Here is a 72,089-nt window from a genome sequence, read left to right on the forward strand (position 1 = left end):
AGCCATATAATATAGGATAAACATACTAAACCTAAAGTCCTAAAGAAGTTCAACAACAAGGAGGACCCTAGGGAAGATGCTTAATCCTCACTCAGAAGGTCAAACAGGATAGACATCGGAAGTAGAAGACAAGTAACAGGACAGGAGCCTTCCACAGAGTACCTCTGAAAGACTTCACCTACCAGGGTATCGAAGGAGATACTCATAGCCAAACTTAGGGTAGAGTGCTGGAAATCTTATGGAAGAAGATGGAGATAGAAAGATCTGGAGGGGACAGGAACTCCACAAGGAGAACAATAGAGCCAAAACAACTAGGTCCAGGAGGGCCTGTAGAGACCAATACTCCAACCAAGGACTATGCATGGAGAGGACCTAGACCCCTGTTCAGAGAAAGCCCATAGGGTGTTCAGTTTCCAAGTGGGTTCCCTAGTAAGGGGTACAGGGGCTTTCTCTGACATGAACTCAGTGACAGTCTCTTTGATTACCTCCCCCTGGGGGTTGCAGCCTTTCCAGGCCACAGAGGAAGATGATGCAGCCAGCCTTTATGAGACCTGATAGGCTAGGGTTGGATAGAAGGTGAGGAGGATCTCCCTTATCAGGGAACTAGAAAAAGGACATAAGGGTAGAAGAGGGAGGGTGGGTAGGACTGGGAGGAGAGGAGGAAGGGTGCTGCAGTGGGGATACAAAGTGAATATATTAAAATAAATGAAACAAAAAAATTTTAAAAATCTGGGCAGATCATTTGACGCTCTGGATTCTGCTTTCCTGGGTGTGTGTTTGACTTTGAATAATTCATTCATAACTTCACTTTTGCTTGGTCAAGCATTTTACTGATTTCAATCAGGTTTAGGTAGTTAAAGATCTTCTTTTATTTGCTCCTGACTTTTCCTCCCTGTGTAAAATGATTGTGAACATTGGTGAAACCAACACGTTGATTTTGGTCTCAGGCCCACAGGTCTGGCACACTTTGCTAAACTCTTAGCTGCTATATGCATATTAGTAAGAGTATGAGCCTTGAAAAAAAATGCCAATAGAAAAAGCATCTCCAAATATGGCTGCTCTGGCTCTCAGACTTGTACATTATAGCTAAAGTATGCACAGTGTTGGGTGGAGCCTGAAGGGGAATTAGGTCTTGTTATTGATGGGTTCCTAAGGGAGTTAGAGCACAGTCACACTGGGAAAACCACAACCATTCATCACGATTTAGCTAAGAGAATTTCTATCCATGCCTGTGGCTCTGGGGTAATAATTAACAAGTACCTACATTTACTCTCAAAAGCATCTCAATTTAAAATATAAATTGTAAGTTCATCCTGATCATAAATACTAGTTACACTAGACAGGAAAATGGATGGTGGCATACCAAAGTGGAGGCCTTTCAAGGACAAAAAAAAAAAAAGACTACTGAAAAACAGGAAGAGATGACACATCCTGCTGCCTGCTGTACTCAGCTATATAGCATGGTAGTGAGAAATTTCTGGAGAGCAATGCAGAGAAAGGTTTCTGTAGACATAAAGACTGAAGAATAAGAGGCCTTGTTGTAGGTTTTGGGACTGTAGATCACCAAAAGTTATTTGGCAGAGCCAGAGAAGGTTTGGAAAGTCAGTATGATAGTCCAAATGTAAGGTAACAGAGGCATGGATAAAGACACAGGAAACACAGAAGAAAAGGAATCAGGAAAGTAAAGTATGAGGTAAATTCTAATCACGTTTAGTGGCTGGTGACTTAGAGGGAAGCCAGGATGATACAACACAATCTAGCTCAGAATTTTGTACAAATGTTTCTAAAAAATTTACGGAAAAAAAGTATCTCTCTCTCTCTCTCTCTGTGTGTGTGTGTGTGTGTGTGTATGTGTGTGTGTGTGTGTGTGTGTAGAAGCCAAAGTTGGATGTCAAGTGTGTTCTGGGAGCTCACTGACTAGGCCAGACTAGCTGATCAGAGAGTGTAAGGATCCTTCCATCCCTGCCTTCTGAGTGCTGGCATCACTGCCATCCTATGCTGTGCCCAGGCTTAGAAGTGGATGCAGGAGATTTAGATTCAAGTCCTCAAGCTTGCACAGCAAGCTCCTTTCTAACTAAGCCATCTCCCCCGAACTCAGAAAAAGATATTATGATATACATGCTTTCTTGTAGAGGAATTTTAATCTGGCAACATACTGCTCTGGCAAGAGATCACAGCCAAAGACCTTCAAGGTCTATATGATCTCTCTGGCTGAAATACATACACCTTAATGTCTTAGTACACACCTTTAATCGCAAACAATAAAGGTAAAGTCAATTTATAGAAGGAAGCACCTGTGTATGAAAGTGATGTTTAATTGGGGACAGTGACAAATCAATAAAAGTTTGACAGAATGAGTCAGAGATAGGATACATACAACTCTCCAGAGAACAGACAAGAAAGAAAAGCTACTTAAGAGCAGTACAGTAGAGTTGAGCAAAGTAGAGTAGGGTACAGTAAAGAGAAAGTAGAGGAGACAATACAGCAAAGTACTGTGGAATTCAGTAGAGAGTCTAGGAGAGAAGACAGTCAGTTGAGTTGAGGTCAGTCAGTTGGCAGCCAGTGGGTGTCAGTTGAGAGGCAGTGCAGTGTCAGTTCAGTTTGTGGCATTTCAAGTCAGTTCAGTCAGTCCAGCTGAGAGGAGTTGAGTTCAATACAGTTCAGTTAATGAATGCAACGGCAGTGGAGTTGGGTCCATGCAGAGGTAGTTGAAGCCTGAGAATAAGAAGGAACCAGAAGATTAGAACTAATTGCCAGAGTGAGTTTGAGGGCAAGCAGAGCAATTCAATAAGAAGCCAAGAGAAGTCAGATTGAATCAGTCAGTTTGGAGAGACATTTTGAGCCAGAACATCTGAGATGAACCAGCCAGCCAAAGTTCAGAAAGAACTAGAAAAAACAATTGCATCAAGCAGAAAAAAATGATATTTTTATACTTTCTGTTATGCACAGTCCATCCTGCCATCTTTATATAAATAAGAAAAGACTAATGGATCTTGGAGAAAAGAAGGCAGACTAACAATTTTGTCTCTAGTTCTAAAACAGTAGCACATGGGTACATACATTCAGAAGCTCTGTTATGAAAGAAATGAAAACCTTCAAAACAGAAGCAGTTTTTTTTTTTTTGTTTTTGTTTTTTTCTGAAAACAGCCTCCTAGATTCTTTGTCTCCAACAAAACAGAGACTGCATGAATTAAACACAGAACATTATTTCTCCTTGTCTTGAAGTCTAAGATGAGGGTACAGTTGTTCAGCAAACCTCCTGGTGTGCATTGTCTGTCTTCTTGTGTGTTTACCAGTGATGGGAGTGGAACTTCTCACTCTCCCTTCTCTGCTTCTATTTCTCTCTCCATTTCCCTAACCCACTTTCTCTGCCTCCTCGACCTCTTTGTCCCCCTCCTTCATCTTCTGCCTTTGTTTTATATTGTTTGTATTTCAGGCCAAGTGTAGTGGAATTTTAATTCATTAATATAGCTGCTCTGGCTAGAATACAGACACACATTTAAACACAGGAGACAGGGGTAAATCTATGTTTGAGTTCAAGGCCAGCCTGGGACAGAGCAAGTTCCAAATAGAGAAAAGCTTAAGTACATGCCTTTAATCCCAGCACTCAGGAGACAGAGGCACATAGATCTCTGAGTTCTAATCAGTTCTCCTTTATGCAGTTCCATTGAGCAGAGAATTGAGAGGAAGTGCAGTGGAACTGAGTTCTGGGCAGTTCACTTTATGGAATTCAGAGGCAGTTTTACCAGGAGAGTGTTTACACAGACAGGTTGAAGAGAAAACAAGCTAGGCACGGGTAAAGATAGAATGAGCCAGAAAATGAGAAGGAGCCAGAAGGTTGGAACAGACTGCTAGAGTTAATTTGAGGCCAAATACAGCAATTCCATCAGAAGCTAAATCAGTCAGCTAAGAGAGGAGTTTGAGCCAGAACAGCTGAGTTGAACTAGCCAGCCAGAGTTCAGAAAGAACTAGAAATGGTGAGCTTATTCAGCAATAAGTCTCTGAAAACATTCTAGGCCTAGATGAGATTGTACAGACGCTAAAAGATTCCTAGGATGGGCCTAGGTTAACGGAGGAGGAAGATGACAGTTACATCAGGAGAATAAAAGATACTTTAACAGTCAAGGTCCTACCTTTATGAAGTCATAACACCCTCATTGCCTTCTAACAATCTAGGCCATTTTACAGTCACAATGACATACTTCAACATTCACCTTTGTGGTTAGGGACACAACTCAGCCCACAACAGACACATGTTTTAGATCACTCAATTGTTTTAGGGTTACATTTAGTCCAGATGCTGAGGAGAGCTGATAATCCAAAGACCCAGAAGCCAGAAATTGAACAAACCCGCCTGAAAAGGCATCAAGAAAACACAGATGTTCATGCTTTAGTGAGCATCTCAAGTGGAAAGGGAGGGGGAAAAAACATAGCCAGAAAGAAAATGAAAAACTCAAGTCTGTAAAATCCTAGTAGCATCAGGGAATCCTGTCATCTGCTGCCTGCTGTTCCCAGCCAAGCACTTGATAGCTGGGTGATATCTAGGTACCTGTCTTCATTGTCCTCCTCTGAACACTGACATCAGAACTAGCATTAGCCTTGGCACAAGTATGCCTCACCACAGACCTGCAGAGAGGAAGAGACCCTGGACCCCAGGTACTACACTATTGTATCTCCCAGGCAAGGAGATGCTCTTCTCTTAAACACTGTTTCTGGGGTGTATTATGAATCTGACACATTCCACACATTTTAGCTGAACCAGTCAAGGTTTACAGAACTTTGCTACCATCATTAACCTAACTTTTGAACATTATAATCAGTCTTTTTTAAATGCTGCTTACAATTGCTCTGCAAAGACACTCCCAAGTTCAACCAGTCACTGTATTCTCTACTTTTCTCATTACTGAGACAAATATCTGAGCTGAACAATGTCAGTGAGGGAGGGCTTATGTGGACCTACAGTTTGAGAATATAGTCCATTATTGTGGGGAGGACACCATGGTGGGAGCATGAGGCTGCTTGCTCATTTCTTACAGGACCAGAAAGCAGCAAAGGAGGACCTCTGGCACTCAGCTAACTTTTTCCAGGCCATCATATGATGGCACCCACATTCAGGGCTTGTCTTTGCTCAGCTAAACCTCTTCAAAAAGACATCTCATATATATCCAAAGTTATACCTCACCAATGACCTTCGTGTTTCTAACCTACTCAAGCAGCCAATAAAGACTGATCATCTCAACAATAAATCCAGTGTTTCTAAATCCGATTGTTTCAAAATGACACTGGGAATGTACAATGCTTTTTAAAAAGAAAAATCAATAAAAATCTTTAATGTGAATCTCGACAGAAAGAAGCGAATGGGTTGAGCAGATGTTCTATGTGTGCATTTTGCTAAGACTCAGATAGTAGTGAGGGTTTATTTTTTCTTTAAAAAAAAAACCACAGAATTATTATAATATGCTTTCATTTTAACCCCAGGTGTGGAGATTTGAGGCTGCTTCACAGCAGCTGGCTATGATTTGCCTCATGTTCTAGCAGAGGTGTGGTTTTGCCAGATGCAGATAGTATTTGCAGTTGTGTGATGTCTGGAATTCTGGGGACTTTTCAGAGGATATATAAGTGCTAAGGCCCCAAGAGAGGTATATGTTTTTTGGTCGGTTGCTGCTTGGTGGTTGGATGCTGTTGGTTGAAGTTTGTTAAGTAGTTGTGCACAAAAAAGGAAGAAGAAATAGAAGAAGAAGAGGAGGAGGAGGAGGAGGAGAAGGAGGAGGAAATTAGATATTTTGACATCAAAGATCAAACTTGCCCCAAGGAGCTTGATGTCCTTAATCAGCAGGAAGTAGTCTAACAATAACACTGCTCCCTTTCTTTTGTATCCATTTTTCTCTTCTATCTAGTGTTAGGGGTTGAAAGACAAGAAGAAGAGAGGTGGAGAAGGGTGGAGTAAAGAAGAACCCACCAAGTACCAAAATTCTGGTTACACTCAGACAAGACAAGGAAGTGAACACCTTGCAGAACCCCAATTACAAAGCTAACCCAGAACAATTCTGCTTCCTGAGACTGATGAGACATCAATTGCTTAGACTCCTTTGTCAGTTTGGCAAAATAAAAATCAGCCCACAGCAAGAAAAAGGGGGAAAGCTGCTTAGAATCTCTTCCTCTGAATATTCATAACCTTCTTTGTTCTTCTTACTGCCATAAAATGCAGCCATGTCTTCTAAATCCATAACCTCCAACTTATGTGTGTCTGTGAATAGGTTTTTAACATTCAGGCTCATTTGAATGACCATATTTCAGTGCCTGGTGAGTCATGACATTTGTAGACATGACACGTTGTTCTAACCATTATTTGCTTTCTTTTGTTCTAATCCAGAAATACGTATTGAACATTAACTCTGCCTTATAATAAAAGGAAAAATGAAGGCATGTGAGCATAGCCTCTATTACCCAAAGTCTAAGACAGAAAACTTGATCCAGTAACTTCCCTGAGGAGCATGGGGCAAGGAATGAAGTAGGCAGAAAGTGTAAGGAATGTCTGTTCAAAAACAAAAACAAAAACAAAACTATGCGATATCATAATTGTCATGGTTGTTTGGGGGATAGTGAGAAGATTCATCAGGTGTCCAAAGCAAGACTCACATGCTTTCTTGTATCGATTTCTTTCTTATTGTCTTGAGATAGGGTCTTCCCTTAACCAGAAGCATGTTGTTTTGCTACACTAACTGGCCTAGTATACCTACTTGTCTCTGCCCTCCAATGCTAGGGTTACAGACACATGCAGCCATGACTGACTTTTACACAAGTTCCAGGGAGCGAACTCACATCTTCAGGTTCTCATATCCTCATACTTACAGGGCAAGTTTCCTTACTCACTGAGCCACCTTCCCAGTCCTTCAGGATTTGTTTTCAATCACAATACTTAATGCATCTTGATGTTCTAAGAAAAACATGATATTTTTATACTTATCAAATAGGCATGGAGCTTTAAAATGAATCATAGACTTTTTATTCATTATGCCAAATAATGGATAGCATCAAATGTATGTTTTCAGTTACAAACATTAATGCTATGAAAGTGCAAAGGGGAGACTTGTGAAAAGCCCTCCGGAGGCTGCAGAAGGAGATGGTTTCTGAGACAGACAAGAGAAGTTTGTGTGGCATTAGACAGGTTGGCACAGTGTTCAGCTTTGGAAATCTAAGTCTGTTCATTCGCAAGCACCAAGCTGCTTAAGTCTTTGCCAAGGGGTCATGTTGAATGAAGAGAGAATGTGAGTGAGGAGACACGCAGAGTTTTGCTCAGCTCAGTGGCACTATACCTAGAAAAGAGAAAAAGACGGTTTCTTAAAGATGGGTTTGCAGAACAAAATAAGAATGTGGAAGAGAAAAGGAGAAAGGAAGAGGTAACAATGGCACCTAGGATTCCACACTTCACACACAACACACTGCTGCCATTATTGCAGAAGAGCTAAAAAGGAATGGAGGACAGGGAGAGAAGGAAGAAAGGAAATAAGGAGAAAAAAGAGAGGAAAGAAGAATGGAAGGAAGGAAGGAAGGAAGGAAGGAAGGAAGGAAGGAAGGAAGGAAGGAAGGAAGGAAAAGAAGGAAGGATGGTAGGAAAGAAAGAAGACAGAGAGGGAGGGAGAGAGGGAAGGAAGGAGGGAGGGAGGGAAAGAAAGAGGGAGGGAAGGAGGAAGGGAGGGAGATTAATGGGCCAGTTCATAAACAAATGTTATTGAAAACTAAGTAATGGTGTAGTGTCAAAATAAGCTTACAACGTACCTCAACGAAAACACCGGCTTCTCGTTCCCTCTTGTGCATCAACAAATGACCCCAAACTGATCCTGGGACAGTCAACTCTCTGACCTTCAAATTTTTCTCCAGAAAGCCCAGGCTTTAGGTCACGAGGTTCACCCTAGCCTGCCTTCTCTTATGTAGAGTAGGACTGCTCTTATGAACACAGAGTGAAACTAGTTCAGAGGCACAATCTGCCAAGGCTACGTGAAAGTGTCTTCCCTGTGGCCCTTCCATTGTTCAGATCCTTGGGTGCACAGAACATGCTACACAGAAAATTACAGTTCAGACAAAAGACAAGTCTCCAGTACAAAGGACTCAGGACTTGGCTTCAGAAAATAGGCTCAACATCTGAGATAACCAGATCTTGGTTTATATCTTGGCCTCTTTTCTAGACTGAACAAAATAAATAATAAGTAATATGTAGCCAAATTTCCAAAAAATACATTTCTGATACCTTGACTAGTTCTTTTAAAAACACATTATTTTAAAGTATATTATTGTAAACTTACTTTCTTATTTAATTTTCATGTAAAATTTTTTGATCTAATCTTTGCTTTCTGCCATTTCCTTCTAGATCCTTTTACCTCTCTACCCATCTAACTTCAGCTCCTACCTCTAGATAGATAGATAGATAGATAGATAGATAGATAGATAGAGAGAGAGAGAGAGAGAGAGAGAGAGAGAGAGATAGATAGATAGATAGATAGATAGATAGATAACTGATTTTCCCTTTCCTAGCAGGTATCACTTGTTTCTTGTTGGGGAGTTTGTTTCCACTTCCCCTTCTCACGGCTGGGATTTTGTCTGGTTTGAACGTGTGTAGGTCTGAACTTGTGTGCTGTCAGAGGCTGTGAGTTCATGTGTATATCCGTCTTTTCATGTCTGGAGGAAGCTGCTTCCTTGGCATCACACACCACCTCTGGTTCTCTCCTGAACTGGTTGGTTCTCTAACCACATCCTTTATGATTTTGTTCTGGAAGATGAAGTCTGGTACTAAAACTGGAAACTATCCATTTGCTATATCAAGTGAAGAAACTAAAATGAGCAAAACCACTAAGGGGAAATCTGGAATGCAAGTTTTCCTAAAGATTTTTGGCATCTCTGCACTTGATATACCATGTGATTATTTTATTTCCCATAAGTGTGATTCAACATATGCTATGACTTTAAGCCCGTCTAAGGCCGAGTGATGTGTGCTCTTTGGCTCTCAAATACTGCACAGGTAAGGAGTGCAAAAACCAAAACCAACCAAATAAAACATTATGCTATGTTAATTCAATGTACTAAACTGCCATGGACTGGTGGTTTCACAATAAAAATTCACTTTCTGGTAGTTCTGGAGGCTGTGAATTCCAGTCAGGGTGATAGCAATGTTGGTTTCTTCTGAGCTTCATCTTTCACTTTTCAGATACTATCTATTCCCCACATCTTCGCATGATCTCTTCTTTCTGTGTTTCTGTATTATGATTTTCTCTTTGGGAGAAGACAACAGCCATTTCAATTCAGTAACACTCAAGTGACCCTTTAAATCTAATTACCCCCTTTAAAGACCATGTGTCCCGTTGCGGTCATATTCAGAGGAACTTTGGCTGAGAACTTCTACAAGTGAATTTTAGGACCCAGCTAATGTTTGCCATAGAATCCTTCTGTATTTATTGAGGCTGGTACATATGCCAAGTCGGTTATCATGCAAGAAAATGTGGAGAAACGGTTGGGATTAACATTTGTGTTTATTTAACCAGGGAGACAGATGAAAGGTACAGACCAGTTGACCCAGGACTCAGACTACAACTCTGGAGTCTAAGCATAGTGATCTGTTCACCATATCAAACCACTTCTCTGAAGCAAAGAGGCGGCAGCAGTTAGCAGCCTAACAGAGTGTACCAGCAGGTGGTCCTGGGTCCCTGGATTTTACTCACAGGGGGAGAGCGGCTACCTAGGCCTCCAAGAAAGCAGGTGAGTTACTGGCAGAAGTGTGGCCAGATGTTTTTGCTTTTGACAGAAATCAGCTCACTGAATGGAAACTTGTTTTCCGTGTGTTTCTGATCAGAAGGCCCATGGGCAGAACCACGCTCTGTGGAATAAAATAATATCCCACTAAGGAATTTGATTTAATAACCCAGATATTTCACTGGAATGCCCAGGAGAAAGAATAACGAAAGGGAATCTTGGTGGTAAAAAAAAAAAATCCTTGGCAGACAGGACGCACCTGCTCTAGAATACTTCCATTTCTAAGCTTTAAGGAGCCCTTGCTCCTTCCAGCCACACTGGCCTGATACACAGAACCAGACAGGAGCTGCTGCTCTGAATGTTTGGATTGTACTGAAGCTGGTGTGGAGTCGCCACTTAAGACTATGTGCATTATTAATGTCTCTTAAAATACCATCAAAACTTTGTTTTCAGTCTGAGAACCCTAAGTGTCCCACAAATTCTTCCAGCAGGAGGAATGTGTAAGAACACTAGGAAATAAAGTAAACTGTCATTTTCTAATTTCATTTTAATGTATATATCTACTTTACGTTGAAATCATAGTCTCATCCCTCTTCTCCTCCTGCTCCCTCCCTCCCACCCTCTCCATCCTATCCCCTCCTTGTCTTCAGAAAAGGGGAACTCCCTCCACCTCCAACCCATCCCAGCACATCAAGTCTCATCAGGACTGAGCTTCCCATCATTCACTAAGGCCAGGCAAGGCAGACTGGCTAGGGCAAAGTGACTGAAAGCAGGTAACTGAGTCCATGTCATAGACAGCACCTGCTCAGCTTACTAAGGAGACCCACATGGGAAATTTGCAGGCAAATGGATTGAACTAGAAAGGATCATCCTGAGTGATGTAACCCAGACTCAGAAAGATGCACATGGTATGTATTCACATATTAGCAGGTATTAGCCACATAGTACAGGATGACTGTACTACTAATCATGGATCCAAAGAAACTAAGTAACAAGGCTGGCCCAAGGGAGGCCCTCCTTGAATGTCACCCAGATGGGAAAATAGGACAGACAGTGGAAGAGGAAATACAGAGGGTGTGAGGAGAGAAACAAGGTGGAGGTATCAGATCTGGGGAGGGGTGGGGAGGGGGGAGGGAAGGTTTGAGGCCTGGAGAGAGAAGGAAAACCAAAATCTGGGCCATCACTGAGACAAGCTGGAGATGTGTGAGAGAGTAGGCTACAGGGATGTCTATAAGATGTGCAGAGATGAAGATAAAGTCGAGACTGAGGGAATGGCCAGTCATTGCCTGGCCCAAGCTGGTACCCATCCCATGGGAGAAAGCCAATCCCCTGACATCATTTAATGATACTCTGCTATGTTTACAGACAGGAACCAAACTTAACCCTTCTGATCAAATCAGATGCGGAGACTCACAGCCAAGCATCAGGCAGTGCTCAGAGAGTCCCATGGAAGAGTGTGTGTGTTTGTTGGGGGAGGGGGATTTGAAGGACATAGAGGGTACAAGAACGCTACAAGAAGACCAACAGAGTCAACTAACCTAGACCCATGGCAGGTTACAGAGACAGAAGCCCCAACCAAAGAGAATGCATGGACCTGACCGAGGACCCCTACTCATATGTAACCTATAGGCATTGTGAACTGTCATTTTAAGGACTACTTGTTACCAAATAAGGATCTCTCTCTTTCTTCCTCTTCCTCCTCCTCCACCATAATCCCCTCCTCATCCTTCCTTTCCTTTGTCAAAATTTAAGCCTAAAATGTTACTCAATTTTATGGAGAGTTGTCAAATGTTCCAACCCTCACCATCTCCACATTTTAAAGCTATCATTCGAATGTTTAAGCAATTCTTATTAAACCAATCTGATAAAAGTTTCCATATAGTATCAATACACCACCTTTGAATGTCGAGGCTCCATTACAGATTTTCTATAGATCGATGTGGGCACTTTATATTACTAACGTAAAGCAGCAAAGCCATAGTTCTCAGAGGTTAGAGTAATACATCAGAAAGGTAAACTAACTCCAACTATTCTGGCCGATACTTTTGGGTGTCCAGAAGGAACCAAACTTGTAGAGGACTTCATCCATTCCATTTAAATTGATTCCGAAAGTTCAGCGGTCCACTCTTTGAAGGTTAGGATAACTCCCAGTTGCACAGGGCTTTGGATGGCAGGCACCACTTAAATACACAATGAGTGAACAATTTGGCTGAGGCTCAGTGGTGGAGAATATGTGATAATGATAAGTTTGAAGAAAAATTGCTAGCTGAGTGTATTAGTTACTACTCTCCTTATTGTAACCACAAAAAAAAAAAATTGAAAAAAGCAACTTAAGGTGGAAGGGCTTGTTGGGGCATGCCTATAATCTCAATGTCTCAATGTCTGACCAGGAACTTACTATGTAGGCCAGGCTGGCCTTGAACTCACAGAGACCAGAATGCCTCTGCTTCCCGAGTGCTGGGACAAAAGGCATATGTTACCATGCCCAATTATTATTTTAATCTTTAAATGAGACATGAAGAAGACAATTATTGAGTATAGACTTACTGCGTGACACAGAATTAAACATGGGACTTCAAGTTCCTGGTCAGTACTCAGTTCTGCATCACTCCGTCTGGGCTGACAATAAACTAACACAATACCAGCTACACTTAGTATTGATCTTTAAAATCATTTAATTGACTGTTACAGAGTTGACGCTAGTTTTAGACATTGAGATTGCTATAGTTGGTTCAGACAACACATAGGGTATTTAGACCCTCTGTGATTATAGTCCTGGCTCATTATTCCATCTCCATGTTCCTTACGTCCTGACATCTAGAAAGTAAGACAGTTGGCAGTAGTGAATAAGATGAGGTTTCAATTCATATAACTCATCCACTGGCATACAAGCCACACTTTAGTTATGGCAGGATAATATTTTGAAATATTAGCCTGTATTCCTCGGTCCTGGCTGCACTTATTCATCTTAAACATTTTTATTCATTGCTCTAGGAAAGATATAACCTGGCACCAGGCTAAATGAAAAAGATAAATGGAATCAATTCTTGCTGAAAACGCCTGGTTTTCCAGGAGGAAGGAGCAAAAAATAATAAACAATAGTCCCAAGAGTACACTTAATAAAGAAAGCCCGGACATCTAGTTTGTTCCAAACTAAACTAAGGCTCTTTGCACACAGGAGGGAACACGGGAGGAGAAGCTGGAGTGCTTAGTTAGATTCTGCGAGTTGGCTAGATTTGGCTATTTGGCAAATGAAAGTAGAAGAGTACACTTTTTTTTTTTTTCAAAAAATTTCAAAACCTCTTTAAAATTAGATTTTTCTTTTGAGCTTCTGATCTCCAGATCTTAATCTCGTAATAAAATTCGAACTCTCCCTCTGAAATTTCTTGATGAGTCTACGAAAACAAACTGGCAACAGACAGAAAACAGAAGAACAGAGACACAAAATAGCATACGTGTGCAGAAAAACAGAGGAAATGCTCAGGAGGACCAGATAGTTGAAGCTTAAATACCCAGCTTAAATAGCCTTCTTAGCTGATCAATGCACAGGGCTTTCATAGAGAGATACAACTCAGTGTTTGGATTTGTGTAAGCATCTTTGTTCAAAAATGAATGTTCGTATACAGTTGGAAACACATGGACATGAGCCTGGAATGGTAAGCCCACCAGCGCTTATAGTTTGGAGGATAACAGCTTGGAACAGTGTTATCCTAATCTTTGGATTTTAGAAGGCTTTTATATAGGTAAAGAACATAAATACATTTAGCATACGAATGGGGACTACAAAAGTCTGCATCGTGGCCACATGGAAGTTTTACATATATGAATTCAGCTTCCACTTTTGATCCAAAACTTGGCCTTTGGCTTGGTATTATGAAAGGGCTATCAAACATAAAGAAATCAAAACCTCATTCTTCTCACAGCTTTGGGAGTCCAGGCCTAGTGATCTTCTCAAGCATGATATCGAAGCTTTTTTGTTTTTTCTTTAATATAAACAGCACTGATAATAAATGACATAAGGAGCAACACCTACATGAGCTGTTTTAGTACCTGCCTGAATGGAAAGCATGAGGTATACGCAAGAGCACATAATAACCTTGCATGTGTTTAGCTCTGCAAACTTTTGTATATTATTTGATGAAGTTCAGACATAGAGAATGAAAGACTTCTAATCAAAGACACTTGAGTGTTAAATGCATTAGTCACCTTAAAATAGTTGTTTAAAGCTTGTAAAGGCTCGTTTTTCCGAGTACTCAAGGACTCTGAAAAGAACCAGAAAAAAAAAAAGCAAATATGTTTACAAAACATAAAATCATGTCCTGTAAGTGATTTTTTGCAAAGTTGGCTAATAGCAGAACAACACTTTTAAAAGAAAACCTGTTGTCTTGAAGACAGAGAATCAAGTTCTAGATTTACAGCCATGTATTAAAACTTGAACTTAGAAACTACTTTAGATAATTTACATTTGGGAACACCTTTCAAAAAATTCGAATCTAATAAAAATCATTTTCAATAAAGCAAAATGCATCTTTCTCATAGCTATTCTTGCTATGACAGCTTAAATCTCTTCATAAATTCTGCACATACAATTGTACATTTTAATTAGATTTTTAACTGTAATTATCCTACAGCTACCAAAGATACAAGGAACTCATCTGAAACTACTTCTCTGTACACTAACAAAGTATGAGAGCTGCATTTCACACTCATCTCAGAAATATACTTAGATTCTTGACTTTTCAGGATTTCTCTCTCTTTTTTGAAAAAAAAAAAAAAAAGATTGACTTCTGGATTTCTCATTTGCCTCCTCTTTAAATCTACCACAGCCACCATGTCATTCCTGAAGTTAAAACCTTCAGGAATTAAGATTATAAAAACAAAGTTAATATATGCTAAATGGAAATAAGTAAAACCAATTTATGTTTTTTTTTTTTTTTTCCACTAAGAAACACTGGTCTTGCAATAACGTGAACTTTGAGGGGAGTTTTGTTCAGGCTGCTTTTTACATTCATAACATTCCTTCAGCTCAAATACAACTGAGGCTCCATTTTCGCTTGGTCTATAGAGACCATTCTGTGTCCTTCTTTATTAAATCATAGGTTTTCATGGAACACTTTTTGCTTGTTAAAATGTTTCTTTTTGTTCTCAGGTTGCTAAGGATACTCGGATATCTATGCTTTAAAAGGCAAGAATACTTGAATTGACCTAAAGTGCCAACTTTCAAGCTCTAAGTTTTAACAATTGATTTTGTCTGTATGATGCAAAATGAAAATAATTATGTCTACATTTGGCCAGTGCTTCACCGAGGCAGAACTATTGCCTTTATTTTCCTTCTTCTTACCTTCATGGTTTCCATATGTGTGTGCAGTGCGAGTGCATGCGTATATTCTTGTTGAGGCCCAAGACAAACTATGTCTTCCTCAACCACTCTCTGTATTGAAGTAGGGTCTCTTTTAAAATTAGTTACTTAGTTAATTAACTTCACATCCCAATGCTAGCTTCCTCTCCTCCCAGTCCCTTCCTCTCACCTCCCCTTTCTACCAGCCTCCTGTCTTCCCTTTCTCCTGAGAAAAGGGGAAGCCTCCCATGGTTATCAACCGGCTTTGGCATATCAAGTTGCAGTAAGACTAGGCACATCTCCTATTGTGGTTAGACAAGGCAGCCCATTTAGGGGAAAGGGACCCAAAGGCAGAGATCCCTGACTCTTTTGAAAAACAAAGTCAGAGATGGCTGACTTTGTTCATGCTCACATGAAGGCTGAGTTGTATAGTTGTTACATATATGCAGAGGACCTACGTCCTTCCCATGCATGCATGCTCTTTGTTTGGTTACTCAGTCCCTGTGGGTTCCTATGGGACCAGGTTGGTTGATTCTTGTAGTGTTCTTGATCTCTCTGGCTCCTTCAGTCCTTCCTCCCTCTCTTCCACAGGGCTCTTTCCCAAGCTCCACACAATGTTTGACTGCGGATCTCTGCATCTGTTTCTATCAGTTGCTAGGTGAAGCCTCTCAGATGGCAGTTATGCTAGGCCCCTGTCTGCAAGTATACCAGAATACGATTAATAGTGACAGGGGTGGGTTCCCTCTCATGCCATGGGTTACAAGCTGGACCAGTCACTGGTTGGCCTTTCCCTCAGTTTCTGCTCTATCTTTACCTTTATACCTCTTGAAGGCAGGAAAAATTTTGGGTCTAAGGTTAGTTGGATGGGTTGGTGTACTCTATTCAGGTTTACTGGAGATGGCCATTTCAGGTTCCATATCCACCATTGCTAGGAGTCTTAGTTAGGGTCACCCACATTGATTCTTGGGAGTTTCCATTGTCCTAGGTTTCTAGATCATCCCAGAGACACTTTCCCCCACTGATTCCAGCTCTCTCTCCCAGTACCTTCTCCCTCCATCCTCCCCACCAAAAGATTCCTCCTGCTCACCTTCCCCTCCCCTCCTCTGCCGAGTTACCTCCCTCTATCTACCCACGATGTCTAATCTATTTCTTCTATTCAGTGAGACTCCAATGTCCCATTTTGGACCCTCCTTGTTATTAAGCCTTATTGGGTAAGCAGGCTGTAGCATGGTTATTGTGTGTTTTGTGGCTAATATCCACTTATAAGTGAGTATACATCAGGTGTGTCTTTCTGGGACTGGTTTTTCTTACCCAGGATGATCTTTTCTAGCTCCATCCATTTGCCTGCAATTTTCATGATGTCATTGTTTTTAATAGCTGAGTAATATTTCATTGTGTAAATTTTCCAGTTTTTCTTTATCCATTCTTCTGTTGAGGGACATCTAAGTTGTTTCCAGTTTCTGGCTATTACAAATAAAGCTGTTATGAACATAGTTGAGCAGATATCCTTGAGGTGAGATGGAGTGTCTTTTGGGTATATGCCCAGGAGTGGCATGGCTCGGTCTTGAGGTAAAATTCTTCCCATTTTTCTGAGAAACTGCCAAACTGATTTCCAAAGTGATTGTACAAGCTTGTTCCTCCACATCCTCACCAGCATGAGCTGTCACTTGAGGTTTTGATCTTAGCCATTCTGACATGTATAAGATAGAATCTCACTGTTGTTTTGATATGCATTTCTCTGATGTTGAGACGGATGTTGAACATTCTTTTAAGCACTGGGCCAATAAAGATTCCTTTGTTGAATATTCTGTTTAGATCTCTACCCCATTTTTTAATTGGGTTGTTTGGTTTGTTGATATCTAGTTTCTTGAATTATTATTTTTTTTTTGGATCATCCAATAATATATGTCAGATATGGGATTGGTGAAAAACTTTTCCCATTCTGTAGGCTGCTGTTTTGTCCTTTTGATGGTGTCCTTTGCCTTACAGAAACTTTTCAGTTTCATGAGTTCCCATTTATTAATTGTTGGTCTTAGTGACTGAGCTGTCAGTGCTCTGTTCAGGAAGTAATCTTCTGTACCAATGTGTTCAAGGCTCTTCCCCACTTTCATTTCTATCAGATTTAGCATATCTGGTTTTATGTTGAGGTCTTTGACCCACTTGGACTTGAGTTTTGGGCAAGGTGATAGATATAGATCTATTTGCATTCTTCTACATGCAAAAATCCAATTAGACTAGCAATATTTGTGGAAATGCTTTATTTTTTCCATTGTATAGTTTTGGCTTCTTTGTCAAAAATCAAGTGTCCACAGGTGTATGGATTTACTTGTGGGTCTTCAATTTGATTCCATTGATCAGACTACCTATTTTTATGCCAATACCATGTGGATTTTCTTACTATTGCTCTATAGTACAGGGATGGTGATACTTCCAGAGGATTTTTATTGTACATGATTGTTTCAGCTATCTTGGCTCTTTTATTTTTCCATATGAAGTTGACTATTTTTCTTTCAAAGTCTGTAAAGAATTTTGTTGGAATTTTGATGGGAATTACGCTGAATCTGTAGATTGCTTTTCATAAGGTGGACATTTTTTTCTATGTTAATCCTACCGATCCATGAGCATGGGAGATCTCTCCATCTTCTGATATCTTCTTCAATTTCTTTCTTCAAAGACTTGAAGTTCTTGTCATACAGTTCTTTCACTTGCTTGGTTAGAGTTACACCAAGGTATTTTATTTTGTTTGTGGCTATTATGAAGGGTGTTGTTTTCCTAATTTCTTTCTCAGCCCATTTATTGCTTGTATATAGGACGACTAATGATTTTTTGAGTTACTTTTGTATACAGCCATTTTGCTGAAGATGTTTATTAGCTATAGGAGTTCTCTAATACAATTTTTGGAGTCACATATATATGTGTATATATATATATATACACACACACACTATAATATCATCTGCTAATAGCGATACTTTAACTTTTTCCTTTCCAATTTATAACCCCTTGATCTCCTTTAGTTGTCTTATTGTTATAGCTAGAACTTCAAGTACTATGTTGCAGCAGCACAAAGAGAATAGGCATCCTTATCTCATCCTTGATTTTAGTGGAATTGCTTTAAGTTCCTCTCTATTTAGTTTGACGTTAGCTATAGGTTTGTTGTATATTGCCTATATTGTGTTTAGGTTTGGACCTTGTATCTCTGATCTCTCCAAGACTTTTAATATGAACAGGTATTGGATTTTGTCAAAGGATTTCTCAGTATCTAATGAGATACCATGTGTTTTCTTTCTTTCCATTTCTTACTATGGTGGATTACATAGATGGATTTTCATATGTTGAACCATCCTTGCATCTCTGAGATAAAGCCTACTTGATCATGGTGGATGATGTTTTTCATGTGTTCTTGGATTCAGTTTACAAGTATTTTATTGAATTTTCTGCATAAATGTTCATAAGGGAGATTAGTTTGAAATTTTCGTTTTTTTGGTTGAATCTTTATGTGGTATAAGTATAAAGGTGTCAATGCCCTCATAAAATAAATTTGGCAGTGTTCCTTATGTTTCTATTTTGTGCTTTAATTTGGGAGTCTTGGTATTAACTTTTTCTTTGATAGTCTGGAAGAATTCCGCACTAAAACCATCTGGCCCAGGGTTTTTTTTTTGTTGTTGTTTTTTTTTTTTTTTTTTTTTTTTTTTTTTTTTTTTTTTTTTTTTTTTGGTTGGGAGACTTTTAATGAGTACTTCTATTTCCTCAAGAGTTATAGGTCCACTTGGATTGTTTACCTGATCTTGATTTATCTTTAGGTAAGTGGTACCTTTCAAAAACAACAACAACAACAAAAAAAAAAAACAGTCATTTCATTTAGATTTTCTTATTTTGTAAAGTATAGTTTTTTCAAGTAAGACCTAATGGTTCTTTGGATTACCTCACTGTCTATTGTTATGTCCCCCTTTTCATTTCTGATTTCATTAATTTGGGTATTCTTTCTTTGCCTTTTACTTAGTTTGGCTAAGGATTTCTCTATCTTATTGATTTTCTCAAAGAACCAACTCTTGGTTTTGCCAATTCATTGTATTGTTTTCTTTGCTTTTAATTTATTGATTTCAGCCTGAGTTTGATTATTTTCTGCTGTCTACTCCTCTTAGGTGTGTTTGCTTCTTATTGTTCTATAGGTTTCAGATGTTCTGTTCAATTGCTAGTATGAGATCCCACCAATTTCTTTAAGAAGGCTCTTAGAACTAATAACTTTCCTCTTAGCACTGCTTTCATGGGATTCCATAAGTTTGGGTATTTTGTGCCTTCATTTTCATTGCATTTTAGAAATTTCTTCCCTTATTTCTTCCTTGCCCCAGCAGTTGTTGAATAAGGAGTTTTTCAGTTTCCATCAGTTTGTAGGCTCTCTGTTGCTTTTGTTGTTGTTGACTTCCAGCTTTAATCCATGGTGGTCTGAAAATATACCGGATGTTTTTTTAATTTTCTTGTAGCTCTTGAGACTTGCTCTGTGATTAAGTATATGATCAATTTTGTAGAAGGTTTCATGAGGTGCTGAGAAGATGATATATTCTTTTGTGTTTGAATGAAAGGTTCTGTAGCTACCTGTTATCTGTCATGTTCATTTGATTCATAACATCTTTTAGTTTCATTATTTCTCTATTTAGTTTCTATCTGGATGACCTGTCCATTGATCAGAGTGGGGAATTGACATCTCTCACTATTATTGTGTGATTTAAGCTTTAGTAATGTTTCTTTTACAAGTGTGGGTGCCATTGCATTTAGAGCATAAATATTCAAAATTGAAATATCATCTTGGTGGAATTTTCATTTGGTGAATACGAAGTATCCCTCCCCATCCCTTTTGTTTAATTTTGGTTGAGTCTATTTTATTAGAAACTAAAATGGCTACTCCAGCTTGCTTCTTGGGTCTGTTTGTTTGGAAAATCTTTTTCTAGCCCTTTTTCTAGGTAATACCTATCTTTGATCCTGAGGTGTGTTTCTTGTATGAAGCAGGTTGATGGATATTGTTTACGCATCCATTTTGTTAGTCTGTGTCTTTTTATTGGGGAAATGAGTCCACTGAGGTTGAGAGATACTAAAGACCAATGATTGTTATTTACTGTCATTTTGATGATGGTGGTGGTAATGCCAGTGTGTGTGTGTCTGTGTGTCTGTATGTGTTTCCTTACTTAGACTGAGTTTTAATATATAGTCCAAACTTGCCTGAAACTTAAGATCCTCTTGCTCAGTTTCCCAAGTACTAGATGTACACGTGTATTTCCAGAAAAAGATGTTGACATCTTAGCATAAATACATAGTCCTCTTCAAAAAAGTGGCAATTAAAGGCAATATGCTTACCTAAAGACACATACCAATCCTACAAGGTAAAATATACACAGTCTGAATTATACATTTGGAAGACACCTTTATCCTCTTACAACATAATTAGATATTCAATGTAGCTGTTAACATATAAATGGTTCATTTAATCTGGCTATGAATGCTGAAACTATCAGGATGCAAGTAATAGAGCAGAGGACCACTTGACAGGAGCAAGACATCAGAACCAACAGAAACAGAAGAGGGAAGGACCAATGGGAAACTGGCTCTGGAATTTTATCTTAATTGAATTCATTTTAAAACCTTAGAAGAATAAGTTTCATTACCAAAAACTTAAAGAGACTGCTGTTTGAGACTTGTATTTCAAAAATTAAAATAGTTCCAGAATGTTGCAAAAAAAGGTGAAAGCTACCAGGGTACACTGGTTTTAGAGCCAAAGACACAACATCTCAGAGTCTTACTCTAATGTTCATATCCCATGATGCTGTACTATGTATTTTGATACCAGTTAATCCTACATCTTCATTTCCTGATCCTCAATGGTCTCAACGGAGAGCTCTGTTTCACATATGTATAACAGTCAGGTTCAGCATCTGATGACTAAACCAACCACAGATTTCTATTGAGGAAAAAAAAAAGTGTCAATACTGAACATATGCAGACTTTTTTCATGTCATTCCCTAAACAATTCAGTGTAACAAATATTTACACAGCATTTTTTAATTAGGTATTTGAAGTCATCTAGGGAACAGTTAAAGTACCCAAGAAGATGCACAAGGGTCATATGAAAATATTGGGTTATTTTAAATAAAAAAGGTTAAGGAGCCATAGACATTGTTATCCAGATGGGTCCTGCAACTAACTCCTCATATATCAAAGAACTGTTGCATATGTTGTGGAAGATGCTTCTCTTGCCACTTGATTGGAGGTTCAAGTTTCAATGTAATGCATGAAAGAGCATCTCTTTTAACCATATTGTGAAATCTAGCCCTTCCTTTTTTAAATTTATTCTTCTCTTATACAATAATACCATCCCCAGTTTCCCTTCCCTTTACACCTTTCAGCTTCCATCACCCCTCTCTCCAGATCCACTGTTCTTCCAATTCCTTTCAGAAAAGAACAGGCCTCCTAGGAATCTGAGCCAAACATAGCATAAAAATATATAATAAGACTAGGCACAAACTCTCATATCAGGGCTGGGCAAGACAACCCAGTAGGAGAAAATGGGTCCCAAGAGCTGGTGAGTCAGAGATATACCCACTCCCACCATGAGGGGTCCCAAAAGAACACCAAGCTACACAACAATAGCATATATGCAGAGGACCTTGAACAATCTCATACAGGCTCTGTGATTGTCCCTTCAGTCTCCGAGCCCTATGGATCCTGCTTGGTTGATAGATTGTAGGTCAAAGTTTCTACGATTGGGTTGGTGTCCCAGACCCACCACTGGAAGCTGCTTGGTTACAGAAGATAGACTATTCAGGCTCCATATTCTCCATTACTAGGAGCCTTCACTAGGGTCACCTTGTAGAATCTTGAGAATTTCTAATGTACTAGGTTGCCACATTGTCCCCCAAATGCCCTCTAATTCCTGTTGTCTCTCGTACTCTTTCTCTCCATCCCATCCATCCCTTCCACACTCCCACCTGATCCTTCCTGTTTCCATTCCTACCCACCCCAACCACCCAAAAAACCTATGCTATTGCCCTTTCCTAGAAAGATTCACGTGTTCCCCCTTGAGTCCTTCTCATTACTTAGTATTTCTGGATCTGTGGATTGTAGCATTATTATTATTTACTTAACCGATAATATCCACTTATAAGTGAATACATACCATGTTTGTCTTTCTGGATCTGAATTACCTCACTCAGCATAAATTTTTTTCTAGTTCCATTTATTTGCCTTCAGTGTTCATGATGTTGTGTGTGTGTGTGTGTGTGTGTGTGTGTGTGTGTGTGTGTGTCTGAGTGAATGTGCAAAATTTCTTTATCCATTCTTTAGTTGAGGGACATCGAGGTTCTGTATAGTTTCTAGCTATTATGAGCAAAGCTTCTATGAACATAGTTGAGCATTATCCTTCTGGAAGGATGGAACATCCTTTGGATATATGCCCAGGAGTGGTATGGCTGAGTCTTGAGATAGATTGATTCCCAGTTTTCTGGGAAACTGCCATATTGATTTCCAAAGTGTCTATACAAGTTCACACTCCCACCAGCAGTGGAGGAGTGTTCTGCTTGCTCCACGTCCTCACCAGCATGAGCTGTCATTTGTGCTATTGATCTTAGCCATTTTAATAGGTGTATGATAGACTCTCAAAGTAGTTTTGATTTCCATTTTGTTGATGGCTACAGATGTTGAACATTTCTTTAAATTATTCTCTGCCACTTGAGATTCCTCTATTGAGAATTGTCTCTTTGAGAATTTAGATCTGTACCCCATTTTTAATTGGATTATTTAGTTTGTTGATATTTAGTTTCTTGAGTTCATTATCTATTTTGGAAATTGGTCCTCTATTGGATGTCAAATTAATGAAAATCTTTTTCCATTCTATTGGCTGCCTTTTTTTTTCTCTTATTGATAGTGTCCTTTGCCTTATAGAAGCTTTTCTGTTTCATGAGGTCTCATTTATTAACTAACTGTTGATCTTAGTCTGTGCTATTGGTGCTTTGTTCAGGAAGTTGTGTCCTATGCCACTGTGTTCACAGCTGTTCCCCAATTACTCTTTCACTATCATTTAGTGTATCCGATTTTATGTTGAGGCCTTTGATCCACTTGGACTTGTAGATCATGTGCTACATGATAAAGTATGCATCTATGAAACTGTCAAAGAATAAAATAAATAAATTTATTCTTTAAAATAGGGATGTCTTCGTAGAAGCTACTTTTGCCAAGGAACTTCTGGTAATAAAAATGATAGAGAAGAAATGCCCATCAGGCCCAGCAGTTTTTTATTTCTGAACTCTGAGCCCCACCACAAAAAGCTTTTCAGATCTGTATTTTACTTAACCTTTAGTCAAGCATCTATCACAAGCAAAATAATAAATAATCAGCTAAGTAAATTTTATTTGTGCGATATTTACCACATGAATGATTTTACCACTGAAATGATTCCTGATGTTCTTCGTGTTATACTATGACTATAACATAAATCCTTTGAATTTTTATTATAAATATCTCTGTGGGCTCCTGCAGAGATGAATATTTTTAAAGTAATTCTTAAAACTATCACTATTATAAGCATTTAGGAGAATGATAGCTCACAGTACTGTACAATTTCAAATACAAAGTATTCTTGTTTAATATTGTTCCTTAGTACAATGCTGTGTGGTAGCCAGGGAAGTTATTGTTGTCCTGGTTTTCTAAATGTAAAGACAGGTAACCTAATTGTGTGACCCTGTAGGCCTCCTATAGCTAGTAAAACTCTTCACTTCAGTGTTCTCTTGACCACAACTCTCTCTTTAGAATGTTTGATGATATTAATTTTTTTATTCTTTCCTTCATACTAGTTAGTCTCTCAGCTCTGAGTTGCTTCTATGATTTCATTTTCTTAATTCATGACTAACCTTGTCAACTTGATTGGCTTTAGAGGCACCTAAGAGATCAGTAAATTATACTTCTATTTGTATTTATGAGGGCATTCCCTGGGAAGAGTAATTTCGGCATGTGGTCTTCTAAATGTGTATGGAACCACCTGATAGACTGAGGGTCTGAACAAAATCAAAGTAAAAGAACAGAGAATCTTGCAAGTTCAGGTATTGTCTCTGCTCTATGGCTACCCTGATGTGAGTTACTCTATTCCACTATGCCCTTCCCACTATGATGGACCAAAACATCTACAACCACAAACTAAAACAAATTTAAGTCTCTACTCCAAGATTATGTGTCACAGAAACAACTGACTAACACACTTCTGCATACCCAACTTTTGCATCACCATGGTTATACTACTAATGACTTCTTTCTTACAGGATAGGCTCTGTTAAATCAAAGAATGAAGCATTGCTGATATGTTCAAAGGGTCAACCCTACTGTTAATCAAACAACATGGGATGGTTTGAGAACAATGTCTTTGTGGCAGATTTGGAATGACTTTTCTAGACTTCTTCTAGACTTTTCTGATGTGGCTGCATTGCATGCTGCATTTAGTTGGTGTGGCTGAAATGATGCCCTGTACATGCCTGAGCACAATCCCAGTAACAGGATTACAGTGTGAATGCATGAGGAGACCCAGAGGAGTCTGAAAAACCGGAACTGAAAAACGTAAACATGTCCACAGAGAAGTACAGATATAAAGCTGGAGTTATTACTACCTTGAAGAATAGTATGAGGACTCAGGCTTCCAAACTGACATTATAAAAAAAGGTCTTGACATGCTTATGATTGTCTCCTCCAGCTCGCCAGCTCAGTGAATAGCTCCCAGCTCTCTCATGTTGGGGTAATCAACCCTGCCCTCTCTACTTATCCATCTTCTTTGGTTGTTGGAAGGAGCCTAGATTATTCACTTTCATAAAAATATTTTAATTTCATAATTTCTGGGTCTCCAGTGTTGGGCTTCATGACAAAATACATACTAGATTCTTTACTGGCTAGAAAGAACATAACTTAAATTTTAAATAACTTGATTAGACAGGTGGTTTCTTTATATGAAGTCAGGCAATTTCTGTTCCAGAAGTCTAAAATACTTATTATACAGAAGCCGTGTAGATATTTCAAGGTTTCTTCAGTCATCCTTCCATTTTCTTTCTTGTCATAGATGTGACCTCCTTCTTGCTCTTCTCTTCCTCTTCCTCCTCCTCTTCCTCATCTCCTTTATTCTTTTTCTTTCTTCTCTTCTTTCTCTCCATTCTTCTCTTCTTCCTCCTCTACCACTTCCGCAATTAAAAGCAATGGGCAGGGCATCTCTGCTCCAAGCATTCACTAAGCAAAATAACTCCTATTTCAGACCATATTCAATTGTCAAAATTCAGGGTAAGTTCAGAATCACACACAAAGTTAGCTTCCCTGCCTTGATAGGTGCTTTTGATTCTTTTCTTCCTATTTGTTAGACTCTCAGTTCAGAGTTGCTTCTCTGATATTTATTTTCCCCATCCATGACTGACCTTGTCAACTCAATTGACTTTAGCCACGTCTAAGAGATTAGTAAAGTACACTCCTATTTGTATTTATTGAGAGGGTTTGGGGATTGGGGTATATTTGGGGCACATGGTTTTCCCAAACGTAAGTAGATCCACCCCATAGACTGAGGGTCTGAACAAAATTAAAGTCTCCATTATACTTTGAGTGCTGCCATCCAGCCATTTCCCCCAAGACGTTGATATGGAAGCTGATAAGGAAGCTGAGTGTGCTCATTGTTGTTGCAGTGGCCTTGTACCCAGGCCACTACAGGTCAGGGCTAGGTAATACACACTCACATTTACATTTTGTTATCATACTATATAGTAATCTTTCAGTATCTTTAGGGTTGTATCTGGGGACCCTCCACCACTTTTCCAGCCAGGTACCAAATACTAAAACTTTCTATGCTGGCAGAAAGAGCTTAGGTTCCTTGAGAACCTGAACTATGTGAATGTTCTATCCTATGAGACCAATCCTTCATCAACCCTTCTCATCCCAGCTGGAGCCTGACATCCTGAGTGAGGCCATATCTTATGTGCATTCTCTCCTCACCTTCCACGTGCAGGGACACTTTCTCCCAACACACAGAGAAAAATATTTCTCTACCAAGAATTCCATTCTCACGAATGTATTTCTAATTCTGAAACATCAGTTACTTCCTGTCATGTTGCAGTAGAATGAATACTAGTCCAGTGAAACCTGTGTCTACTCAAAACCTTAAGATGTGATACTGTGTGAAGTAGGGTCTTCGTTGAGGTATGTATTGATGTTACTGGATTATGGAGGTCCCTAAGTACGACGACATATTTCTTTGTAAGACTTAGGAAAGAAGACAACACAGGGCAGACACCATGTAAAGACAGAGAGAGAGACGGGAGTGCTGTGCCTAAGCCCAAGACTATCACAACTGCTGCTATACACTAGGTACCAGAGAAAAGATATGATCATTTCTCCTTCACCGGCCCCCAAAGAAATCAACCTTGTCCATACCTTGATTTTGACTTCCAGAACTGTCAAAACTATATTTCTATTGAATTAAGTGACTTGATTTGGTGGAACTTGGTATAGGAGCCTGAGAAAAAGTTTGGTGCGACTCTTTGATTTTAGGCATATCTTCTAAGAGTCCATAATTCAACTACCTCTTCACCCAGATTGAACTGCAGAGCCCATCCTGGGTTGTCTCCCCATGTGAGAATGCCCTGAAGCATTCAGGCTCAGCCTTTCTAGGCTGGCTTCTTCAGAGTGCCTTTTTAACTTTAAGCTCCGGGCACTATGGCTCCACCCCTTCACCCTGTGGGCAGACACCTGCCTTGCATTTATTTGTTTAAGAGGTAGAAGATGAAAAGAATTCCACAGCATGATATCAGTGTAAATTAATTCTGACCCTGAAGAGTTTACCCTTTTTACCTTTCTTATGAGGCAAAAACCACCAGGAATGCTTTCTTAGATAAAATGTAAAGTGGCAAAATCATCCCTACTTCCTGATGTGAGGAAAATACATATAGTGTTCTTGGCATGAAAAGATAGAAATTATTTTTTAAGAAACTGTTATCTGTCTCATTTTCAATATAGAGGCTTTTCATTTGATCTAAGTAAATATGATATTTTAAGACAATAAGCTTAGTAGGTCCCGTGTGCTGATCAGAAAAGAGTTCTTGAGGGGAAAAGAAAGTCTTCAGGAAAGAGAGATCGTGAGGTTTCCCTCCAAGGTGGGGTGAAGTTGTTCAGTGGCTGCCCAGAATGTCCCAGAATGTCCCAAAAGCACAAAGACAGGTCCTCGGTCCTCGACAGTACAGCCATCTTGACCTCCTGGGAGTTTTCTGGCATATTCAGAAAAAAAACAATGACTATCCCAACAGGATACAGCATAGGGCTGTTAGAGAGTCATAAACAAAGCATGCTTATCACAGGGAGGTCTTCGGTTGACGTTATGACCTCTCACAATGAAGCCCTTAATTGAAGTGCTCTCCAAGTTGGAGGTTATTAAAAGGCCATGATGAAAGGCCTGGGAGGAGGGAAAGAGAAGGAACACAAAGATCATTCTTGTCTCATTTATTTTTTTACATCAGTGTATTTTAGGAAAGCATTGAGCTCTAGCTGAAATACAGGGGGGGAAAATGACGTTAAATGCACTTCCTGAAGTTTATTTGCGAAATTTCATCTGCTTTTCTTTACATCTCTGGTGACAGGAGTTTCTTCAGGTGACCCACCCTGGAATGCCAGAGTGCAGCGGAGCTTATTGGCCTCCTTTGTTATGTAGCCTTGAACTACCCAGGATATTTTATTGCACATTTGCTGCTTTCAATTTCCCCAGATTGTTTAACAATTCGTGCTTCTGAAATATAAAAGACAGGCCAGAAACCTGAGGCCACACTCTCTGGCTCCAGATCGAACTTTGCATTACAGTCTGACAGCCTTTGACAATTTGGCTTGCACTTTGAAAGCTATCAGACTATGCCACAATCTGGACAGAGAGAAAACACAAAGTCTGTGTGATTACAAAAATGTGTAACACACACACACACACTATATACATATGTATGTATATATATATATATGTATGTATATATATACACATATATATACATATATAGTGTATTTGTATATAGTGTTATAGTATTTATATATAGTATATTTATATTTGTAGTTATATATTTATTTATATTATAAATATTTATTTTATATTTTTTAAATATTTTTTTATTTTTAAATAATTTTATACATTCACTTGTATACCAGCTGTAGCCCTCTCCCTCTTTCCCTCCCAATCTTCCCCTCCCTCCCTCATCTCCTCCCTGCGCCCTTCAGAGTCCACTGAGAGGGGATGTCCTCTCTCCTTCCATCTGGCCCTAGCTTATCAGGTATCTTCAGGATAGTTGCAATGTCCTTATCTGTGGCCTAGCAAGGCTGCTCCTCCTTCAGGGGTGGAGGAGGAAGCTCAATGAGCCAGACATTGAGTTCATGTCAGAAACAATTCCTGTCCCCCTTTCTAGGGAACCCACTTGGATACTGAGCTACCATGGGCTATGTCTGAGCACGGGTTATAGGTTATATCCATGCATGGTCCTTGGTTGGAAAAACAGTCTCGAGAAGACCCCGTGCCCAGATATATTTGGACCTTGTGGGGCTCCTGTCCCCTCTAGGTCATACTAACTCCTCCTTCCTTCATATGATTCCTTGCACTCTGCCGAAGGTTTGGTTATGGGTCTTAGCATCTGCTTTGATACACTGCTAGGTCTATCTTTCAGGTGCCTTCTGTGGTAGGTTACTGTCCTGTTACTTCTTGTCTCCTATTTCCAATGTCCATCCCATTTGTCTTTCTAGGTGAGGATTGATCATCTTACCCCTGGTCCTCTTTCTTGTTTATCTTCTTTAGGTATACATATTTTAGTATGTTTATCTTATTTTATAGGATAAACATATATTTATTATATTATATATTTATATAAATATATATATAGTGTGTATATATATGTGAGTATATATATATATATATATATATATATATATATATATATATATATACACACACATGCATACATATCCTGTGACTCACTGGCAACTGTTATTTGGGGTTAATAGTTATTAATGAACATAAAATACATGCTTCACTCAGGAGTAGCTCACTAGCATACACCTCCTTCTAGTCTTTCACTATACAAAAAAATATTTGCGGTGCATAGTATACACATCAGCTCTCTGTCTGGACTTACTGGTGACCACTTTATTCCAGTTTATAGTCCTAAACAAAATTTAAACCGCAACAGTCAGTGTAATTGTTTTCCAAGTAGACCTGTTCCTTTCTCATCCAAAAGAATAAACACAATAAGTGAGTAGTATTTTCCTGTGTTTGCATCCCATTTAACACTGTGGGAGAGATAATGACACTGAAGCTTTAGAATCTTTAATGTTGCCTGCAGTGTTTTGACAATGCTGACTTCAGCCTGTGGAACAAATTACAGTAAAAGCCTGAATGTATGGTATTCCATCAACGGAACTTAGCTATTTATTTATTTATTTGTTTGTTTGTTTATTTATTTATTTATGCTAGCAATTTTGAGTTTTCCTAATGTGGTCAAAATTAATATTGTGATTATGGTTGTAAGACTATATTCTGTATTCTCAAACAAAGGTTTTCATTTTGACAGCAAATTTTATTATCTATTACTATTCCTTGGTGCTTTAACAACCAAGGAACCCACATTTATCATATAATACATTATAAACATAGTATTTTAATACAATGTGAAACATTACAGCACTATAAATATATTACAAATATATTTTGATAGGATATATACACGTGTTTCATAGAATGTGTATTTTTTTTTCTTTAAACATATGTCATGGATGAGTTATCAGTACATGAATCACAGCAGTTGCATCGGCATGTAGGTGGCATGAAATGCTTGGGAGAGACTCATCTTTAGGATTTGTTTTCAGACTGTAATACTTGCAGGTCTAGCGTGAAGTAACTCAGGAATAAGATTCAAGTCTATGTACACAACTCACATTTCATACACACATGACCTGAAAGTACTTGTATCCAGTTTCTGTTATTGAAAGAAGAGGATTCGAAGTTTCTGTTTCCTTTGATTAATTTTGATGTCTGGTCTTTTGTTGAACTTTTTACATTTCATCTTGGTCATCAAATGTATTGGCATGCAATTTCCATATTCTCTTACCCTTGGTCACTTGATAGGTTATAAAGTGGTGTCTCTCACTGATATGTAGACTTTGGGGACAATGCTGAATAACTCATGAAACGCTGGATATCTACCACAACCGAGAATTTTCTGACCCACATGTCAACCATACCAAGAATGAAAGGATTGGGTTCTTAGAAATTGTTTTCTATCCTTTTCTTCACTGTTAACTTGGTAGCCTACCATATCACTTCTGAACTACTTTTAAGCATTTTGGCTTGGCTCCTTGGGATGAAAATGTGGATGTCTATCTGTCTGTCTGTCTGTCTCTCTCTCTCTCTCTCTCTCTCTCTCTCTCTCTCTCTCTGTGTGTATGTGTGTGTGTGTGCATACCTAACAGCTTCCAGAAGAGACACCACTCTGAGTCATGTGGGATCAATTCTTACAGTGGTTTCAGAGTATCTCATCCTTCACATGCTCACCATATTCCCTCAGTGTCTGCATCCAGAATGGTATCTATGAGGTTTCTAGTATGCAATGACATCTTCCACATAAAAAATAATAAAGACTTAGTATAGAGGAACATGATCCAATGGAAATGGAATGTAAATCACATACCACTTTAAACTATCCAGATTCCACTTATTTATTTATTTATTTATTTATTTATTTATTTATTTATTACTTATTTATTCTTCTCTCATATATAATGTTCAGACCACAGTGTCCCCTCCCTCCTTTGCTCCCTTCCCTCTTCTCCATCTCCCTTTCTCTTCTTCCATTTCCCTTCAGAAAGGAACAGGACTCTCAGGGATATCAACCAAATGTGGCATAACAAGTTAGCATAACACTAGGCACATTCATACAAATCTAGAGTGGATGAGGCAACCCAGTAGAAGGAAAAAGTTTCCAAATATAAGGCAGGAGAGTCACAGGCAGCCCCCATTCCCACTGTTAGTAGTCCCTCAAGGACACAAAGCTACAGAACTATAACATATATTCACAGAACCTCTGTCAGACCCATACAAGTCCATGATCATCACTTGTCTCTATTAGGCCCCATCTGTCTTGGTTATTTGACTCTGTAGGCCATGTTGTTGTGGTGTCCTTGACCTCCTCAGGCTTCTGCAATCTTTCCTCCTCCTCTTACTTGGGATTCTCCAAGATCCGCTTAATGTCTGTCTCTGGATCTGCTCATATCAGTTGCTGGAAGAAAGCCTCTCTGTTGATGATTATGCTAGGCTCTGGTCTACATGTATAGCAGATTTTCATTAAGAATCATTTCATTGACTTTTTATATCTAAAATCCTGCACAAAACTCAAGTCTAAGTGGATCAAAGACCTCTACATAAAACCAGATATGGGCTGGAGAGATGGCTCAGGGGTTAAGAGCACTGGCTGTTCTTCCTAAAGTCCAGAATTCAATTTCCAGCAATCACATGATGGCTCACAACCATCTATAATGAGATCTGGTGTCCTCTTATGGCCTGCTGTTACACATGCAGGCAGAATACCATATTAATAAATAAATATTTATAAATAAATAAATAAATAAATAAATAAATAAATAAATAAATAAATAAGACCAGATACACTAAATCTAGTAGAACAGAAAGTGAGAAATAACCTTGAATGCATTGGAACAAGAGATAGTTTCCTGAACAAAACACCAATAATGTAGGCACTGACATTAACAATTAATAAATGCAACCTTAAGAAATTGAAAAGATTCTGTAAAATAAAGGACACCATAAACAGGACAAAATGACAGCCTACAGAATGAGAAACTTTTTTTTTTTTTTGCCAACTCCACATCTGACAGAGAAATAATATCCAAAATATATATTAAAAGAAAACTCAAGACACTAGACATGAACAAATCAAATAATCCAATTAAAAATTGGGGTATATATCTAAATGGAGAATTCACAACAGAGGAATCTCAAATGGCTCAGAAACACTTAACGATAATGTTCAACATCCTTAGCCATCAGGGAAATGCAAATCAAGATGACTTTGAGATACCATCTTACAACTGTCAGAACCGCTAAGATCAAAAACACAAGTGACAGCTCATGCTGGTGAGGATGCGGAGCAAGAAGAACATTCCAAATTTGTACAGCCTCTTTGGAAATCATTATGGTAGTTTCTCAGAAAATAGGAATTAATCTAACTCAAGACCCAGCTATACCACTCCTGGACATATATCCAAAGGACATGCCATCCTGCCTGAAGGACACTTGATCAACCATGTTCATTGCTATTTTATTCATAATAGCCCAAAAACTGGGATCAACCTAGATGTCCCTCAAAAGAAGAATGGACAAAGAAAATGTGGTACACAGCCAAACATTAGGCAGAGCTCAGGGAATCCTGCAGAGGTGGGGAAGGAAGGCTCAGAGGAAACAGAGGGGTCAGGGAATCACCGTGATGACAGGGTCTACAAAATCAACTGACTGATACTCACAGGGATGCACAGAGATCAGGGAGCCTGTAAGAGTCTGACCTAGGTCCTCTGCATATATGTCATGTCTGGGAAGCTTGGTGCTTTTGTGGGACTCTTAGCAGCGGGAGAAAGGGTTGTCCCTGATTCTTTTGCCTGCTTGTGGGACTCCTCTTCTTCCTGGGCTGCCTTGTCCATCCTTGATGTGAATGGTATGTGCCTGGTCTTATTGTAGCTTGTTATGCAGTGTTTGGTTGAATTTCCTCAAGAGGCTTGTTCTTTTCTGAGGGGATGTGAACATGAGGGAAGGGGCAGATGGAGGAAGAAACTGGGGAGGGCAGGGGAGGGAAAATTGTGGTTGGTAATACTATATGAGAAAAGAATTTTAAAATGTGATAATTTACACAAAGAGTTATTACTCAGCCTTTTTTTTTATGACATCATGGAACTCACAGGCAAATATATGGAACTGGAAAAAAATCATCCTGAGTGAGGTAACCCAGACCCAGAAAGACAAACATAGTATGTACTCACTTATAAGTTGATACTAGAAGCCAAATATTAAAGCAAAAGCAAAATAGGACTTGGAGATATAGCTAAGTGGGTAAAATGCTCGTTTAGCACTCAACAAGCCCTGGGTTTAAGCACTAACATGAAATAGGTGTGTGTGCATCCGCATATACACATAATCCCAGCACTTAGATAAAGAGGACCAGAAATCCAAAGGTGTTGTTGCCTATAAAGTGAGTTCAAGGCCAGTCTGGGCTACTTGAGACTCCACCTCAAAAGGAAATTAAAAAATAAATCAGAATTAACCAAATGTTAAATCTAAAAACTGTAACTTTAATGTACCAAAAATACTAATATTGTACCATTCACCACTTTTAATAACAGCATTAATATTTAACGCAAGGAACTATCTGGTGAGCATTTTATCCTTGAACAGCATCTCCATATGTATATCCATGGTTCCAGTATACAGTATTTCAGTATACAGTAGCTGGTAGCCAATACATTCCCCATCCACAGTAGTCAGTAGCCTTGATAAGTCAAATGTTACAGCATTAGCTAACATGTCATCTAGAACTCCTGTTCTCTTTCATAAATTCTTTTCATAAGTTTCCTATGTGTTTAAATTTCCTGTTTTCATCTAAATCCCCTGGTATAAATACAGGTTCAAGAAAGGCAGATTCAGTATGATATCCTAGAAACAAAACCTAGTAGATTTCAAGACTTGGGACTCTTCTTCCTCTTCCTTTTAATATGGGAACTATCTATGGGCAACAGTTCCTCATGACATAACTTCAACTGTGATGTCATTAGTCCACTTGGAAACCATTCCTAAGTTCATAACATTCCATAGACCATGACTGAGTAAAGAGAAACTTTGGTCACAGCTTCCAAAATATAGGATCTCAAAATATATAGGATCCCATGTTCATTGCCACTGTATTCATGATTACAAGGAAAAGGAAACAGCCGAAATGTCCTTTAACTGATGGATGAATAACCAAAATATGGTTCATATATAAAATCGAATACTATACAGCTGTACATGTATGGTACATATATAAAATGGAATACTGTTCAGCTGTAAATAAATATTAAAAATGAAATCACAAAAGTTTCAGGTAAATGGGTGGACCTGGAAAACAGTGTTTTGAGTGATGTAACCAGACCCAGAAAGATAAATATCGCATGTTCTCTCTCATCTGCCATTTGAGTTCCAAATGCTCAGATTGAGAGACCAAATAATTCAAAATTGGTATTGGGGTATTAGTTTAAAGTTTAAAGCACAAGCCTGAAAAGGCCAGGCAGGTGGAGACATGTACAGCCACCTGCAGGGGAAGAACTAGCCATACTGAATTCTTTCCTGCCCACTAGAGATACAGTTGCTAGGAAACCGGCCCCTCTCCCCTAGAACAGCCAAACAAGAGAAACCAGACCATTAATGGTTTGGGATCCTTCCTATAGCAAATCAATTCAAAATGCAATATCCCCTTTTGTATTTCAACCAATATATGCTTGCCAGGCAAGAATCCCCTTTCTTTGGGCATGCTGGGAGGAACCTGGACTCTTTAAATCAACCACTTAATCTGAGCACAGAGGCTCTCTGCTCTTAACCTCGATGGTGAGGGTGTGTGAGCCCAAGCTAACTTGTAATAAAAAGATCCTCAGGTGTTTTGGACTTGACTCCTGGTGGTGGTCTTTTGGGGTCTCATGAATCTAGCATAACAAGATGTGAGTAATTATAGAGGCTAGGAAAGCAAAAAAGAAAAAAAAAAGATCAGGGAGGTTTTGAAAAAGATCTCTAGAGAGGGGAAATGCAAGATACAGGTGAAGATGGAAAGAACAGGGTAAGTCTTTAATTGGGGGAAAGAGGAGGAACAGTACAGAAGGAGATGGAAGAAAGAGGGATACACAAGATAAAATACGTTTGAAAAGGCATAAAGAATCATATTTCATCTTTATCTAGCATCACATGTGATACATTTCCCTCAAGAGCCATAGCCTATTTACAAACCCCAATACCATGTATAAGAAACTTCCTTTCAAGCCATTGGTGAGGAGGGTCCAAGAAACTCTAAAGAACTGTAGGCAACTGAGGAAAGCTGGGAATGGGTGAGATGGTCTTCCAAGGAAGGAACACATCAATTGTTTGTCCATGTTATCTGCATATGTGTGGAATGGTCTGAAAACACATGTGATGTGGATATTTTACACCAGATCCTTCCTATGTGCCACTAGAGCTCAGTGGCAAATTTAAAATACAGAGAGAAGAAAGAGAAAGAGAGGTAAAGAGATAAATGTACATGTAGATACCATCTATTCTGGACCTTTCACTGCACAACTGAGCTACATTGAGAAAACACTAATCATTTTAAAGTTTTTTTTTAATTTTTGAGATTATAATATAATTACATTTATCCATTCTCTTTCCTTCCTCCAAACCCTCACAAATATCCCTCCCCATTTTCCTTCAAGCGTGTGAATTCTTTATACACTAATTGTTATTCCATGCTTGTAAGTATGTAATATGTGTTACTAAATATAAGCTCTTCAGTCTGCACACTTTTACTTGTATGTATGTTTCCAGGGCACAGTACAACCAGTTGACATGCTGTTCTCAGCTTTCTGAACTGACTATAGTTCTTTATGTAGGGTTGAAGCCTCCCAGGCTTTTCTCTGTCTGGTATGGCATGTCCATAAATACACAAATATAATTGTAATGAACTTTTCTCATCTTGCCTTATAGCTCTCCAAGAGTCAAAGATCAACTAACAGAACCCCAATAACAGACATGTGAAACTCTGCTTTGAGTTGTTGGGTAGGGCTGTTGAAGAGACTCCCAAAATGTACAGACTATTGTTACTGCCTTTGGTCACCCCCAGGAGGTGGAAGGTAAGACACCAGACACTTCAGGAATGGGGCCCAGAAATGCCTGAGCTGAAATTGTTCTAAAAGCCCCTCCTTTATCAAGAGTCCACTGAATCTAATGATCATACTTCCTTAATTTAGAGGCATCTGACTTAATGATCAGCAAATACTACTCTGGCTACTTGTGTGTTTTCTGCTGAAACAATATGACAATGCACAGCTTTATGGGATGTTCTTCCAATACCAACTGTAAAGAGAGTCCTTAGAATTAAAGCATTTCAAATCCTGCATATCTTTTACCCCGAGAACTCAGTAACATTCAAGGGGCCAGCAGTCATTCTTGCAAACAATTCTGGCATTCTTCATGCTTGTAACTGGACCCCGAAACCAAGGGGCCTCTGTGCTGTGAACTGTAATGCCTGCGGCCTGGAAAGTCAGATGAAGCAGGGACTCCTGGTAACAGAACAAGGACAAAACACAGGAATCTATAGTAGTTAGAGGAGGAAAAACATGCTAAGCCCCTTGTCATCCACCTGGTACTACTTACCATGTGTCTATTATAGGATGGATGAATAGCTTAGATAATAAGAGGTAGGCAGTGTCCAAAGCCATGAAATCAAATATTTTTGAAAAGAAAATGAGGGAAAGGGATCATTTCTAAAAGCCACTAGCTAAATGCCCATTTTTACGTATCGGGCTCCTTTCAAAATATTCAATCACACCTAGCCATTGGCAGTGAGTACAAAAGAGGCTTTGGCTCACACGCTGTTCCATTCACTTCCCCGGGGGTTGGTGACCATTTGTAGCTACTGGCAATAGCAAAAAAAAAAAAAAAAGCCCCAGGGAGACCTGAGACATTCAGAGGCATGCCACCCCTCCTGCTGCCACACCTCTGCCATGAGTGCGCGCAGCTTTTCTGGGAAGAAAAGGTCTCAAAAAGCATCAAAGCAACATCTTTCTAACGTTTCTGTTAGACAACCAAAGGATTTCTTTTTGTTAAGAAAAAAATATAAAGATGAGCTAAAATACCCAGTATCAAACTCAACTGTTTGTAGAACGTTTTTCATTTACTAAGCTTCTCAACCTAGAAAGCCTCACTCAGAATAAGACACACATTTTATGAACCTCCCACAAAACATTAATGATTATTCTTGCTTTTAGAACAATGCCTATTTTCGTCTCTTTCTGTTTTTCCTTTTCATCTTTACGCAGCACTCTTATGTAGAATGAGTCGTTTCTGATCTCTGGAAAAGGAAATGAAATGTGTGCATGTCCTCACTTAACTGACTCTGTGACTAAGGATAGGCCTCTGTCTCTTTAAGTCATTTTCTATGACTGCTGGGATAGATTCAATCTCATCATTAATTTATATTCACTATTAATAGTTTATCAAAAATCCAAGTGACATGTGGAACATGAATGATTAGGATATACATGCAGAATAAGCAAATTTATGGCAGCCGTTAATTTCACAACTATTTGAGCACGAAGAACACACAGATGGCTCCATTGGGTATTAGGGAGAGACACAGTTTCTAGTATGTGCAGTCTCATAGAAATGAACATATTTTAACAGGAGTTCTGGTGTAGAGGACAGACTAAGCCACATTTGAGTGGTATAAACAATTTAAAGAAAGCAGGCCTGAGAGCAACAGAAGCCAGGTGATTGACAGGAAGCAACTGAATTAAAAAAGAAAAAAAGAAAAAAGAGGAAAAAGAAAAGTCACTGGGCACAAAATCAGTTCAAGACTGAAGAATGCCAGCAGACCAGTGTTCCTCCAAAGCCACTGGAACAGGATAAGTTTTCTGGAGGAGATAAGCCTGAAGCATAATTTGAAAATAATAAAAGTATGGCCTTAGGGCAATAGAATGAGTGGGCCTTATTTTGCTTCCATCTGTATTTGGCCTTAACAAACAGACCAAAAAACAAAACAAAACAAAAGCAACAACAACAACAACAAAAAGAACAGAAACAAAACCTTGTATGTTAGGGAATTCTTTGAAGAGAATTAGCTAAAATCTATGTCAACTTTAAAGAATCAGAGGGAAGCAGTGAGGATAAGTGTACAATTCCTTCCAGTATACTGGAATATAGCTCTATATTTACCCTAGTCTCATGTGTGCTTTCTTCTTAGTGTTGTTTCTCACTTCACACAATAAAAACTCTAGGAGACCCTCCCATTAGAGAGTGGGGCCCTGAAGTTTCCACCAAGATCTCAAAGCCTAATATCAGATCGCACACTTACTGGGAAGCAGACTCATTCACAGTTCTAAAAGCAAGAGTTGTAACAAAAGCAACAGCCCCCAGAGTTGACTGACCACTCACAAGGGACCAGACAGCTTTATAGTCACATTCTCATGCTCAGGACACTTCCTGGACATACTATCATTACCCTTAGGTTATGAAAAAGGATGTTCAAACTTAGGAAAATACACTAAAGTATCCCAGTTCTCACACTTGTAGGCACAGGATATTTATTTAAACACAGGGTTTCCTAATGCTCAGACCCGTGTCTTGATCTCTGTCCCATTTACTGCCTTCAGTGCCATCTGAAAACACGTCAGACTAATGTCAACATCACAAATGGGAATGCCAAGAGAGGGACTTAAGTGGAGCAAGAAGGATGAAAATGTAGAGCCGCTCTACCGCATACTTCAAGGTAATTGCTAGCTCATACAAGAAGGAGAGAGATGTGAGAGAAAGGACAGATGTGACAGTGGTGGTTAAAATGCCGTCAGCTCTTATCCAAAGTTTCATGATTAAATTTCAGTCTTAACATGCTAAGCAGACAATCCCAGAAACAAAAAGCCAAGAGTTTTGAAGCTAGTTAAAACCAAACACACTCTTGCCTTACAACGACCTGAGTTTGAAACCATAATCTACACAAGGAGCTGGGCATGGTGGCACATAGATTACAGGGCTGTATTCCTAGCAGTAGGGAGGGAGAGAGAAGAAGGTCCCTTGAGCTTGCTGGCTAATGGGTCTTGCCCAACTGGTTAGCTCCAGGTTCAGTGAAAGATCTTTTCTCAGCAACATAAAGTGGAGAGCAGTAAAGGAAGACACTTCACATCGACCTCTGACCTTCACATACCATTCACCAGACACATACAGAGAAATCCCATTTTTAGTAATTTCTATTGTAGTTCATTATTTAAATTATGGTATCTCATCGGGAATCTTTGCTGCTGCTTTCTTACTATGCCAGATTCATGACTGAAGCTTTAGTGCATGTATATATCGGTAAGAAACTAGAGGGGAGGTGCAGTGTAGCTCAGTCTCTGTGTATCCTGTGGTTCCAGGCATCACTGGGGTCTTTAGGTCACATACCTCTAGGGATGATGGCCAGTTAGTACATTTACACAGATTAGACAGTAGTACACGGCCATGACGCCATGGCTGTGCTGCAGTCATTTTATTTTTAGTTACATGTGTCTGTGTGTCGATATGTGCATGTGTGAAGCCGCTGCCCATGGTGCCCTGAAGAAGGTTGTCAGATCTGCTGAGCTTCAGCGGTTATGTGCTCTCCCACATGGAATTCAGTGCTAATTCAAGTTTTCTACAAGAGCCGTATACCCTTTAAATCGCTGAGCCATCTCTCCAGGCCACTGCAGACTCATCCTTTGTTATGTTTGGGATTTCTTGCCAGCTCTTCAAACACAGAGCAGAAGGTCTCTCTTTGTCCCTGGCAACCAACACCAGAAGGGTAATTTTGCAAGGCTGAAAAAATATCTATTCCTTCTTGCATATTGAACAATATCATCTTAAGAAAGAGCTCTCAGGTTTTTTTTTTACCCTTGCATTTCAAAATAAATTGTTCATTCCCTATTTCTGTTTTTACTGAGAATTAATACCTGGTTGATTGGCAATGAGTTCAGACCAGAAATCAGACTGATCTTTCTTCTTTTCTTCTTTTTGGTGAACTTTTCAAATCTTCCTTTTAAAAATATACCGATGATATAAAGTGTAATTAATAAAAATTAAAATCAAAAAATCAAAAAAAAGAAAAATATACCGATGAGTATGTATGTCATGTCTAAGTCATATCTTCAAGATAGTATAGGTAACAATATACCTGTGTCTATAGTGCATAGACCAAATCTGGACCATTGCCTGTGTCTGTAAATAAAGTTCTATTGAAAGGCAGTCAGGTTCCTTCACCTATCTACTGTCAAATGTTGCCTTTTAGCTGTGTCAGGGCAGTTGAGTAATTGCATAGAGATAAGGGAGCCCATAAAACCTAACGACAAGGACCTTCATCACTAAGTATGTCCACAGATAGCCAACTACGTTATACACCTATGACACCTATGAAAATTTCCTTCTGAATACCATTAATTTACTCATTTTTAACCAAATGGAACCATTAATCAGCTCGTTCATTCATCAGTCAACCAATTTATCTGCTCCTAGCACATGGATGAAATAGGGATGAGAGATCTGGGGAGAAACAGACTAACAGAATGCCACGTAATGACGCACCAAGAAGAGAAAGTAGTAAAAAGGAAGACAGGACTGTGTTAGGCTGAGAGGCAGACAGGATCTCGGCTAGAACACAGTTTGGGCACTTATGATTGTTCAAACAGTATTAGCTATTTAAATAATGATGTGGAAAATCTCTGAGCTACAGTATGCTAACATGATTTCACAAAGACACAGTCTGGCTCTTCAGTAAGATCAAGTGTTGAGATGGTTTGAGATCAGAAGGGCTGATTACCTTCAAGCGCTGGGTAGTAAAGCCACCCAGCTTTTTTCCAAACTACAGGAATTAGGTGACCTCAGAGTTTGGAGAGGATATTTGAGGAAGGTATTTTATTTGGCGTCTAACTGAACTCAATGACCCCAAGAACCAACTGTCTTATTCCCCCAAATTTCACTGCTCTTTGTTGAGCCTTATAACTGGAAAATCCATCTTCATGTGTGAGCAGAAAAGAAATGCTCACTTAATAAATAATCAATGTAATGAGTGAGTGTGCTTGTTCCCTTGGCTGTCTGATCAATGGCAGTGGAGGAAGCGAATACTATCGACAAGAAGTGTAGAAGTTAGGTTTAACTGGTTAAGTAAGCATAAATTACATTTAAAAATATGTTCTCTTTGTTTTTGTTGGCACACTGAATGCTTACCTCTTTAGTAATGGTTGAAAACCAAAGGAAAAAAATTAACAACCTAAACATCCAAGTAAGATTATACTGAACAATTCAATGTGGCCAATTTATTTTTCATTAAACAACATTCACTGTGATTACCACATACCTGGACACAGGCTACAGGCTCCATAAATTAGGCATCTGTGCATTAAAGAATGTTTATTTAAAATATGTCCTTACTTTTGTGGTTTAAAATTGACATTTTATTTCTATATCCTTGCACTTAAATATTTAAACACTTCTATAATATGGTAGAAGAAAGGTCAAAATGGTCATTTATTAAAACAATTTTGTGAAGAAGAAAATTGCATCATTTTGGAAGGAGGAGCACACACGTATATTTTAAATTCAGCAAAAAATAAATTGACCTTTTATTCAACCGAAAAAGGTGGCTGCATGGTTAGAACCCCTCATGATTAATGCTATTGTGGGGACTCTCCTCGCTAGTGAAGAGACAATTCATCCCAGCATCAGGACACGTTCTCTTTGCTAAGCTGTATTTAAATGGTAAAATGGAAAAAAAAAATGCTTGATGGATATTTTTTTAAGAGGGTAATCAATGGCTTTCTGGGTTAGACACCACTAAATTATTTTTTGTTTGTTTTCACTACAGAGTCTGTATCTATATAGTTCTGAATACTTTTTAAAAACCTACATGAAAAGAAAATCTACAACTAAATTTCTTCTTGCCTCTTTACAAATGGCCAAGAAATCCAGTGGGACATGACCATACTCCCTTTTTTATCACTCCTGTACTTATGTTTCTCAGGTCCTTGTTTACTTGTGAAGTCATAGTACTTTCTTACAAAAATTAGTGTCAGATAAAAATGTCAGGATAATAACTACTTTCAGAATAAACACCACAGATAGCATATAATTAAGATGAGGAGAAAAAAAACCTCAAAATATTATTGAATACATATTACTTTAATTTTTCTCTTGATGGACTTTCAGATTATCTCAAAATGATCTATTAAAAATCTTGTGAAGATCTATTCAAACTGCAGACACCTAGGGATGCAGGAGGGGGAAATGGGTCATGTAAAATTGGTTAAGTGAGTTCTCTCTCCACTCAGTGTCTATGTCAGCAACATGGAAAAACAGTCTCCAGACTGCATTCTGCAGCTACACTTTCTTCTGCAGAAAAATAAACAAACAAACAAACAAACAAATGATGCTTTTTAGACACTGGGAAACGAAAGGGTAGGGTGGGGGCAGTTAAATTCAATCCCTGAGCACCATCAGACTGGGTTTTTCAAAAGACAAAAATAGCCTAGAAAAAAATATTTTCATAATAAAAATTTCATATATATATGTATATATACATATATATATGAAATATATATATATACATATATATATACACACACTAAATCTGGAATCTTGTCTATCTTATTTTAAACAAGCCGGCAATTTCAAGCTTCAATCTGTTTGGATAGAAAAGAATTTATGTAAATGTTTTGTTCAAGCCCAAAAGGGAAAGAGAGTATAAAATATACAGTGTATAAAAGATGCATGCCTAACACCAAAACAGCTTGCTACACAGGGGACCAAAAAAAAAAGAGCCATCTGCCCTTCTGCTGGGCATGCCCAGCAGTCCTGAAGCTTGAATATATTGCTTTTTGCTACATGGTTTCTATGACCCCAACAGTAAGAGATTAACCAAAATTTCATAACTGCTCTGGTCTCCTCCTCTCCTGGCTCTTGAGGCTGAAGGGCAGAAGGGAGAGAAGGAGAAGGTCAAATAACAAACAGAAATAACAACAACAAAAAAATCTGTATTTTTGCACTCTTTCCCTTCACTTGAGATGGAAAAAAAAAAAAAAAAAAAACTTAGGCAGATCAATCTGTACAATGCTAAACCAAATCTCTTTAATTCCAGTCAGCTTTTATCATTCAGTCGCTGAGTCTCAGTGTGGAAAAATTCATGCTAATTCCCCTTAGCAACAGCCTCCGCCTATCAGGAGACTTTATGTACCGTGCAGCTGCCTGCCAGAATAACTCTAAGTAGGTCAGGCCTGTATTTCTAAAAATGCTACGGTCTAGTAACCCCACTGTCCCGTCTGTCTGCCCTGCCCCATAATAACCTCAATTGCTTGGTGACACAATGACATACTATCCTGTTAGAGCGCAATCACATCATGCTACATTATTCTGCACGAGCATGGCTGGGTGAAGGACCCTCGGAGGGGCAGCATTAATCAGACAGCCATTCATGTCCACCAGCATTTCACTCTAGAAATGGGGACTGCATTAATGACCAGCTGTTTGAACTAACACAAACAAAATAATGTCTTCCACCCTGTTGGGTGCGGAGAATACAGCATTTTGATCTGGCAGGTTCCACTCCTTCACTAAATCGAAGATGTAAATTAACTGGGCTCAGACAACATAGGCTTTGGCAACCTTAAAGTGAGTATATTTAAATTATATTACATGCGATTCTAAAAGCTATTGATTTAATATTCGGGGCTCTCCTTGCCTACAATTTCCCCTAATCCACATTTTAACAAGGAAAGTGCATGCATGGGTAACGTAATACATATGTGCTTATTGCCCGGGGACTCAACTGCAGAGGCTGGACTAAAATTGACTTCACTTCGGGCAGAGAAACAAAGCCGGTCAGGAGTAATTGTGCAGCATGAACACAAATACAAATACTAAATGCATGCCGTGAAGGAGCACTGAAAACAAATAAGAGTAAACACCCCAGCCCGCCGGCCAATCAGCTCCTCCCACCAGCTCTTCATGGAGGCTGCAGAGAGCTCCAGCACCTCCAGACGCCAGAGACGAGGGAGAGAAGTGAAGGTGCCCTTCAACTCTCAGTGACAGTGCCATGACGTCCGCCCCACAGGATAACCAGCAGGGTACTTCGGGCTTTGGGACAACAAAAGCTTCTTCGAGGTATAAATCGAGAACACCAGAACGACTCAGAAACGGCAGTCAATATTTAATTCTATGGTGGGGATTTTAGAATTTAACGGGGCGTATCTACTTGTGTGTGCTTTTAGCTTTCCTCCACCGACGTTCACAAACATAAACAGTGGTGGGTGTACACCGGGACAGGAACCCGGCAGCGAAGTATGGGGCTGTTCGGGACGCTGTCTTACAGTGACAGAGCTTGTGTACTCAGTCTGCACGCTTATGGGGTTCACCGTTTCGTGGCATAAACACACTCCCTCCGACACACTGATCATGCTGCCAGAAGTTAGGCAGAATCCAGCCCATGAGCTGTGAGCCCCACCCACACTGGATTTTCAAGCAGAAAGTGCCTTCGTGCCTCTGCCCTTGTTTGAACTATGCTTGATAACTTAGTTATGCTGTCTTCTGCACTCTGTGGCACACATCACAGTTATTCTTGGAGAGATACAGTCTCTGACGCAACCATGAACCACTAATTACAAGCTGCTGACATTCTGCTTGTCTCTGCAGCTTTGAAGTTCTGCTTTGTCTTAGGGCTCTTTCACTATGCTCCCGGTCCCTTACCCTCTCTTTTCTCTCTTTCACTTCACAGCCCTTCTGAATCCCCTCTAGCACAACTTGGAGAAAGAAGAAGGAATTATCAGACTTGCTTTGGTTTCTTTCCTCTCCCCAACCATACCCGACTCTCTCTCTCTCTCTCCATAGATCTACAGTTTGGAAGTACAGTAATAAGATCCTGCCTCGGCCCCACCCTCAGGAATGCACCAACAGCTGGCCAAACATAATCCAGCACACAGAGCCGCTTTGTAGAATTCCTAACAAACAGTGGGTGGACAGGCCAGACAGGAGTCCCAGGGGAGCCCCCATGACAACTGGGAAAGCTGCTTGCTCCCAGCTCAGACCTCAGTCCACCCAGAGCACTCTTATCAATCTCTTCTAGTACCCGCCCAGCCCTGACAGAGGCTATGGAGAGGCCACCCGCCTCCTATAGCAGCAAGCAGACTGCAAGCTTTCTTCGCACTGACATCAGCCAGGCTCTGCCTCATGTCACACACTCCTGGAAACTCGACAGCAACCACCCCCAAACCCATGACCAGCAGCAGCACCTGTACTTCCCCATCTAGCCCTGTGTCAGGAGGACCCTCCCTCTTCCTTAAAGAATTTCCTTTATTAAGCAAAGCTGATCCTAGCATTTGAAAGCGTGTAAATCGAGCACTGTGCTCATCTCCACTGACCACTTAGCTTCTAAAGCCTGTGGTATCCAGCTGGCCCCAGAGTCATCTGGGATACATTCATTTTGATTAAATCGATCACATTTCTATTTAAGGGACAGAATTTTTTTTTCTCTGCCATGCTGAATACAGCTGTATTTACAGGGCTCTCTGTAGGAGAAAAAGAAAACAAAACCTCACAGTGAGTCTTAGCCCAACGCTGAGCACTCAAGGAGTTAAAACTGAATAGGCTTGCTCTGCCATTAGAAAGAAAAGTCTACATGCAGCTGCTCTGGCCAAGCTTTCTGGCTAGCCAGGAAATGGGTGTTGAGCAGGAGTTAAAAATACTGGCTGTAATCAAGCCCGACCCAGCAAAGTGCCTGTGTGTGTGTGTGTGTGTGTGTGTGTGTGTGTGTGTGTTTCACACACTCTTTTCCATGTCTCTACAGGCATGCACATGCACTTAAATCCTCCATGCCGCAAGGTTGCTATTTTTCTGTGGGGACACTGTATAGTCACCCAGCCCATCAGTTTCTTCCTTGACGGTACCAGGGACATTTACCCTGCCGTTTACAGTTCCTCCATGCATGTGCTGGCGTCTACATCACGCCATCCTCCCTTAAACTAAGGCTGCAGAGCCAGCAGCAATCTCACGACACTCAGCAGCGTCTCTTCCTTTCCCTTTGCCTTCCTCCAGCTTTGCCCTGCCAGGCAGACACAGCAGGTACCTGGTTCATCCGTGTTCAGTCCCACTCTCTGGGAGAATGCCACCACATCCAGGCCTGGGTTGTCCCCTCGGACTAATCCCAGAGAGCAGCCGGAGCTGGGGGCGTGAGGCAGGGCTGCGGCTGCCCTCGCCCTGCATGCTTTGCTTCGGTGGGCATTGATATATAGTATTCCTAGATTTCCCTTCCCAGTTCTTTGCATGCCCCTAGCATCCCACCCCATCTTCTGCAACTTCACCCTGTCTTCCAAGACCCCCATCCAGCCATGAAGAGACCCTGGCCAGAGCGTGTAGTAGGTCCTTCTTCCGCAGGGTGCAGACAGGCGATTCCAGGGTTCTGGGCGAACGATGGGCCATCTCAGGCGGGAGTCAGAGGGAACCATGCAGGCGAGCCAGGCGACGCTTGGTGTGCCCACAGTGATGCAGCTCTGGAGCTGTGAAGAAGACAGTCTGGCTTCAGAATTTTCAAAAAAAAAAAAAAAAAAAGAAAAGAAAAAAGAAAAAAAGAAAAAGAAAAAAGAAAGAAAGAAAACAGCGCAGCTCGGCGCCGGCGGGGTTGGAAAAAAAAAAAAATACAGACACAAACCAGAAAAAGCAATAGCTAAAATCAAATTTCAAAACAAAAATAGGAATACAGAGATCAGCATACTTGATGCGACTTTTATTTCTGACGTTTTCTTGGTTTATTGGCTTCCCCACCCCCTCCAAAAACTCCCCAGTCCCTGAACGCCCGTCTGTCCACGAGTGCCGAGTCTCAAATGCGGTTGCTCTACAGTGCCGCAGACCTACAATCACATGAGGAAGCACATGACGAGCCGGAGTCGGCTGCTGCTGTGGTCAACTGTTCCGCCGAGGCAGAAGGGGGGTAGGAGGCAGTGCCCCTCTCACGCTGCCAGGAAGAAATTTCCTTAAAAGAACAATGGGAGGGCGGCATCTCAGAAGAAATGCTTGAGTAACGTGGACTTTTCCATACGCACGCTGATGGAGAGGGACCGTGAGTACTTGAAGACAAGGGAAGGGTGCTGTACCGCAGACACAAGCTGGATGGCAGCAATATTATTTCTTGTGTGTACTCGTCAAAGCTGATTCCGTTGAAGTGGATTCCTGAAAAGCACATACCATGTCTTCCGAGCATGATCAGGCTTGGAAAACCAATTCTATTATCTCTCCTTGCAATCTGTATCTGAACCTGCATTGTGAATAATTTATTTTTAGACTAATAAGAGGCTTGCCAAGACTGCACCCTTTCTATGGCAAGTGGCGCATGTAGTATTCCACACACGAGGGAAAGCCTTGCCCCTTTGTAGGGAGAAGAGAAGAGACAGATTTTGTTGTTTAAAAAAATAAATAAATAAACCGATTGCGATTTCTTATTTAAAGGCACACAGACAGCAGAGATGTTTCCTCAGAGGTCATTATTCAGAACAAGGGAGGCGTTTCTGTTTCTTTGAATTGACAGATCTCTGGTTTGCAAGTTGCCTTCTCATGCTGGCATCGCACGCTGGCAAATGAGACTGATGTTTTTCTAACACTGGCCAAAGCCCTTGAGCCACTTAGATATTTTTATGTTGCAGCAAAATGACAACCAAAAACTGCTTCCCAGAGCACCCTTCTGCAAAAGTGCTGAGTGTCTACCAGCATTTCCCTATGGAGGACACACAGGAGAGAGATGACCTCGGGGTCTGCGGGTGATGCCACTCATCCCAAAACTAAGCAAGTTGCCAATGTGGGCCCTCTCAAAATGTAAAAAGTACACTATTAAAAATAATTAAAAAAGAATATGATCGTACTGGCTGATCAAAATGAGAGAATTGTCAATAGGTGAGAAACCTGTCTACCTCCTATGTCATTTGACTGTTGTTAACCATGCAAGAGGATTATCAGTTCCCTGGTGAAGTACACATCAGCCTTCTCCTGTGTACATGTGTAAAGGGCTATTCCAGACCTGGGAATTATGCAGAACAAGACAGGCATGTCCTCAAGGTAGCAATTACATGTCTTCTTTTCCTTCCAAGAGAACTTCTTACCAGTCTGATTACTGCACAGTCAATCCAGGAAGACTTGGCACCCATGCTTTTCTCTCCACCACCCACCATAGATCTTTCTTGACAAGTGGCCCTTGAATCGCAGATTCTTCTCCATTCCATTAGAGTCACTCCTTTTTAACTCAGTTTACTCGCAAACCATTGCCTCTGAACTGCTGTGTTTGCATCATCCAACACCGTGGTCTACATGCTCAAGACAGCTCTCCACCGAACACCAAGGCTGGGCCCTGATTTCTTCATCTCCCTGTGCTGCCAGTCCCCAGTATTATCTGCTTGTATAAGGATTTAAACAAGCTGGTCTACTTTGTGTATATCCTTCGTTGAGTAACAAACAAAAATTTGTTTTGTTTTGTTAATCACTGTGGAACAATGGCATGTGAGCACTCTCCCGCCCTCAGGAAATACACCAACAGGGCCTGCACCTCATTTTCTGTTGGCACTAAGCTTGTATTATGGCATCTATTCTTGGGTTTTATTCCTCATAAAAAATAATAAATGGGTCTAAATTTGCCTGATAGCTGTGGATCAGGGAAGAAGTGCTATGGAAAAACTGAAAGAGGAAAATGGCTTCTATATAAACACCTGGAAAGGTGCCTCGGGGTCCCAATTTGCAGTGAAATCTGAAATTCCGGGCCAGAGGCTGGGCTGAATGGTAAAGTATCAACACCAGCAAATTGATCACTGAAAATGAGCACTTGTTATGCCCCAGAGTCTAGAGAAAGCACTGGAGATCTATTACCTCATTTAATCTTAGCAATTCTACAAGCAAAGAATTTTAAAAATAAATCATTTTAATGAAATAGAAAAAGAAGCAGGTGCAAAGTATAAATACACCCAAAAGTGACCAAAAGGACACACTTGGTCTTAGCAAGCTAGCTACAGAAGTGGGACTAGACCAAGGAGAGCCCCATCCTAATGCTTTTGTCCCCCCCCACCCCTCTAACTGTGAAGAAAACAGCCTATAAGATAACATATCTGAGAGTCAAAACCAGGAGTGATGGAAAGGCTGGGGTCAGATAAATGGAGAGCAGGATAGCTCCTTTTCTGTTATGTCACTAAGCTGGATATGGGTGACACTACTCAAAGCAAGTGCTGAGAATGTACAAAAGCATGGCTTACAAAGCTGATGGTGCTGTCATATACTTTATGTTTCAATTCCTGGAATTAGTCTTTGCCTGTAAGGGGAGGAAATGGCCTCTGAACTCTGCTGGTGCTGGGGTAGAAGATGAGATGGATTCTGGGGGCCTTAGGTTGGCTGTTGGCTAGAAGAATGCTTCTCTTTTCTGTCTTGAGAGGAGGTTTTGCGGTGGAGCCCTGGCTGGCTTAGTGCTCACTCTGGGATCCAGCACACCGTGCTAGATTCAAGCACACCGTGCTCATGCTTCAGTACCCCCTCCTAAAATGACAGATGTGCAGCACAAGCCCGGCTCTAGGTATAACTTTCAAGATAATCAGTGTGTTGGGTGGCTTGGTGTCAACTTGAGACAAGCTGTAGTGCGGTGGGAAGAGGGAACCTCAGTTGAGAAAAATGTCCCCATTAGATTGGCCTGTGGGCAAGCGTGTGGTACAGTTTCCTTGTTACTGACTGATGCAGAAGGGCGTAGCTTGTTGTGGAAGGTGGCATTTGAGCAGACAGTCCTGAGATGCATAAGAAGGGAGGCTGAAAAATCCACTAGGCCCAAGCTAATAAACAGTGTTGCCTCATGGCTTCTGCTTCAGATACTGCCGATAGCTTCCTACCTTAGTTCCTGACCTGACTTTGCTCATTAATAAACTGTGGTGTGGAACTGTAAGCTGAAATGAACCCTTATCTCCCCAGATTACTTAAGGTCATGGTGTTTTGTTTTGTTTTGTTTTGTTTTGGTTTGGTTTGGTTTGGTTTGGTTTGGTTTGGTTTGGTTTGGTTTGGTTTGGTTTTCCACAGCAATAGAAATCATAACTAACATGGACGTGAACAAAAGAAGTAATGCCACTACATGGAATAGAATGGATGTCCTATTTCACTGGCATCTGAGAGGCTTTGGTGGGTTGGTTTCCATCGTGACTATTAGAACTAGAGAAACATTTTCTATGCCCTCTCTTGCACTCTACCTCTGGCTGGTTTCTCATGCTACCTGCTTGACCCATAACTGTACACTTCAGCTGCTTCTTTCTATCAAGGTTACTCTTGCTGTGTCCTGCTTTGGCTACAGGCCTATGCTTCTTGTCTCCTTCCTAATTGGTAGGCTATGTTTATCAAGGGGATAAGTGTGCTATAGGCATCAACACTCACATGCATATGTATAGGGAAAAGGGGAAAACCACAGGAGTTAATCAGCATTCTTGCACAACTGTAGCTCACTAGAATACTAAATTAATGAAGGTACCTCGTTTCTTGGACAGTTAATGAAGGTTAATATGACATACTGCCTCTGGCCCTGGAAGTGAAAAGGGATGTTATTGCCTCATATTATACCTGGGGGGAGGGGAGTGTTAATAATCTTTCTCATCAGCAGTAAAGCACTGAGCTTTTAATACCCAAATAGATTTTAGCAGAAGCGTAGTAGATCACCTCTAAACAGGCTTCAAGAGCAATTTGGGATAACCAGGACACTACAGAATCAGATTATATTGTAGGGCAAAGCGTTGTTTAAAAATACAGTGAAATCTGAATTTATGCTCATCTATTTTTGTTTCCATCAGTTCGGGTAATTCTAGTAATCTAAATATACTAACAAGAATATCCAATCTTGAAAAAAAATGACTTTGAGTAACCAGCAAGGTAACTGTTTAATTCCCGTTCTCTCTCCCCCACCTTACACACACACACACACACACACACACACACACACACACACACACATACACACACACACATATCACCTAGGGTGGTGTATTATACTTAGAAGAGGGGGAGGAATAAGGGGGAGTTTTCAAGGCCTCAAAAGCTTCTCTGAGTTAGGGAAAAAAAAAAATGGTTCCTTCTCTTTGACCAAATAGGAGTGCTTGCATTTAATAGCAATGAAATTATCAGTAGCTAATAATAATAAAACAACTTTTCTAAAAATTATGTATGCTTCTGAAAGGAGGCTAACCCACCTCAGCCACTCTGAAGTCCTACCATGAAAGACAGAGCCTGGATAAGACTATTATTCAGTGGCCGCTGTGCTGTGTCATTGCAATCCTGGGAAACAGCAACATAGAGCAAGGGAGACGTTTGTTTACTAGGTGGTTAGAAGAATTAAAATTGTATGCTTTGTTTCCTAGCCTCCCCAACATGGTTGCTGAATTAAGATTAGTGCTTCACAAAGCTGACTGACCAAGTGACTAATTGCTGGCTGCTGGCGGAGGACAGACTTCCCCTCTGTCAGGTCCCCAATACTGCTACCTAGTTCCATTTCACAGAGGCCAAATGCCAAGTTTAAGGTAGATGGACTGTGTTTGTTCACCTGTGAGTGGTTTGACCTTAGACTTCACAGAGCACCGTCAGGAAGTCGGTTTTTCCATGCTCTTTACAGTAAACAAAGACAGTGTGGCCGGGCTCCAAATGTTACAGAAGGTCACCGACCAAACTGCCGCCTAGACAAAGACTGCTTCCAGAAATTGAAACACAAAATAGATGTAAGCACCATCAACATTCCAAACTGTGCTCCTGTTCATTCTCAGTGTTTGCCTCAGTGTCACACATATCCAGCATAGATGCATAAAAGACAGAGAATCATAAAACCCCAGGTGCTGGAAAGCACCTCAAAGGTCATCTGGTGTACCTGCAAATCTAAACTGTGAATACTGCCCTTTAAATATCTTCTCCCTGTAATCTCCCCAGCTTGGGGGAACCCCTCCAGTGACTGAAAAACATGGGGCCCTGGCAGAGATATGAGCACTTTTGTCTTTTGCATGAAGTAATAGGGTATTTGCAAGCCTCAGTTCCATGGTAAAGGGAGCTATGCACCTTCTGACTATGGACTCTAAATTAAGATTCTGAAAGGCTCATCTCTACTGCAGCCACCAGTTACCACAGGACAATCTGCCACTACCCACCCAGAGACCCCCTGTTCCACCTGTAAGTCTTTCCCCTGTGACTTCATGTCTACTCAATCTTCCCTTTCCAGACGAAGAATACATTATGAATTTCAGTAGTTGTGATAATTAATCTCAACCGTCACTTGATTATATTGAGAAGCTCTTAGAAGATAAGTTAAGGTCAGCTCTGGGTGTGTGGGTTAGGATTTTTCAAGAGAGAATTAAAGGAGAGGGAAAGATCAGTCGTTTGTACAAATAGCACCAGCCCAAAGCCTGGGACCAGATGGAATGGGAACTCTCTCCGCCCTATGGCTGCTTGAATGTGAGCCGCTCTTCTCTGCCACAACCTGTCTGCCGTGATGGACTAAAGCTTCTGAAACCATAAACTAAATTAGCCCTTTCTCAAGTTGCTTTCTTGGGTACTTTGTTGCAGTTTCCCAGAGTCTAATTGACACCACCATGCTTTAAGCAATGGGTCACAGGGAACAGATTATGTGGTCCATCGGCACAGCCACTCCAGGGCGACGGTCCCATCGCTTCTCTCATTTCAACAGAACATATTTCAACTATTGTAGTCTCACGCCCTCCTTCTTAGTAGAATATTAGATTGATGGCCTTTGCTGTATCTGACCTTTCACCTAAGTTACACAGAGACCATCTTTAGACATTGTCTTTGTGTATTAACTTTTTTTAAAAAATTACTTCCAATAATTAGACTCTATGGTATTTAAAAATGAATATTCAAAGGGAGAAAAATAGTGAGCTATCTTGAAGGGAATGCAAATGAACTTGTAAGAAACAATGTTCTGGAGGGCCTGTGTTTCACAAGACAGTGACCACGCCTTTTGTTGACTCTTGTATCACAGCCTTACTGCATGGGATACATAAAACAGCCCCACCTGGTGGGGAAAGTGCTAGACAAGAAGCCAGAGCTCTGGGTCCCAGCACCTGCTTGCTACAAACTCTATCTATCTCTCTGCTACCAAACCATAGGCAGGTCGATTATCCCTCTGGAAGTTCATCCTTTCTCAACTTCAAAGGGAGAGCCTTAACAATGGGTATCCTATGCCTCACAACATTTCAAGTTTGTTTCTCGAGAGTTTTAATGAAATCTTAAATATTCTTTAATCTAACATGATAAAATAATAACCCATTGGTTCATTTTCCCACAGAATTTCATCAACATTGGATAAATTCCACATTAACTCGTGTCTCCAAACAAGTAAGTAAATGTTACACTTATGAATCAGAAGAGAATTGCTTCACTTTTTTATATGTCAATTAGGTAAATTAAGTAGATCTGACTAGGGCTCCTAGAATCTTTATTCTCTAGTAAAATAACAGTTTTGAATAGGTGAACCAATTATGAAGCTTCTTGGTAAGGAATAAATGTCATAATGTGATATCATCGCCACACTCCTGTAATCCAAATGTCTTCTAAAAATGTCTTTAATTAATTCTACAGAGAGAACCTTTAGGTTGAAAAGATCTAGTTTCTTCCTTTCTCTCTCTCCCTCTCTTTTTTTCTAAAGCCATGACAACAGGGCTTTCATGTCCATCAGTAGCTCAGGATAGCAATAATCTTCATTTTCAGAGCTGGGAGGGGGTTGTGACGGCACACAGTCATATCAGCAGAATACCAGCTCATTGGAAGAGTACGCATTACAGGAAAATTAATTTCACGATAAGCTTCTAAGACTTATCCAGCCCTCCTAACATTAACCTGACAGTATAATGGTTGATCTTTTCTCTAAGTATGTTATTAGATGATGTAATTTTTCTTAGATCAAAAGAACTAAAAATAAAAATTGGAAAGGTGGGTTTCATGCTCAAAATCTGGGCTCAGTTTTGGTCCAGGCTTTCTTTGTGCACATCTTATCAGTGTTCTGGCCTCAACACTAATTCTTCTCTGAAAAACAAGGTCTCAGAGTATCCAGGCTGTAGTAGATTCAGTTTATGTGTCAAGAAGAGGCATAATTCACTGGCTTTTCAATATTGCTCAATAATTAAATTACTTGGATTAACCAATGTTCTGTTGTAGTAATAAGATACTTGATGCTGGTAACTTCATAAAATGGTGGTTCATTTTGGGTTGTTATGGACCTGTCCATAACAACCTTGTGCCAGTCTTTCCGTGAAGTTCCACTAGCTTTATGACATCCTGGTAGGAAAGCAGAAAGGGAATGTTCCATACAGATGAAAGGTCCTCATTCGCAATAGTTCACTCTCATGAGAACTAACTCACTCTTTGTGGTTAAGCATTAGTTTCTTCTAAAACCAATGCACCCTCCCCTCCAACCTTGACCATGTCCTAAACACTTTGCATTGGCTATAACTCTTCGTTATACTATCTCACAATATTTCTCCAGAAGACCAAGCTTCCAACAATGACGCCATATCCAAGTCACGTAGGAGCCAAGATATTTATAGCTCTGAAGATTCACAGTAATACTGTCTTTAGGTTCTTCTCATTTTTAGAAGCTTCCCTTACAGTGCAGGCAGGATAACAACACTGTCTCAGTCTCAAGTCCCTCTCTGAAAGTCAGGCAAAGGATTCTCACTTTTAGACCCCTGGGACAGGGCAACAATAGTCATATAGAAAGTACTCCAATGATTAAACCTAAATAAACAGCCACAGCTACACTACATGTTCCAGAGATAAGCAGAGATACACAGGTAGACTTGTGCCTTTTGATATTTTCAATTATACTCAGGCAACATGTTATTACAAACGTAATGGCCCAGTGGGGTTTGATATAAACAAAAGTTATAAATAATTGTTTATTGAAATCAATGCAATAAAGTTTTTATAATCCAGTGATGACCAGTGTCGACATCTCCATTTATGGAGTGATGCATTCTTTTAGAGGGAACCATAAAATCACTACAGTAACTGTTATATGTACATGTCTACACAATTGGCTTCTCAGGCCACAGGTGTGTAGGGCCAGGAGTGGCTAATCCCCCTGGAGCTGGAGTATGTGAACTGTCACCCTGGCTTCTAGGAATCAGACTCTGGTCATCTACAAGCTTAGTCTGCATGCACTCTTAACCACTAAGCCATCTCCCCACCTCTAAACACTGGCTCTTGATACCCTGTCTCCCATACATATACTCAAACATAATTTTTACGTAGATGACTATCTGATAAGTACATTTTAACTAATATTATAAAATTACATATTTATATACGATTATATAAATACAGAAGATATTATCAATATAACTTTCAGTAATATGTGTTTACTTTATTTTATTTTTGCAGCACTAGGAATTAAAACTAGAGTCTCCTACAGACTAGTAAGCACTCTACCCTTGAGATAAAGCAAGCATTATTTTCATTTTTCATTTTCAGATAGGGTCTCACTAGCTTACCAGATAACTATTGTGAAAGGCCTATGCCAAAAGCCCAGCTTGCTCTAATTTCAGATACTCTATATTCAGAAGCAAAGACTTGTTGTTGCTGAAGATATTCAAAAGAATATCTTGTTGCAGAATCCAAGGAACTCTTTTAAGTATTCAAATATCTTGATTTATCAACATATCCACAGCTCCTCTTACTTAGCATGACTACTTTGAGAGGAGAAACACTTATTTCTATGAATAAACAAAATATCCTGAATGATCTGACTACTCTGAAGTGTTTGACACTGTATGTAACAAGACATGCCAACCAGTGAGCAGATAACCCGGAAGAGTAAATGCTGAGAAAATTCAGGGGAAGAATCAGCCCAATAACATATTACATTATTACTCTGAGCCCTTTCCTGAGTTAAGCACTATTTTTCTCCCCACTTTACATTAGATGAAAAGGCAACCAAGGTATGGAGAAACTGACCAGGGACACACAGCCAATTGTGGACAGAGCCAGGCTGTGAATCCCATCAGTGGGTCTCTGGTATTCTTTCCCTCTAGAGCCCCTCTAGTTTTGTATCTTTTTTCTTTCTTTCCATTACCCACCATCATAACACCCCATAACAGAAACCAAAGCAGACCCCTCTTTTGGATCTGCCCAATCTCTCTCCAAGGTATTGTAGAAACAATAAGCAGGGCTTATTGTGCAAGTGTGAGTCCCCGAACCCACATCAAAAATCAAGAATTCAGTGGTTAAGGACACTGGCTGCCCTTGCAGAGGATCCAAGTTTCCTTCATAGCATCCACACCAGATAGCTCACAACAGCCTATAACTCCAGTTCCAGAACATCTAACACTCTCTTCTGGCCTCTGTGAGAACAGGCATGCAAGCGGTGCACAGACATACACCGAGGCACACATACATAAGAAAAAATAAAATAACTTTTTTGTTGTTTGTTTGTTTTCAAGTTAGGGTTTCCCTGTGTAGTCCTGGCTGTCCTAGAACTTGTTTTATAGACCAGGCTGGCCTTGAACTCATAGATCCTCCTGCTTCTGTCTCCTGATTACTGTGATTAGAAGTATGCCCCACCATAGCCCACCTGAAATAAATTCCTTAAAAGAAAAGAAAGCCAGGTATAAGGATGCAATCTTGCAATTTCAGCACGAGAGAGGAAGAGGTGAGAAGACTCCTGAGGCTTGCTGGCCAGCCAGTCTAGCCTATTTGGCAAGCTTAACACCAACAGAGAACTTGTCTCATAAAACAAGATAGACAGAATTTGAGAAACAACACCAGAGGTTTTCCTCTGTCTTCCACATGCAAGCATATGCCTGAACACACACACACACACACACACACAAACACACACACACACAAACACACACACACACACACACACACACGCATACATGCATATACACATGAGAGAGATAGAGAGAAACAAGCCACAAAATGCAAGGAAGAAAATATAACATTTCTAATGACAAGATTACGCTAGAAATCATTTAATGATTCAATAATTTAATTTAATAAAACCTAAATGATGTCTTTTAGAGATTTAAAGAAAAGCGATAGCGGAACACAAAAGTTGAAAACTTCTCTCATATCACTGAGACAGGGACTAGAAAAGCAAGTCAAGATTGAGCTTGACCTGGGACTGTGGGAGCAGCAGGGAGCCTGGCAGCAGCTCTACATGGCTTGAGAAGATGACAGGTAATGTAAATAAGCCACTGAATTGGCAAGGTGTCAGGGACATCTTGAGTGTCCATGACAAAGAATTGTGCTTTCTAGGGGAGCTTTGCAAGTACTTTTATTTTTTTATTTTTCACAGATAAGGAAGGTGAGGCCAACAAAATCCAAAGGTTAACAACTGATGAAGCAAGAACTGATGTTGCTTCTCTTCATTGCAGTCTAAAGCTTGTGCTCTTGAGATTCCAGGCATAGCACAAAAGATCAAGTCCAAAGCATCATCTCAGTCAAGAATGTGGTCTGAGCAGACAAACGGGTCAAACTCTGGGCATCAGGGTCACGAGAAACATCAGCACTGAGCACCACTTGGAGCAGAGGTCACAGGTCAGAGACACTCTGCTTGCTATGTTGGTCTGAGGATCAGATCTGTGCAGCCTGAAAGAACACAACTCTGAGTTCAGTTGTCTGGATGGTCTCACAGAACCAAACAAACTCAACTGCTGCAAAGCCCTTGGGGTGTGAATACATGTACAATCACAGAACAGGAGCCTTGGTAAAACACGAGACTGTAGACTGTCTTTTCAACAGAAAAAGACCAGAAAGTAAATGGAACCCAATTAAATGGGGGTAACCATGGGAGAGAGCCCCAAAAGTAATGGACTTAGTGAGATGAGCTGCAGGAAACAAGATGGTGAACCCTAAGTGATAAGGATGTCGATGAGATGGAAAAACCACCTGCTTTATGTAAAGGTCCAAATAACCAGATCACAGTGGACAGCCACTCGAATAATGTCTTCCTAATGTAGGGCATTATTGGGAATAACTCAATTCACAGGGAGCTTAAGGCAGCCAATGGTTGATAGCCTGTCAGGGAAAACAGAATGGTAATTACAGAAAAGAATCATACAAAACTTAATCAAACTAAGTTTGTAAAGTGTATCTTACAGACACACAGTCTGGACTCCTGCTCTCGAAAACTCCTGTTTCTATTCTATGACAATTTGTTTAGATAATTTAATGATATTTTTCCCTGTTACTTCAAAACTGGATATGCTCTGACTCACAGCATCTGCTTTTCTAAAGAATCTTAAGAAACTCGTGATCACAGCGGATAGAATCATGCAAGACTCCACACAGTTCCAATTATTATTATTTTTAATTAGAGTATGATGTAATGGCTTCTGTGGTCATAGAAAAGCCAAGCTATGACAGATCCTCTGGCAAACCTGAGTTGTTCCAATCAGTGGGACTATCCTTAATCAAACACAAGTAAGTAAAACTGATGATCAAATTTCACTAATCAGTCAGAGACTAAACTAAAACTTCTTACTATGCTACAAACACCTTTAATTGAGATTTTCAAATAGTTTCTGCTGTGGCAATGTCCACCACACTCATGGCCAAGTTGCTCTGCACTTCAACCCTTTTCTAGACTGTGTTCTTTGGAAGCAAGGAACCATGAGCAGCCCACACTTTGTGTGAGAGTCAAAGGGTCATACTCTTACTTCTTTTGGGCAAAATACCACATCTAAACAGAAAAACTCTTTCCTGCCGTTCATGTGATCTTTTTATATCACTGTGGACTTGTGTTTATCTTATACTCAGGGTTGTATTTCAATATTACCACAACAAGGTGAATTTTATTTATAACATATTCAGTATCAGAGCAAAGTAGGTGACTCTCATGAGGACATTGAAGGTAAGGAGCTGGAAATCTGCCAGAGGTATTTAGGGATATGGTCAGAAAACTTTCTATATTTCTAATGTACTGTGGGTTCAAAGTTGAGCATAATTTGATGATTAAGATCCTTGTGATAGGTGCTGGTGATAGGTGTTTTGAAAACAGCTTGTTGCTTCTGCTTTGAGACAAGATCTCACGGTATACCCCAGGCTGGCTTAGAAATTGGGATAATTCTCCCCTCTGCCTCCCAAGGCTGCAATTGCACGTGTAGGCCATAACCTCCAGGAATAACTTCTGATGACGCAACAGGGCCATCACAGAACCTGATACACAGAGTACATATATCTCAAGTCATTGTAAAAACACATTCTCCATTTCTAAACTACTTAGAACAGAAGTCCAGTGTGCTGGCACACACCTGAAATACCAGTATGTGAGAAGTAGAAGCGAGAAGGATCAGCTGTTCAAGGCCAGCCTTTGATGCATAGTAAATCTGAGGGGGAGCCTGGTGGGCTACGTGAGATCCTGTATGCAAGCGCCAAAAATAAATGAATGCAATAATATACAGAAATAGAGAGGAGTCAAAATTGGAGGTGTACGAGTGCAATTGGTGAGGGACGTAACAAGTGCTTTAGGAACCTACTGCGTGCTATTCAGAAGCACAAAGTTAACTGGAGCTATAAACCTGAGACTGGCTAGGCCTAGAGGAAAATCAAATACTACTGCTTAACTAAAGAGACAGAGGAAGAAAATGACTGCTGTCTACATATTGCTATACCCAGAGATCAGCATCTCGTTCAGCCATCATCAGAGAAGCTTCTTGTTGTAGGACATGGGAACTAACGCAAAAGCCCAAAACAGAACAATGTGCAAAGACTGAGAAATTCTGATAAAGTCAGCACAAAATGGGAGGTCTTCATTAAGCCCCTCCCCTCAGGTCTCTGGGAGTTATGGGGAAGAGGAGATGGACAGATTGTAAGAACTAAAGATGGTGGGTGACTCCAAGGGGAAACAGTGTCTTTATCCATAACAGCACTGATGCACATAAGAACTCATGGAGAGAATAGCAGCATGAACAAGGCCTGCACAGATTCAAGCCAGACAGGGTACCAGTGCTGAGAAGGGGAAGTCAATATGAGCTCTTATCCCTAACTAATAAGCTAGTTTCCTCCAATGGTGTCTCACTGGGTAATTAACTACACATAAGCGAGGCCCCATTCCCAGCAGTAGTTACCCAACACAAAATGAACTCGGTGGTAGTTTTGTAAAATTTTTGGTCATACAGTCCTGTGTTTGGATACTTTTTGTCTTATTATTCTTTACCTTGTACATTATGACTTCTAATTTTGTGTTATGGAGTGTGTGAATATGTGTGTGTGTGTGTGTGTGTGTATCTTGTGTTTTTTGCGCTTTGTTTTTCATTTTTAAAATTGTTTTGTTTTGTGTGCCTGTTTATTTTCTAAAGAGACAGAGAAAAAAAGGTGTAGAGTTGGTTGGTAGGGAATGTGGTGAAGATCTGGGAAGTGCTAGGAAGACAAAGAAAAAACTAAATAAAATAAATGCATGCAGACCTCTACCCTCACTCACTCACTCACTCACACATAAATACATACACAGACATTTATTATGTACATACACATATTTATGCATATATATTTTTAATTTTAGCATGATATTTTCAGTTCCATAAAATTTCTGGCAAATTTTACATTTTCATTTTTCTAAGGACTCCATAAGACAGAAAGAAAGAGACTTTATGGGAATGGGTGGGAAGAGTAATAAATATGAATGTGCTGTGTGATATGAAAATAAAGAAATACTAGGGAAGGAAATATATCGTGAGGACCAGGGTTCAAGGAGATAGGAGAAAAGTGTAGGATTAACCAAAGCATAGTATGTATGCAAATACCATAAGGAGATCTATCACTTATATGATAATTTTTTTTAATGAGTAAATAAAAAAAATCAAGTGGCAAATTTCATGTTAGTTATCTCTTAGCACAATGCAAAACCAGTAGCAGGATATATAAATACATGCTGAAATTCTGAAATAAAATGCATTAAAGCATCTTGGCAGAAGTACATAAAACAGACATAAAGATGGAAGAGAGATTTGTTGACGGACCCTGAGAAGACTTGGAGGGGGAAATGAGAGGTGAATAGTCTCAAGGGACACTCTGCACATGTATGAAGTTTTCGAACAATAAATTAATATGCTAGTTCTTCAAAGAACTTAGTATAGACATGGAGGAAACAGCACAGAAAAGAATAAATTTTATTCACTTATTCATCACTTTGACAAATATTTATAGAGTACCTCCTATCTGTCACTGCGCTGGTTAGTTTTGTGTCAACTCGAAACAAGATGGAGTCGTCGAAAAAGAGGGAACCTCAACTGAGAAAATCCTTCCTTAAATACATTTTTGGGTGTTTTCTTGATTAGTGATTGATAGGGGAAAGCCAGGCATATTGTGGGTGGTTCCACCCCTGGGCTGGTGGTACTAAATTCTGTAAGAAGACAGGCTGAGCAAGCCATTAACAGCAAGCCAATAAGCAGTACCCCTCCATGGTTTTTTTCATCAGCTCCTGCTTCCAGGCTCCTGCCTTGTTTGAGTTCCTACCCTGACTTCCTTCAATGGTGGACTATGATGTGAAAATATAAGCCAAATATACCCCTTTCTCCCCAACTTGCTTTTTGTCATGGTGTTTCATCACAGCAATGGTAATCACCCTAACTAAGATGATCAGTAACCATCCCAAGAGCTAGGCAAATCATAATAAAGAAAGCAGCTTGCCAACATGGCTCTTCTGTACTCTAGGAGGAAAGGCATTCATGAAGCAAATGGCAACATTGAAATTTGGTTAGTTAACTTTATCTGTCTTGGTTCCCACATTCCCAGGGCCACAGGATCATATTGGCTGGCTCTTAGGTGACTTATAATCGATACGCTGAGATGAAAGTGTCATTGTGTGCCTGAGGCCATGGACCACTTTGGATAGTTTACACCCAAAAGGTGGTTTATGGGGAAATAACTATTTTCTTATGCCTGAGACTTTGGACCATCGTGGGTCAGTTACATCTCTGGGAATGACTGGCTGAGGAGCTACTGTGCTGTCTATCTGTGCATCTGGCCTCCAATAAAATTGCTGACCACCAAGCTTGCTTGAGTTTCCTTGGTGGCTAACACCTCAAAGGCACACACTTTGCTAAGGAGGGAATGAAGTATGTCCTTGTGACTGCACTGGGACAGGTAACTCTAAGTTGTTGCTCTACTCCACAGCTCCACTTTCGCGCTATGCTTCCCATCTGCTGATCTGCATTTGTGCCCTTTCTATGCAATAAACTGCAGTCATGACCATAACAGTTTTCTTGAGCTCTAATCCTCCCAGAGAATGATCAAGACTAGTGGTAGTCTTGGGATCTCAACACAACACTAACTAAAACTGAAATAATATACTCTGAAGGAGAACACTGCACTGGAATAGAACACAGGTATCTTAGTTTGATTTCTGTCCCTGTGACAAACATGGCCAACTGAAATTTGGAAAGGAAAGGGTTCATTCATTTCACACTTCCAGGGCACAGTCCATCACTGAGGGAAGTCAGGACAGTCACTCAAGGTAAGAGCTTGACACAGAAAGCATGAATACAAGAATAAGGCTACTTGCTTGGTTGCTTGCTCTGGTTCATCTAACTTTCAGGCCACCCATAATGGACTAGTCTCTTCCACATTAATCATCAATCAAGACAGTCTCTCCCTGACACAACCACAGGTCAATTTGACTATTGCCATATAACTCAAGACTGCATCAAGTTGACCATTGACAAAAACTAGAGCAAAATGCATTTGGGAATAAGAGAGGTTTGAGCTAATATCTAAAAATTGCATACAAATTCCCAAGTAAATAAGGCAGCAGGGAGGCAGGGGAAAAATTTGAGCATGTACAGTGATCTCCCAATTTGGGGAAGCAGGGTACGCAAACACAGATGAAAGATGGCAATTATATCTAAGCAGAGAGAGTTCTAGTCAGCCCCTCCAGGCCAGATCTGGTGGATCTGAACATGGGTTTAATATCAAAATAAGAGGAAATGATGGAAAGGAAGGATACAAAGAGACAGACAGAGGGGGAGGAGAGAGATCCTGTGATTGGGTGGGCCATGTGCTCTGATGAAGATGCACCAGCAGCCATCTGGAAATTGGGGGCATTTATTTTAAACATGTGAATTGAGGAGGTGGGTAGAGAGCCAGAAGGTGGTTTTAGCTAATCTCAGGAGGTGGTTTCTATAGAGGAGCTGTCACAGGCTGTAAACGTGCAGAAGGAGGAAGCTGCAGCTGATATTTCTACACGCACTTACAACCTCTGCTCACTTTTCAGGGGAAGGCATTGCCATTTCCCTGCTCCTGACCCTGGGAAGGCTTCAGACTCCTTGACATGGCTGTGCTCATGTCCACAACACATTTTTATTCAGGATTTCATCTGCTTCCCATAAAGAAACCAGAGTCTTTTTTTTTTTTTTTTCTAGAGATGCAGCACCAGAGCATAGTGCATTTGGTTTTGGAAACTTTGACTCACAGTTCTGTTGAGCTGATAGTGAAGATGCTCATGGACTGCAGAAAATATGGGAGACACAAATCAAGGCTTTATATACAAGCAAATAATGACTGCTGTACATTAAAGGGGCATGACATGTGCTCATAATGGCTTTGAGTACTTTATATATAAGAACTAATTTTACCTTTACAAGAACTAGATGAAAGAGATAATTAATTAACCTAATTTAGAGTATAATGGAACATAAGTTCCTTGCACACATCAGCCACTTCTGAGCCAGTAAACATGTTTAACAAACAGAAGCTGGTTAGACACATTGTGTTCAAAATCCTCACAAAAACAAACAGCCCTCTAAAAGTCATTCTGTCTTTGGCCATTTGTTTCAATATACTTGTGTTTTTGGTCACTGATGTATTATTTCTATCAGTATGCATTTGAACCATATTTAAAGATATTTTACTGTAATGCTTCTATTCTCATATCTAGCCATACATCAATCACTCCCACAAATGTAGACACACATACAGATGCCGTAGAATTTTATATATAAAAAAGAACATCTTCAAGCAGACAGACACCTGTACTGAGCAAAGCAATTAATTCTCTTCTACTCAGCAAGCACAGAAAGCCAAACTGTAATAGAAATGTCAATCTACTCACTTAAGACAAGATGAGCAATTGTAAATTCAACCAGACACTCTTGTCTATTTGATAAGTGAATATTTTTACCTCATACATGCTATAGCTCAGACTGGGGAGCCATACTTAAACATGCAGATGGAAACAGAAATAAACCAGTATTTTTCAGGGGCTATGAGTATCTATTCAAGAATTGTGTGCAAAGCGGATGAAAAAGAAATGGATGCTGCATGTTATGAGACTACTCAGAAGATCAGGTAAGAGAAAATCAAACTACATAGGGAAACTGTGGTCTTTTATTTATTTATTTAATGTATCTGAGTGTTTATCTGTGTCTGAGCACCATATATATGTAGTTTTCATGAAGGACAGAAGAGGGCATCAGATCTCGGCAAACTAAAGTTACAAATGGTTTGGAGCCACAATGTGGGTGCTGGGAACCAAAACTGTGTCTTCTGGAAGTACAGTCAGTGCCCTTCACTGTTGAGACACCTCCACAGTTCTGAAATGGTTGCCTTGGAAACCTTAGAACATGGGTGAATTGCTTGATACTAAACCACCTTCTGATTTAGTTCCCGAGTTTGTAAAATATAGATACTTTAAAAATGCAATAATAGGAGTTGGGGAGATGGCTCAATGGTTAAGATCACTTGCTGGTTTGTAGCGGTCCTAGGTTTGATTCATTGAACCCACATGATGTCTTACAACTATCTGTAACTCCAGTCCCAGGGAATCCAATGCCCTCTTCTAACCTTCTCAGACGTACATGTAGGCAAACCACTCATACACATTAAATAAATGACAAATAATTGTTTTAATCTAGTAGTGTGCAATATCACTCAAAAGTCCTTCTGGAAGATGACTTAGAGACTGCTGAAGACAATGTGCTGGTAAAGTTCAAGCTTTTATGCAAGGAGCCTAGCACTTCTCCACCAGGCTGTTACCACATGGGCATCAGCATTTGCCTGTGACTCTCATTTCCACACTTTCTTAGTCACTGCTTATATTTATAGTCTTTTTCAAAATGGGGTAAACTCTGATTATGTTTCTGATTAGCAAATTATAGCTACTTTCCAGTTCTGTCTCTCACGGTTTTCCCAGAGACCATCTTGATTAGCATCTAGGAACTCTGTTATCTTTCCAAGCAGTTATTTATAGAAAAATTATTTTTGAGTGGTACTCACAGCAAAGTATCTTCATTTTGTAGGGAAATTTATTGAATTTTATAGGCTTTATTTTATCCAAATTATTAGGGCAGGCATTCTTACCATGCCCACAGACTAAGAACATCATGTTGATGTCTTTAAACCTGTCTTTGCTTACATATTGACTGCTGATAGATTCTGATGGAGAGGGTAGTCTTTTTTTTTTTTTTTACAGTTTTGTGACTAATGGTGAGCCTACCCACTTCCAATAGATGGTTCTAAACCCCTAATTACACAGATATGTTGATTAAAGTTGATGAGTTATAAAACAAAACAAAAAAAGCATGAATGTGGGAAAGGAACTTGCAGACAAAAGAGGATAGATAAGGGTGAAGAATAGATAGAAAGGGTGGGAGTGAGAGTAATCAGCATGCACTATTTACATGTATGAAATTGTCAAATACAGAGTAGAAATAATATGGGACCACGATATTCAGAACTTTGAACTGAACTATGACAAATGAGACCCCAACCAAATAACAAGTGGGAAGTAACCTCTGTGAGACAGATCATGGTTTTTTCTTAGTGTAAGTAGTTTTAAAATGTATAAAGGCTGCGTGTGCGTGTGTGTGTGTGTGTGTGTGTGTGTGTGTGTGTGTGTGTGATGAACATAGAAAGAATAAAGAGTATTAATAAAAGGACGGGTGAGAAAGGACAAGGCAGAGTATTATGGTATGAATACGTTCAACATACAATACATACATGTACAAAAGTGTGGAACATAATTCTTTAACAATGAGATACAAAGGAAAATACTCTTGCAAAGATAAAGCTTAGAGAAGCAGGTCTCCATCAACCAGCGCTGTTCTTGCAGGATGAAGACTGGATCTACACTGGAAAGGAAATAACTGATGCACACGGGATTGTTTCTCGAACTCAGCAAGCATGTGTGGGGCTCGGCCTTCAGTATCATTCGGTAGCATCATGAAGAGAGAAGATAAGATGTTGAGTATCTACAAAACAGCTGCAAGCACAAACCCAGGAGACACCATGGCACAAAGAATCACAGTGAACTGAAAGCATAGTACTTTGAATTCCGAAGAAACCAAATTTTTAGAAGAGGAGCAGAGCCCTTGAACTACCTCCCTTGCAATGAAATGTTGTTAAAAGGAACATTCCAAGTATTTTGTGCTTCACACCTCTCAAAGGTACAAATCAATTCTTGCAATGAGAGGATTGATGGAGAGGCTAGGCTTACTATGACATGTGATACTCAATAATTAAGAATATGCAAGTATTTCATGGACACGATCATAGCTGTTGACATCTCCCTCTAGATTCACAGACTATTCTAGGAAATAATGATCCAAACTTTTCAAGTTCCTTCCAGGAAGCTGGAATAGGCAGCTTGTAGCCTAACAGTGTTTTAGACCGCTAGGCCTTGTGCTTTTACAAGAAAAAAAAATGCATTAGATGTGGTTAAAACTAAGACAAGTCAAATGGGCTTGAGAACAAAGCATAGGCTCCCAACAGGAGAGATGAGCTGAGAAGATACAGCAATAACTTTTTTCTTCTCCTTTTAGGTTCTTCAGTCAGGGTCTCACTCTATAGTAAAAGCTAGAGCTGCCCTCAAACTTGTGATCCTCCTGCCTCAGTTAACGAAGGCTGGAATGTGGGTAGGTGTTATGAAGCATGACTCCCCAAATGGATTTTAATTTGGATGCTTTTAATAGGAATCTCATTAACAGGGAAACAGACTTAGGGAAACAGATTAAAGTGAGAGGCTTTGTCTTGAAAATAAGCAGAGTGGCTTGGATTTAAGCATTCTCTAGGAAAACACTTATGAAAGGGGAAAAAATCCTTGGGAATTCAAGAAGGATAACAACCTTTCACAGAATGTCTATCATCCCATTAATTACCTGAAAAGTACAAGAATCAGTTCATTTTTAACATTTCATTTCTTTATTATTTATTTGTTTGGAGAAGAGCATCTGTGTGTCACAATGTGCATAAGGAAATCATAGGAAAACTTGTATGGGTCAGTCCTATCCTGCTTTGGTGTGGATTAGAGGGACCAGACTTGGGGACAAGTACTCACTCTTCCTTACCTACTGAGCCACCTCACCCCCACCCCCAAACACACACACACACACACACACACACACACACACACACACACATCTTGAGTTTTAAGAATCTTTATCAAGCTCGGCTGGGCAGTGATAGTGCACTTAGGAGGCAGAAGCAGGTAGATCTCTGTGACTTCATGGCCAGCCTGGTTTTCACACTGAGTTCCAGGACAACCAGGGCTACACAGTGCCCTGGTCAAGACAGAGAATCCCTGTCTCACAAAACAAAACAGAACAAAACAACAACAACAAAAAAAAAAAAAAAAACTTTTATCAATAAAGAAACAAGTATCAGAAATTTAAATGTAGCTCAGTGGCAGAGCACTTCCCTAGCAACTCAAAGGTCCTACTCAAAAGACAATTCCTATTAATTCCTGAAGTTTCTTGTTTCCTTCTAGATTTTTCCATCAACAGCTGAATGAGACTCTCCATGGTCTTTCTTGACAGTAAACGGAGGCATAGAAAGGACAGACTAATGAAGGACAGGAAGAACACAAGTACCCCATGGTGGCTTTACAGTACCTAAGTACTGTTCCCACAGTGGTTTAAGATGAGGCATACCTATATATTCGTAAGCACTATAGTAAGCATTTTGTTGTGTTTTTCTAGAAGTCTTCTATACATTTTCATGATAATCACTTAAGGTCCTCTGAAAAAAAAATCTTCATGAAAAGTAATTTAATTTTACTGTAGCCCAGTGTTCTCATTAGGGATGGGGGGGGGAGGTGAGTGATTCTAAGATAGTGAGAGAACAAAAAAAAAAAAATTTTACTATGAGGAGTATTACTAACAAATCTAGTAAGGTTTCAGAAAGGAGGTAAAGATGAGCCATTTTTATTCCAGCGTAGCAATGTGAAAACTAGGGCAGAAAGATATCAATTGTTTTGGTTCAATGTTGTCTTTGCCAAGGCGAGAAAGAGAATAACAGCAATGGAGGGGAAAAGTGAAGGAGAAGAACAGTCCTTACACAACAGGCAAAACTGCTGTGAAGTTTCAAAATACAGTAGCAAATCACTGGGAAAACTTGAAGCCACACATTACCTATTTTAAAGTTCTTGTCAGCTCAACATTTACTGCCTTTTCAAGAAGTATGCCACAGAAAATAAACTATGTGCTCAGGTACGTTTTCACATAAAAGAGCCAGATCTTTTGTTTGGTATATACCATGATTTCCAGCACATGTTAGACAATGATGGTTTGTTCAGAATAGTTTATACTAGCCAATTAATAACTAATGCTGTGATTGTGGCCAACAACAACTGGCCACAAAGGGGGCATCTAAAAGGTCGGCTTCATTATTTGGTTCTCCCAAAATGTTCTATAGTTGAAGTTGGGAGCAAATGGTCCTTCAACAAGAGCTCCTGAAGCATTGGTCTGAGTACCAAGGAGGCATAGATTGAGAAAAAAATTGCTTCTATCTTCCGCCTCACATATGGGGGGTGGGAGTCAAAAGAATGATACTAAACACAGAATCATCCTCAATATATCAGCCAAATTTAAGAACAAAAGAGGATCTAAGAGGCACACTTCCTGGGTCATGAAAGACTTCAGTGGTGGGATGGCGGTCGTGAGATCGCTCTGGAGGATGAAGAGGAATCACTGATAGAGACCAAGGAGGGTTCATCTCACGGAGAAAAAGCAGCAACATCATATACCTGAAGAATGTTAAAGGGTCTAACTGTCTAGAGACTGCAGAAGAATGATCAAAAGAGAACTCCGTCATTAGCTTTTAAGAATCAGGTGACGGTTGACCTTGACTTGAACCTGCAGGAGAAGACAGAAAGAATATTCTGAAGACTATTAACTGTAGGACAGGGTGGTGGTAGATGTTAACAATGTAGCATATATCAAAAGGTACATCTGGAATATTGTGCACATTAGACAAGGGTTTTGAGAAAGGAATGTAATGAAAGCAGAATTAAGATGGGCCAATTATATGAATCATAACTGGAAAATGTAGGACATAACTAGCTATAAAAGAAAATGGCAGTAAGAAGTAGAGTTAGGATTAATGCCTTGGCACAGGGAACACAGCTCAGAAAGGAGAGTGTTTGTGGCGTGGCACACCCTAGAAGAGGCTGCCATCATCCTCCAAATGAAGTTTTGATCATGTTTTGGTCTTTGACAAACTTTTAAAAATTACACACATGATACAAATACATGTACAGCGTATCTGCTGTAAGGAGTTTCGGGCATCCCCAGATCGCTTCTGAAGTCTGTTCTCCTAAAACGTGCCTAACAGGGATTGAAAAAGCAGCTCAGTGGTTACGAACACTTGCTGTGCTTGCAGAGGACCCAGCTCTGTCCCAGCCCCCGCATGGTGGTTCACAGCCATACGTAACTCTAGTTCCAGGGGATCTGCTGCCTTCCTCTGACCTCCACAGGCACAAGGCATATACATGGTGCATGTACAAACATGCAGAAAATATTTATCCACATAAATCTTAAAAAAAAAAAAACTTCAAACAGGAAAAGAAAAAAGGAGGAGGAGAAAGAGGAGGAAGAGCTCCTAACATAAAAAGAACTTCGGAGCAATGAAACCGAGAATGAACAACAGGAACGAATGACATCACATAACCATTCAGTCAACTAGAAGTACAAAAAAGACAGCAATGTGCCATGCTATTAAGAGGTTCAGTGAATATATACCCTGTGTGTCTTTCTGCTTCTGGGATACCTCACTCAGGATGATCTTTTCCAGTTCCCACCGTTTGCCTGCAAATTTCATGATTTCCTTGTTTTTTTATTGCTGAGTAATATTCCATTGTGTAGATGTACCACAATTTCTGTATCCACTTCTCAACTGAGGGGCATCTGGGCTGTTTCCAGGTTCTGGCTGTTACAAATAAAGCTGCTACAAACATGGGTGAGCAGATGTCCTTATTGTGTACTTGAGTGTCTTTTGGATATATGCCTAGGAGTGGTATAGCTGGATCTTGAGGAAGCGCTATTCCTAATTGTCTAAGAAAGCACCAGATTGATTTCCAAAGTGGTACTCCCTCCTAAGTGGATATTAGACATATAATATAGGATAAACATACTAAAATCTGTACACCTAAGGAAGCTAATCAAGAAGGAGGACTCTGGCTAAGATACTCAATCCCCATTCAGAAAGGCAAAGAGGATGGACATCAGAGGAGGGAGAACAGGGAACAGGACAGGAGCCTACCACAGAGGTCATCTTAAAGGGTATCGAGGCAGATGCTGAGACTCACAGCCAAACTTTGGGCAGAGTGCAGGGACTCTTATGAAAGAAGTGTGAGATTATAAGACCTGGAGAGGATAGGAGCTCCACAAGGAGAGTAACAGATCCAAAAGGCTTGGACACAGGGGTCTTTTCTGAGACTGATACTCTAGCCAAGGAAAATCATGGAGATGGCCTAGAACCCCTGCACAGAGGTAGCCCATGACAGCTCAGCATCCAAGTGGGTTCATAATAATGGGAACAGGGACTGTCTATGACAGGAATTGATTGGCCTGCTCTTCAATCACCTTCCCCTGAGACGGGAGCAGCCTTACCAGGCCACAGAGGAAGACAATGTAGACACTCCTGATGAGGCCTGATAGACTAGGATCAGAGGGAAGGGGAGAAGGATCTCCCCTATCAGTGGACTCAGGGAGGGGCATGGGTGGGGAAGAGGGAGGGAGGGGGATTTGGAGGAGAGGAGGAAGAGAAGTACAGGAGGGATACAAAGTGAATAAATGTAATTAATAAATAAAAATAATTTAAAAATTTAAAAAAAAGAGATTAAGTGAAGGTGAGTGTGGTGGTGCCCTGGGAAAGTGGAGGCTGGAAGATCAGAAGTTAAAGGTCATCTTGACCTATATAGCAAGTCTGAGGACAGCCTGGGCTACATGAGACCCTGTCTCAGGCTCTCCCACCCCCACCCCAAAAACAGACTAGCCTAAGGGGTATGAGAACTAAACATTGGTTATTTATGTTCATTTAAACTGAATGTTCATCTAAAAGTTGATTATTTATGTTCATAGGTTTGATGGTCCAGAAAACAGCTCACTACAATAAGATAGGCAAGAATCCTAGAAGGCACGTTCTCAAGCAGTAACAATCCTGGGAAGTGTGAAAAAGCAACAAACAACTGCCAAGCTATCACTGCCTGTTAGTGATGGATAGGGTGGAAGTGAAACCTGGGATTACTCACTGTTGAAGAAGAGGCATAGATTAAGAAGTAAGATTAAGATAAAGGACAGAAGGAAGAAAGCTAAACCACTTGAAAAATAATAATCAGGGAAACTTTATGGAGGAATCATAATCCTTTCTCTGAGTCAGAAAAGAAGAAAACAACCAGGTACACATACATAGAGATACATAGAGATGTGAAGGATATTGGACAAGGGAATTTGAAGGTCTTACAGGCTGCAAGGTGATATATGCCTTTATGAGAAGCAGGAAAATTGAGCTGATGTTAAAGACTTTTTAATCCCACTCTACCATATGCCCAGCACCCAGCACAATGCATATCACACAATAAAAACTTAATAAAGATACAAAGTAAGCAACTGGAATCTGAAGAATAGAGGCACGGGGACAGTGAAGATCAGGGGAGATGGTGCATCAGAAACATGCTTGCCTCACAAGCAAGAGAACACTAATTAATACCCAGAACTTAGAAAAAAGAAAGAAAGAAAAAAAAATAACAACATGGTAGCCACTTGTAATTGGTGAGGTCCAGGCCAATGAGAGGAAGTTGATGGGATTTCTGGCCTCCCAGTGCGTGCCCCCTCCTCCCCAATTTTAAAAATAAAAATAAGGAACCTCTATGTCACATGAAAACGAAAGCTAACTAAGAAAATGCAAAGTGTCCTTAAGATGTCTATGAAAATCTGGCCCAGG

At 40.0% G+C, this 72,089-nt stretch overlaps 1 long non-coding RNA gene across 1 annotated transcript; it reads left to right on the top strand.

Annotated features, from left to right (window-relative positions):
* The first annotated feature begins 43,540 nt into the window (after positions 1 to 43,540).
* LOC129685573 (uncharacterized) lies at positions 43,541 to 57,245 on the top strand. The gene is made up of 3 exons (XR_008721510.1): positions 43,541 to 43,556; positions 53,221 to 53,270; positions 57,232 to 57,245. It is a non-coding gene; the product is annotated as an uncharacterized LOC129685573 (long non-coding RNA).
* The last annotated feature ends 14,844 nt before the right edge of the window (positions 57,246 to 72,089 follow it).

Source organism: Psammomys obesus, unplaced genomic scaffold (assembly GCF_907164565.1).
Source record: "Psammomys obesus unplaced genomic scaffold, mPsaObe1.curated_primary_1811, whole genome shotgun sequence".
Lineage (NCBI taxonomy): Eukaryota > Metazoa > Chordata > Mammalia > Rodentia > Muridae > Psammomys > Psammomys obesus.